The sequence below is a fragment of the Nicotiana tabacum genome, chromosome 18 (genome assembly GCF_000715075.1).
Source record: "Nicotiana tabacum cultivar K326 chromosome 18, ASM71507v2, whole genome shotgun sequence".
Taxonomy (NCBI): Eukaryota; Viridiplantae; Streptophyta; class Magnoliopsida; order Solanales; family Solanaceae; genus Nicotiana; species Nicotiana tabacum.
The window spans coordinates 107,575,461-107,647,549 of record NC_134097.1 but is presented as its reverse complement, the minus strand read 5'-3'; positions in this window follow the sequence as shown (position 1 = coordinate 107,647,549).

Here is a 72,089-nt window from a genome sequence, read left to right as displayed (position 1 = left end):
TGTTAAAGTCGCGAACTTATTTCTCGAAATGAGGATGTGACTGTATGACCTATACTCTCTTGTTGCCTCAAGTCCCGTCACCTCTCGTATTTTCTTTCACTTGACTATAGACTCTGTAGTACTGTCATCTTTTTGATCTACCATTGTCATCCATGTATCGCATCTTACTCATAATGCTTCCTTATCTCTATTCTTATTTCCCTGCTAATATTTCCGCCTATCCCTTTGTCACGACCCCAATTCGCCTTTCGTGAACTATCGTGACGGCACCTAGTCTCTACGACCGGGTAAGCCTAACAAATGCGGAAAAGAAACAATTTGCAGAAGAAAATATTATAAAATTGAAATAACAAAATGAAATAGTGTTTAAGATGCTGCCTGGAACATAAATGTACAAAAGTCTTAACCTAACACTTCCCAAAATCCGGAACCCCATGAATCACAAGCTAAGAGATACATAAGAAGCTCTAACTCTAGAAATGTCTAACAAAAAGGAAAATACTGAAAGGCTATACTATTACAGAAAGATAGAAAGGGACTCCTCGGTGTGCGGACGCGGTAGATATACCTCGAAGTCTCTACAGAAGCGCCTCGCCTCAACGATAATAAGACTGAGTACCTGGATCTGCACATGAAAAACAGGCGCAGAAAGGGCATGAATACACCACAATGGTACTCAGTAAGTGTCAAGCCTACCCTCGGTCGGGTAGTGACGAGGAAAGTCAGGGCCCTACTGAGGTTAAATGAAATACAAGGTATAATAGTGTAAAAATAAGACAGTATAATAAGTGCAACAGTAAGGTGTAGCACAGAATAGAAAGAACAACATCAACTACTATAGAGGCAATGTAAACACAGAGAGAAATACAGCTCAACACAGAAATAACAACTGAGGATCTCCTAGGATACCGTCCTGTAGTCCCAAATATAAATATCCAGTGCATCTCCCGGGATACCGTCCCGTAGTCCAACTCATAATGCAAGGGATCTCCCGGAATACCGATCCGTAGTCCCAAATGTAAATACTCAGTACATGAGGAATCTACCAGGTGCAATCCCGTAGTTCTAATGTAAATGTGCAGGGGGATCTCCCGGAATACCGTTCCGTAGTCCCAAAGTAAACATACAGGGGGATCTCCTGGGATACTGTCCCGTATTCCCAAAGTAACCACACAGCAACAACAAGAAAAATACACAGTTCAATTCAAATTCCATACCAAGGTAAAACAAGTATTTCTAGCCTAGCATGCTGCATGTAATCCAAATAAGACAGTTTGAGCAAGTAAAACAATTAAGTCAATTAGACATACTTCCCTAAGCTAACAACATGCATAAATTGCAAGTAGTATAAACAGGAAAAAAACACAATTAAATTTATTTAAAGAAAAATCTGATTTTTCAACAATTTGCACAAGTATGCACTCGTCACCTCACGTATAAGGCATTTCAAGTATCAATAATACCAAATCCTAAGGGGAGTTCTCCCACACAAGGTTAGGCAAGCCACTTACCTCGAACCGGCTCAAAATCAACCTGAAATCACGTTCTTTCCATGAGTACTCGACTCCAAATGGCCCAAATCTATTCAACTCAATTGCATAATGTAAATAACACTTCAAGTAACTGATTCTATAAACAAATTCTAAGCTAATACGCGAAATTAGGTAAAATGACCAAAACGTCCCTCGGGCCCACGTCTTGGAATCGGGTAAAATATACATTTTCAGAATCCTCATACTCTCACGATTCTAATCATACCAAAATTTTCAAATCCAATGTCAAATCCCCAATCAAAACTCAAATTTTTGGTCTAAGAATTTTTCCCCAATTTTCATACAAATTCTATAATTAAATGATGAATTCATATTTAGATTAATGGGTTACAAGAAAAAAGGAGTTAAGAATCATTACCCAATTGATATCTCTGAAATTCCCTCAAAACCTCGCTCAAATCCGAGCTCCCAAGCTCTAGTTTTCACAAAAATGACTAAACCTTGGATTTTGAACTTAAACATTCTGCCCAGGTATTTCCTTCTTCGCGAATGCAGAAGGACCTTCGCGTTCGCGAAACATAACTTTGCTTGGTCTAGCTTTCCTTCATCGCGAACGCAATGCCCTGGTCGCGAACGCGGTGCACAATCTCCTCCTCCTACGCAAATGCAGGAACACCATCACGAACGCGTAGGTATAAGACCTCCCAAGTTCACGAACGCGGGAGAAACTTTGTGAACGCGAAGCATTAAACCTCCCCCAGCCCCAGCTGCTCTTTGCGAATGCGAGATCCCACCCGTGAACGCAAAGAATGAAACCAGAACTGGGCTGCTGCAATGTTTTGCAATTTCTCTAAGTTCCAAAATGACCCGTTGAGCATCCGAAACACACCCGAGGCCCCCGGGACCTCAACCAAACATGCCAACCAATCCTAAAACATCATTCAAACTTGTTCCAATCTTCGGAATGCTCAAAACAACATCAAACACCAATTTAACATCGGATTCAAGCCTAAGAACTCCAAAAACTCTCAAATTACGCTTTCTATCAAAAAGTCTCTCAAACCTCGTCCGAATGACCTGAATATTTTCAAGCACGTCACTTTCAACACTATGGAGCTACTCCAACTTCCGAAATTTCATTCTGACCCCGATATCAAAATCTCACTATCGAATCGGAAATTTAAAAAATTCAACTTTCGGCATTTCAAGCCTAAATTAGCTACGGACCTCCAAAATACAATCCGAACACGCCCCTAAGCCCGCAATTACCCAACGGAGCTAACGGAACTGACATAATTCCATTCCAAGTCCGTCTTCACACTGCTCCGACTACGGTCCAAATTCTAAAGCTTAAGCTCTCATTTAGGGACTAAGTGCCCCAAAACACTTCGAAACTCAAAACCAAACATCCCGGCGAATCAAAATAACAGAAACAAACATGAGGAAAGCAGTTAATAGGGGATTAGGGTGTTAATTCTTAAAACGACCAGCCGGTTCGTTACATCCTCCCACACTCAAACATTCGTTCATCCTCGAACGAGCATAGAGACATACCTGAAGTAGTGAAGGATGAGGGTAACGACTGCTCATATCCTGCTCGGTCTCCCAAGTCGCCTCCTCGACCGGCTGACCCCACCACTGAACCTTTACTGATGCAGTATTCTTTGATCTCAACTTTCAAACCTGCCTGTCCAATATTGCCACTAGCTCCTCAACATAAGATAGATCCTTGTCCAACTGAACTGAACTAAAATCCAACACGTGCGACAGATCACCGTAATACCTTCGGAGCATCGAAACATGAAATACCGGATGAACCCCTGCCAAGCTGGGAGGTAAGGCGAGCTCATAAGCAACCTCCCCAACACGCCTCAATATCTCAAAAGGACTAATAAACCTCAGACTCAGCTTTCCTTTCTTCCCAAATCTCATAATGCCCTTTATAGGCGAAACCCGAAGCAGAACCTGCTCTCCAACCATATAGGAAACATCACGACCTTTCGGTCCGCATAACTCTTCTATCTGGACTGGGCTGTACGGAGTCTATCCTGAATCACCTTAACCTTCTCCAAAGTATCCTGAACAAAGTCTGTCCCTAATAATTTAGCCTTACCCGGCTCAAACCAACCCACCGAGGATCTACACCGCCTACCATATAAAGCCTCATACGGTGCCATTTGAATGCTGGACTGATAGCTGTTGTTATAGGCAAACTCCGCCAATGGAAAGAACTGATCCCAAGACCCTCCAAACTCAATCACACACGCACGAAGCATATCCTTAAGAATCTGAATAGTGCGCTCAGACTGTCCGTCCGTTTGAGGGTGAAATGCGGTACTCAACTCCACCTAAGTACCCAACTCATGCTGTACAACCCTCCAGAACCGTGATGTGAACTGAGTACCTCTATCTGAAATGATGGAAACTGGAATACCATACAGACAAACAATATCCCAGATATAAATCTTCGCTAGATTCTCCGAAGAATAGGTAGTACACACAGGAATGAAATACGCGAACTTGGTCAGCCGATCCACAATCACCCAAATGACATCGAACTTCCTCAAGGTCCGTGGGAGCCAACTACGAAGTCCATGGTGATCCGCTCCCACTTCCACTCCGGAATCTCTATCTGCTGAAGCAACCCACCTGGTCTCTGGTGCTCATACTTCACCTGCTGATAATTGAGGCACAAGCTATAAACCCGACTATATCTTTCTTCATCCACCTCCACCAATAGTGGTGCCTCAAATCCTGGTACATCTTCGTGACACCTGGATGAATGGAATACCGCGAACTATGGGCCTCCTCTAGAATCAACTCCTGAAGCCCATCAACATTAGGTACACAAATAGTCATATCTCTGGCATCACCATGCTGAATCTTGTCCTTAAGGACAAGCAAATGAGGGTCATCAAACTGACGCTCCCTGATACGATAAAATAATAAAGACCAAGAAACCACGCAAGCTAGAACCCGACTTGGCTCCGAAAGATCCAATCTCACAAACTGGCTGGCTACGGCCTGCACATCCATCGCCATAGGCCTTTCCGATGCTGGTAAATAAGCCAAACTTCCCAAACTCTCTGCCCGACGACTCCAAGCATCGGCCACCACATTGGCCTTGCCCGGGTGATACAAAATAGTGATATCATAGTTCTTCAGTAACTCTAACCACCTCCTTTGGCGCAAATTTAGATCCTTTTGCTTGAATAGGTGCTGCAAGCTCCGATGATCAATATAAATCTCATAGGGAACACTGTACAAATAATGATGCCAGATCTTCAGGGTGTAAACAATGGCAGCTAACTCGAGATCATGGACAGGGTAATTCTTCTCATGTACCTTCAACTATCTGGACGCATAGGCAATCACCCTACCGTCCTGCATCTATACCGCTCCAAGGCCAATCCTTGAGGCATCACAATAGATGGTATAAGACCCCAAACCTGTAGGCAATATCAAAACTGAGGCTATAGTCAAATCTGTCTTGAGCTTCTGAAAGTTCACCTCACACTCTTCTGTCCACTAGAACGGAGCACCCTTTTGGGTCAGCCTAGTCATAGGGGCTATAATCGAAGAACACCCCTCAACAAAACAATGGTAATAACCCGCCAAGCCAAGAAAACTGCGGATCTCTGTAGCTGAAGATGGTCTGGGATAACTCTGCACTGCTTCCACTTTCTTCGGGTCCACCTGAATACCCTCACTCGATACCACTGGCCTAAGAATGCCATGGAATCCAACCAAAGCTCACATTTTGAGAACTTTGCATATAACTTCTTTTCCCTCAAAGTCTGGAGCACTGTCCTCAGGTACTGCTCATGATCTTCCCGACTCCGGCATCAATAAAGACAATGACGAACGAGTCAAGATATGATCGGAACACACTGTGCATCAAATGCATAAAGGCTGTTGGGGCATTGGTCAGCCCAACAGACATAACAAGGAACTCGTAATGACCATACCGAGTCCTAAAAGCGGTCTTCGGGATATCTGGCTCCGAATCTTCAACTGATGGTAACCTGAGTGCAAGTCAATCTTAGAAAACACTCGTGCACCCTGAAGCTGGTCAAACAGATCATCAATACAAGGCAAAGGATAACGGTTCTTCACTGTAACTTTGCTCAACTGGCGATAATCAATACACATACGCATAGAACCATCCTTTTTCTTCACAAACAAGACAGGAGCACCCCAAGGTGATACACTGGGCCGAATAAAACCCTTATCAAGCAATTCCCGTAACTTATCCTTTAACTCAGGAGGGGCCATACGATACAGGGGGATAGAAATGGGCTGAGTGCCCGGCAACAGATCAATGCCAAAATCAATATCTCTATCGGGCGGTATGCCCGGAAGATCAGCCGGAAACACATAAGGAAAATCCTGTACTATTGGGACTGAATCAATTGTAGAGGTATCAATACTGACATCTCTTACATAAGCTAGATACGCGTCACACCCCTTCTCAACCATTCGCTGATCCTTAAGGAAAGAAATAACTCTACTAGGAGTGTGATCTAAAGCACCCTCCACTCAACACGCGATACACCTGACATAGCCAGCGTCACGGTTTTGGCGTGACAATCAAGAATAGCATAATGGGGCGACAACTAGTCCATGCCCAAGATAATATCAAAATCTACCATGGAGCAACAATAAATCGGCTCTGATCTCAAAACTATTAAGAGCAACGAAACACGACCAATAAATGCCGTCCACAATAAGAGAATCTCCTACAAGAGTAGAAACGTAAACAGGGGAACTCAAAGAATCCCGAGGTACACCCAAATGCGGAGCAAAATAAGAAGACACATAAGAATAAGTAGAGCCTAGATCGAATAGAATCGATGCATCTATATGACAAACCAGTATAATACCTGTGATGACAGAATCAGAGGCAACAACCTCGGTACGTGTAGGAAGGGCATAGTATCGGGCCTGGCCTCCCCCTCTAGGGAGACCTCTACCTCCCCGACCTCCACCTCTAGCTGGCTGAGCAGGTGGGGCAATAACTGGAGCTGTAACCATAGTCTTAGAACTCTGGGGGGCACACTATGGCTGAGAAGTCTGTGGAGGTGCACCCCTCCTAAGTCTGAGGCAATCCCTCACCATATGGCGTGTGTGACCACACTCAAAAAAGCTCTGGGAGAATGTGGTGGCTATGACTAGCTCAGGCCAGGTCTGCTGGACTGACCACTGAAAGCACCCCGCACAAGAGGCGCACTAGATACTGGTGGTGCATAATAAGGCTCCTGAGGCCTAGGGGAGCTGAAATACCACTGACTGCTGGAAGAGCTATATAAATGGGACAACTCATATAACCCCTACAATGATGACCTGTAGCTAGGGCACGAGCACCAGAATAATAGCCCGACTCTCGAGACCTCTTGGCCTCCCTCTCCTCTCTCTACCAAGCATGCATACCCTCTATCCTCCTAGCAATGCTCACTACCTGCTGATAAGAAATATCCACCTCCAACTCATGAGCCACGCTAGACCTGATGCTGGGAATAAGCCCCTCAATAAAACGGCGAACCCTCTCGCAAACAGTAGAAACAAAGGCTGGGGCATGTCTAGCCAAACTGGTGTAATAGACAGCATACTCCGAGACAATCATAGTACCCTAGCGCAAATGCTCAAACTCTACACGCCATGCATCCCTGAGGCTCTGAGGAACAAACTCTCTCAGGAACATATCTGAAAACTGGGTCCAAGTTAGTGAAGCTGCCTCATCCGGACTGTCTAACTCATAGGTGCGCCACCACTTATAGGCGGCTCCTCGAAGCTGGAAGGCAGTGAAAGAAACCCCACTCGATCCTGATATGCCCATAGTGCAGATGATATAGTGAAACTCCTCCAGAAATCCCAAGGCATCATCTGATGCTAACCCACTGAATATAGGAGGATCATACTTCTTCAACCTCTCAAGCTTCCGCTGCTCATCCTCTGAAGCCGCTGCCCTATCCTCGGGCTGAACTGGGACTGCAGGCAAGACAGGAATAATCTCTAGGACCTGATCAACATGCACTAGCTGCTCAGGAATGCGGGCGGCCGGAGTTTGTGCTTTTCCCCCGGCCTGAGATATGGCTGCAGCAGGGGGAAGCAACCCTGCCTGAGCTAGAGTGGTGTACTTACTTATGAATTGCGAAAGAGTCTCCTGAAGAGCTGGAGTAGTAGTAGTAGACATATCAGGTGCATGGACTCCAGCTGGAACTGCTGGTGGTACCTCGGCGGCAGCTCACGCGGGTGCTCTGGCTGCACCACATGCACGTCCTCAGCCTCTACCCCGGCCCCGACCTCTGGCGACTGCAATAGGGGGCACGCATGCCTGATCATCTCGGGTAGCACGTGTCCTCACCATCTGTGAGATAATAGAAGACAGAAGTTTAGAGTTGTGACATCAAAATCTCACACGACAAGGAAATCAAATGAAGTGGAATTTTCCTAAAAGTTACATAGCCTCTCGCAGATAAGTACAGATGTCTCCGTACCGATCCGAGAGACTCTAATAAACCGAATTGTGATTTATAACTCCTATGAACCTAGAGCTCTAATACCAACTTGTCACGACCCCAGTTCGCCCTCCGTGAACTATCATGACGACACCTAGTCTCTACGACTAGGTAAGCCTGACAAATGCGGAAAAGAAACAATTTGCAGGAAAAAAATATTATAAAACCGAAATAACAAAATGAAATAGTGTTTAAGATGACGCCTGGCACATAACAGTACAAAATCTCAACCTACCACTTCCTAAAATCCGGAACCCCATGAATCACAAGCTAAGAGATACATAAGAAGCTCTAACTCCAGAAATGTATAACAAAAAGGAAAATACTGAAGGGCTATACTATTACAAAAATATAGAAAGGGAATCCTCGATCTGCAGACACAGTAAATATACCTCGAAGTCTCTACAGAAGTGCCTTGCCTCAAGGATGATAAGACTGAGTGGAAGTACCTGGATCTGCACATGAAAAACATGCGTAGAAAAGGCATGAGTACACCACAACGGTACTCAGTAAGTGCCAAGCCTAACCTCGATCGGGTAGTGACGAGGAAAGTCAGGGCCCTACTGAGGTTAAATGAAATACAAGGTATAATAGTGTAAAAATAAGACAGTATAATAAGTGCAATAGTAAGGTGTAGCACAGAATAGAAAGAACAACATCAACTACTACAGAGGCAAAGTAAACACAGAGAGAAATACAGCTCAACACAGAAATAACAACCGAGGATCTCCTAGGATACCGTCCTGTAGTCCCAAATATAAATATCCAGTGGATCTCCTGGGTTACCATCCCGTAATCCAACTCATAATGCGAGGGGATCTCCCGGAATACCGATCCGTAGTCCCAAATGTAAATACTCAATACAGGGGGAATCTACCGGGTGCAGTCCTGTAGTTCCAATGTAAATGTGCAGGGGGATCTCCCGGAATAACATTCCGTAGTCCCAAAGTAAACATACGGAGGGATCTCCCGGGATACCGTCCCGTAGTCCCTAAGTAAACACACAACAACAAGAAGAATACACAGTTCAATTCAAATTCCTTACCAAGGTAAAACAGGTATTTCTAGCCTAGCATGTTGCACGTAATCCAAATAAGACAGTTTGAGCAAGTAAAGCAATTAAGTCAATTAGACATACTTCCCTAAGCTAACAACATGCTTAAATTGCAAGTAGTATAAACAGGAAAAAAAGCACAATTAAATTTATTTAAAGAAAAATCGGATTTTTCAACAATTTGCACAAGTACGTACTCGTCACCTCACGTATAAGGCATTTCAAGTATTAATAATACCAAATCCTAAGGGGAGTCCCCCCCACAAGGTTAGACAAGCCACTTACCTCGAACCGGCTCAAAATCAACCCGAAACCACGTTCTTGTCACGAGTACTCAACTCCAAATGACCCAAATCTATTCAATTCAATTACATAATATAAATAACACTTCAAGTAACTGATTCTACAAACAAATTCTAAGCTAATACGCGAAATTAGGTAAAATGACCAAAATGCCCCTCAGGCCTACATCTCAAAATCGGGTAAAATTTACATTTTCAGAATCCTCATACTCTCAGGAGTCTAACCATACCAAAAATTTTCAAATCCAACGTCAAATCCCCAATCAAAACTCGAATTTTTGGTCTAAGAATTTCCCCCCAATTTTCATACAAATTCCCAAATTAAATGATGAATTCATGTTTAGATTAATGGGTTACAAGCAAAAAGGAGTTAAGAATCGTAACCCAATTGATATCTCTGAAAATCCCTCAAAACCTCGCTCAAATCCGAGCTCTCAAGCTCTAGTTTTCACAAAAATGGCTAAACCCTCGATTTTGAACTTAAACATTCTGCCTAGGTATTTCCTTCTTCGAGAATGCGGAAGGAACCTCGCATTCGCGAAGCACAACTTCGCTTGGTCTAGCTTTCCTTAATCGTGAATGCGATGCCCTGGTCGTGAACGCGGTGCACAATCTCCTCCTCCTACGTGAACGCGGGAACACCATCATGAACGCGTAGGTATAAGACCTACCAGCTTCGCGAACGCGGGAGAAACTTCGCGAACGCGAAGCATTAAACCTACCCCAGACCTAGCTCCTCTTCGCGAACGCGAGACCCCACTTGCGAAGGCGAAGAAGGAAACCAGAACTGGGCTACCACAATTTTCTGTAATTTCTCTAAGTTCCAAAATGACCCGTTGAGTATCCGAGACACACCCGAGGTCGCCGGGACCTCAACCAAACATGACAACAAATCCCAAAACATCATTCAAACTTGTTCCAATCTTCGGAACACTCAAAACAACATCAAAACACTAATTTAACATCGGATTCAAGCCTAAGAACTCCAAAAACTCTCAAATTACGCTTTCGATCAAAAAGTCTATCAAACCTAGTCCGAATGACCTGAAACTTTGAAAGCACGTCACATTCAACACTACGGAGATACTCCAACTTCCAAAATTTCATTCCGACCCCGATATTAAAATCTCACTATCGAACCGGAAACTTCAAAAATTCAACTTTCGGCATTTCAAGCCTAAATTAGCTACAGACCTCCAAAATACAATTCGAACACGCTCCTAAGCTCGAAATTACCCAACGGAGCTAATGGAACCAACGGAATTTCATTCCGAGTTCGTCTTCATACTGCCCCGACTACGGTCCAAATTCTAAAGCTTAAGCTCTCATTTAGGGACTAAGTGTCCCAAAATACTCCGAAACGCAAAACCAAACATCCCGGCGAATCAAAATAGCAGAAACAAAAACAATTAATACTGGATCGGGGCATTAATTCTTAAAATGACTGGCCGGGTCGTTACATCCTTTCTTTTGAAAACTTCAACAAGACGTTCTTTTGCTTTTATCTCCTCTTTCTTCATTCATTGGCTCTTCGGTTTGCTCATCGTTTTCTCTTTACTAGTGACGGGAGCCATACTAAGGTAGTATTCATCCCTTAAAGTCTTCCAATGTCTATCTTTATAGTACTCATATATAGTTGTATTATTTTAGAGTGCACCATCTGGATGTCTCACAAGGAGATTTATAAGCAATTTTGCAATATCCTTTAGAAACGTAAAGTAATACAAACAATGCATACACCATTTTGGGTTACTCTAACCCCAGTCGAATTCTGATATCCCGTCCTTTTCTTAACCATATACATTAGCTCCTATAGATCGGTATGGTCAATTGTACATACCTCTGTTACTGTTGAAGGTAATTCAAAAGGCTTATATTTCTCCGCCTGAGGTTTAGATACTGTTATCCTTCATTAACTGGGTGCCTTGTACCCTTCTTTATCTTGCTTCTTTTGCTTCTTGAAATTTTATTCATCTTTTGATTCTCTTATTGTCTTTTACCATAAAGGTGGATAGATATTCTTGCCTTAAAGCTCCTTATCTTTGAAGACCTTACACGTCTTAGTACACACATGATCTACTGAAGTCCTTACATTTACTCATCATAAACATCATGAAAAATCGAGTCCCTCTAACTCTACACTTCCATAGCCACATTTAATCTCTTACCAATAGTAAGTATCGTCTTATTACGAATGAAATAGAAGCTAGGAGTTTGAATTCTTATAAGTGAGCTCTACCATACGATCTAGAGTAAGAAGAAAGAGTGACATTCCTAGATATGCCATGTAGCCTCTTGCTTATAAGTATGGTGTACGACACACCCATAAACAAGACTATACTAGACACAGTTTGTAGATTCCTAAGGACAGAACTACTCTGATACTATTTTTGTTACGACCCAACCTATGGGCCGCGACGGACACCCGGTACCTTAACCGAGTAATAACAAAACATATCTTTCTTATTGTACTCTCATTGACAAGTGGGACAAACGGGCCGTCATGGCCTAACCAGAATTAACGTAGGGGATTACTCAATATAGGACAACCCAACCTGATATAAAATCTTATACATATGATATACAAACGTATAAGGCCAATGTAATCCATTATATACTTTAAATATAAGCCAACAAGGCCATATAAATATACGTATACATGATACCTGTCTACAAGTCTCTAAAAGTACATACTTATCATAAAGGTCGGGACAGGTCCCCGCCATACCAAACAATACACGTTTAAATCATACTGACCAAACAAGTAACTCCGGAGCAAACGGAGCGTGCCAACATCTTCCGCTGAGCTGATAGCCTACTTGGAGGAATCTCGACCTATCTATCGGGACCTGCGGGCATGAAACGCAGCATCCCCAGGCAAAAAGGACGTTAGTACGAATAATGTACTAAATATGTAAGGCACATAAAAGATATGGAAGAAATATAGAGTAAATGGCTCAGCCTGTAAGTTTGGATAACTCTGTAAATCATGAAATACTTAGTTGGTGTTTGGCCATGAATTCCAAAATATATTTTCAAATTTGGAATTTCACTAAAATTTGAATTGAAGATGAAGTTGTGTTTGGTTATAATTTTTGCAACATATTTGAATGTCTTTTTTTGCAAAACTATGAAATATGATTTATACCCCATAAATTGTAAAAAATATCAAAATCGTTCCAATTTAATTATACTACTTGAAATAAACAATCAAACATGCTATTGTTTAGCAACATGGTAGCCGTCATAAGAAAAGAGTTCATTATCCACTGCAGTAGCTTCATCTAATAGTCGAGGGGAAACACGTGGGTAGTTGTAGATTAATAATTGATGGGGTCATTTCATATTTTAAAAGTATAGGGTAAATTTGTAAAATTAAAAACTAGTGAAAATGCATTTTCAAGTGAAATTGGAAAAATTGGTAAGATATGGATAACCAAACATTGTTTTCAATTTTTTTTTTGGAAAAAAGCAAAAATTTGTATGTCCAAACGGGCTCTTATAGTATCATGCATTTGCGTATGAATGTCATGTCGTGCACATGTACATGTGTTCATAACATCATCAAGCCTCTGAGGGCATCCCATCATATCATCTCGACCACTGTGGGTAAAATCATCAACGTATACCAGTTGATCAGGTGGTGGTGCGTATATAACGACGTAACCTTTTTCCATATCCCATATAAATATAATATACATATATACGTGTATATAACTCCATCTGGTCATGGGTCAATGTACATGTATAAATGCATAAAATGCATAAGAAATACGTTAACAAGATTTTCTCGGAATTCCATAAAAATCCATATGCCTTTCGGATAAACTTTATCAAATATGTAACAGAAGATATAATAGTAATATGACACATGAGAAATCAAGAACATAAGCATCTCTAGTATTTCTATGAATAGAGTCATTTATAGAAGTTGTGCATTTGCTCATTTCGTTTGTATCGTATGGATCATGCCAAGAGAAAGAAGGGATATCCTTAACATACCTGAGTCGATTCCCTTGAGAAAGATTATACCTTACTCCCTTAGAATTGCAAAATTCCGCTGCTATTACACAGTATAACATCGTATGAAATTTTGTTGAAGCTAATTTATTCCATAGCATATCCGTATGAAACTTTCCTAAAAAGGAATGAATGACCTTAGAAAGTGAAGCGATTTATTCCATAGAAGATCCGTATGAAACTTTCCTAGAAATGAATGAATGACCTTAGAAAGGTCCCTTTTATAATGATGTGGGCCCCACCTAATAAGGCTTAGTCACAAAATTCTCATTAAAATGTGACACCTTTTTACATGACTTAAGAGTCATTTCTTGGCTTGATCAAGACAAACTTGGACTGCCACATGATGCTTATCCATTCCCAACAATTAACCATCAATCACCTTAGTTAATTGTTAATCTCTCACTAAAATCAATAATTACCCGATTATACACACAATTAAGAATTATCTCAACTTACTTAAAATATTACTCACTTCTCACATACCTTATACACCTTACTATCATGGTCATGTGGTACCTTGTATGACACTAGTACATAAATACCGAGTATTTTTGCTCGGGCCGTATTTTATCCCAACATGTCAAACTTGGACGAAAATTCATTTTCTTTGACTTGCCTCCCTTGTCACCTTCACGATTTACTCATCACTTGTTTGAAATAGCATAATGCTTATAATCCCAAAATAAATCTCATTCCCGAACTTACGTCGAATAACTTACGACGAAACCTTAACGTACGAAAATGCGGAATGTAACATCTCATTTCCGAGCTTATATTTACTCATGGCATACTTCTACGTACGAAAACATGGGGTGTAACAAAATTGATTGTACTTTATAGAAACACTACCTAATGATATCATCTTAGGTTCAAAGGGATAAACAAGTAATGTTACAATAGTTGAGCACACTAATAAAATTCCCATTCATAGAAAATTTGTGATAGATGTTTGTATTCCTACTATAGAGGAGGATGCGATTTTATTCTCTTAATAAATTTATAAAATCAATTTCGATTGTGTTGTGCAGGAACACCCTTGATAAATTTATTGATACTTTGCTGTGAAGGAGGGTGAGATTAATTCTCTTAATGAATTCATAGACTAATTGGTCGGAGTATGCAAAGCTACTCTTGATGAATTCACCGCTCTAAGTGCAAAGTGAAGGCCACTTCAATAAGAGTTTTGACAGGAAAATCTTAAAGCACTTAGATAAAAGGATTCAGGACACATGGTCGTAAGGTGTCAAAAGATTTTTATTTTCACTGAAAATAGTAATGTGTGCAAGGTATTTTCTACTTCATTCAATAAACTACTTAGTTCAAGATTCGTTTAACAAGTACTCAATGATTTAGAGTGCCTTCGCTAGCTAATGGTTCAAGTCCAAAACACACCATTATTGATGCATATTACTAGATTTGTCTCAAAACTTTTTAAAATTCTTGAAACAAGTTGGGTATTGTTGGAATAAGTATTTCAATAAATTTGAAACAATCTATTTGATAAGTTAATGTATTTGATCAAAAGACTTTTTATTTTTCAAAGTGAATGAATGTAAATTCATTCTTGATTTACTACATACATTTTGGTTTTAGCAAATACATTTTGATCTTTCAAAATCATGAATATATTCATGATCTTTGTTAAATGATAAACTTATCTTTCAAGAGTCATTAGCCTATAAATAGGGTTGATTTTCTTTGGAAAATACAAGCAATTCACAAACTACTTTTCCCTTAAAGTATTATAAGTGACATTGATCAAATGGTGAAATCACAGATTCAAGAATAGAATAACAACATTCTTGAATGCTACTTGTCATGTAATTTAGTTGAATCCCGGAGATAGAGTTGTCATTTATTCTTTCGTTTGCTCGTGGAAGAGACTCCAACTATCTTCAAGAAATGTTTTCTTTACGTGCCTCTAAGCCAAGCAAGTTTATTTTTTTATTTTCTAATATTGTTGTAATCCTTATTCTAACAGTACCTATTGTGGAAAGATAGGACATACACAAGAGGATTGTTACAGGCTAATTGAATTTCCAGATGACTTTGAGTTCACTAACCCCAAAGCTTATCAGAACCAAATGAAGGCAAATATTATGGTAGCACATGAAGATGAAAACACAGGAGGGCAGAATGTTAAGAACAACAACAACAATTTTGGACAACAGTTTACCAAAGATCAAGAGGCAGATATGATGCAGATATATAAGCAGGCCATATTAGCACAAATAGGAAAATCAGGAATCAATGACAATGCACTTGTTTATACTATTCTAAAATACTCAGGTTCAATGTTTACTACTCTAAAATTAGACACCCGGATAATTGATCATGAGCATCAAAACACATTGTTTACCTTGAAAATGGTATTAACAATTATATTTGATTTTATGGTTCTAAAAATATATAATTTATTTCAATACTAGTTGTTAGGCAATAGATGCTAAGTGTAAGTAAAGAGAATAAGATATGCAAACCAATGCTGCCACAAGACTGGGCCTCGAGCTGGCTGGAACAGGGGGCCTCGAGGTCTAGCTAGGGCAGTTAGCAATGAAAAATTGATGAAGAAACAATGATATCGAAGGCCTCGAAGATAGCCTTTTGTGGTTAATAATGGGCAATAAATAAAGAACAATAAGTGAACAATAAATGAACAACCAGTAGATTTGTAGAGTAATTGTTGAGCACGTGTAGGCAAGAAAAGCAGAGAATGTTCTATTGTATTGAATATTCATGTCTCTTACAAAATGATATGGGTCCTCTTTATATAGGAGGGGGGAATCCCAACATAGTACATGTCTAATGATGACGAGGAAATGCAATTGGTATAGTTGTATAATGGCTCAGTACGGATTTGTACTCTTCTTGCACACCTAGTCAGCTATAATCACGTGTCCTTGGGAGCTTTGCCACCTTTCCATGACGATCATCGATTTGTAATGCTCTGAGATTGACCACAATGAACCTTTAATATGCTCCCTTGAGGGTCGCATCTCGGGGTCACACTTCAAATTCTGCTTCGAGCTTCTCGAGGTCGGGCGTAGAATGCCATAGTAGCCCCAAAGTCAAACTTCCCGATTTTGGCCGTATACAGATAGTCCCCGCGTTTCTTAGAATAAAATGATAAGAAATGATGTTGAGTTCTTGCCTCTTCGATACCCCCATTGTGATGCCAGCCATGTGAGATCATTAAATGATATGACAGAAATGTTGTACAGAGGTCTTGTCAACACGGTTCTTGTGCCGACCAAGAGGAGACCCTGGAGAAGGGTTTGGATGAAGTCCCTGAGCTGACCATTGAATAGGATACAACTTGTGCCGATGAGCACTTGGTTGGTGCATTCGGAGGATCCAGCTTTAATGCCCTTCGAGGGAGAAAGGAAGCCCCGATAGAGGTTGATGCCATAGGCGATCTTCAACCAGGCCCGTCGTTTTCCCCAGGGCAAATACGGGATGCCCAGAATAGGGAGATTCCCAATGTGGGGGCATCCCAAGGAGAGTATGATGCATTTGGAGATTTTTTTGCCGATGTTGAAGAAGATGCTGATATCGATGCCCCAGTCATTCTCGAGGAGGCTGCGAAACTCCAAAAATAGGTAAGTTTTGACATAACCTTTGTGCCTTGAGTTTTGACCTTTGTTTTTCTAACTTCTTTCCTTCGTGCTATAGATCACTATAAACATGTGATTTTTGACCCTTCCCAAGATTTTACACATTTTAGTGTTAAATAGTTAGTTTAGGTCTAATATCGCCATTTTAACTAGTTTTGACCCTTTTACTTTATTTTATCACAAAAATGAAAACTACAAAAAATATTTTCTCTTATTTAGCTAATTGATATTTTATTACTTTTAGTTTATCTATCTTTCATAAAATTAAAAAAATATACAAAATAATTACACTTTTAGTATTTAGTTTTATTCTAGTAATTTATTTTAATTAGGATTGATTTCACAATTATATAGTTATTATTTTAGGAATTAATATTTTTTAGTCTAGTAGAGTTAAAGGGCCATTTTTAAAGGTAAATTTGGCCCAATTCGGATCTAGCCCATAATAACCCAAGCCCAATACCCCTAAAATCCTAGAAAGACATTAAAAATAATAACCTAGACCTAGCTAAAAGGGGTCAGCCATTTTTTAGAAGGGGACACCCATCATATTTGGTCCTTCATCTTCAAAAAATAAAAAAAACCCTAAGACCCTTCATCATTATCTCTAACCTTCATACACCCTAATGCCATTGCCCCTCCAGCCAAGCCCAGACGCCGAATACACCAGCCCTCAACACCCTTAATTCCTTCATCTTCCTTAGGCATAACCGTAGAGAAGAACAACCGCCCAAAACAGTCATGACCCTCTCGAGGACCTCATGGTCTTCTTTACTCAAAAAATTAGACAGACACACAAAGGCAGTCACCCTCACGCCAACCACCCGACGACCACCCCTGAACCTCACGCCATCTACCAACTACCACCCTCCAGTCAACCATCAGACCACCCTTCAACACCCTTTTCTCCTTCATCTCCATCTTCAACCCCAAAACCCTAGACCTTAAGTTAGTCGCCGCCACCAGCCATCAAATCGCCAGGAATCCGGCAGTTACCAATAGTCCATCTCCAACCCTAACGCCAGGAACCCTCTCCAAAAATAAGAGAGCAGAAACACCTTCTTCTTCACCTCTTAATCACCAGCAAGCAGCAACTCACACCACAATCATTCCTCCTCTAGTTAGGAACTCTAAACACACAGATATACAGAGAAGGAAAACATTTTTTGTTTTGGTTTTCAGATTCTGAACTTTCCTGTTCTTATTTAGTTTCCTAGTTTAGATATAAAGAATTAGTTTTATTAGATTTTACAATCAAAAAATACAAAAAATACATTTGGTTTCTTCTGTTAATTTTTATTTAAAGATGGAGTTGGTTTGAAATATTTGATCTGGAGTTCCGTTTGAAGTTTGAATCTGTCAACGAAGACGTTTCTGTTTCTTCATTTGGTTCTGATTTTTGGTTTTTCGAGTATGGGAACAGAGTTAAGTCGAGGTTGATTCAAGTTCATCGCCGGTTTTAGATTTTCGATGCCGATTTGGGTTCCTGTCTGCGGTTCGTCACATTTTGAGTTCAAAACAGTGAAACAATCAATTTTCCGGTTATATTGAGGTCAACTCTTTCATTCTCTATTTGTTTTATTCGAGCTTAACGTTAATTATTTGTTTGGTGATGTGATCCCGTTGTTTCTGTAATTATTCTCCGTGGTTTTGAATTTGCTTGCTCGGTTATCTGCTCGTGTTTACTCGAATTGGTTATAGCTGAACATGATTTTATCACAGTATAGAAATTAGGTTGCTGTTCATCAGCTGAACTACGTCAAATTAGATTAAAGAGGCTCAGGTGCTAAAGTTTGTGAAATTGAGCTTTTAATTGTCTCTTTCTTTGTTACTTGCCCATATTCGTTAGGAGCCTGCTTGGGCCGTTAATATTCATAAACATCGTAGCTTGCTTTAGATGTGATCAATGATAAATTATCGTGGCTATGGGTACGGTTCCCATGGCATGGTCACGATACGTAAATCTCAATCCGTGGGTACATTTATATGACCCGACTACAATAACTAATAATGTTAATAAATTAAACATGTTGTTGATCATGGGTACGGTTCCCGTGACACGATTCGCAATGTGTACCAAACAAACAAGTGTACGACAATCATAACTTGTTCCAAAATAATTTCATAAATAATTAAAAGCGGTCAAAGGTTAAAAATGCACAACAGGTATAAAATATATAATTAATCAGATAATTAGGCCAATAATAATAGTCGAGCGACCATGCTAAAATCACGAAACCCGGGAATGCCTAACACCTTCTCCCGGGTTAACAGAATTCCTTACCCGGATTTTTGTGTTTCGCGGACCATAAATAGAGTCAAACTTCCTCGATTCAGGATTTTAAACCGGTGACTTGGGACACCATAAATTATTCCAAGTGACGACTCAGAATTGGAATAAATAATCCCGTTTCGATTATTGTCACTTTAATTGGAAAAACTCCCCTATACCCCCTTTCCAGGTAGAAAAAGGAGGTGTGACAGCTCTGACGACTCTGCTGGAGATAAATAATCCCGTTTCGATTATTGTTACTTTAATTGGAAAAACTCCCCCATACCCCCTTTCCGGGTAGAAAAAGGAGGTATGACAGCTCTGGCGACTCTGCTGGGGACAAGAACCCAGAATCTTCAATATTATCCCTCGAGGGACGCACCTCAGGGTCACACTTCAAATTTTGCTTCGAGCTTCTCGAGGTTGGGCGTAGAGTGCCACAAAAGCCCCAAAGTCAAACTCCCCGATTTTGGTCGTATACAGATAGTCCCCGCGTTTCTTAGAATGAAATGATAAGAAATAATCTTGAGTTCTTGCCTCTTCGATACCCCCATTGTGATGCCAACCACGTGAGATCATTAAATGATATGACAAAAATGTTGTACAGAGGTCTTGTCAACATGGTTCTTGTGCCGACCAAGAGGAGACCCTGGAGGAGGGTTTGGATGCAGTCCCCGAGCCGACCATTGAATAGGATACAACTTGTGCCGATGAGCACTTGGTTGGTGCATTCGGAGGATCCAGCTCTAATTCCCTTCGAGGGCGAAAGGAAGCCCCGATAGAGGTTGATGCCATAGGCGATCTTCAACCAGGCCCATCATTTTCCCCAGGGCAAATACGGGATGCCCAGAATAGGGACATTCCCGATGTGGGGGCATCCCAAGGAGAGTATGATGCATTTGGAGATTTTTTTGCCGGTGTTGAAAAAGATGTTGATATCGATGCTCCCGTCATTCTCGAGGAGGCTGCGAAACTCCAAAAACAGGTGATTTTTGACATAACCTTTGTGCCTTGAGTTTTGACCTTTGTTTTTCTAACTTCTTTCCTTCGTGCTATAGATCACTATAGACATGTGATTTTTGGCCCTTCCCAAGATTTTACACATTTTAGTGTTAAATAGTTAGTTTAGGTCTTATATCGCTATTTTAACTAGTTTTGACCCTTTTACTTTATTTTATCACAAAAATGAAAACTACAAAAATATTTTCTCTTATTTAGCTAATTGATATTTTATTACTTTTAGTTTATCTATCTTTCATAAAATTAAAAAAATATACAAAATAATTTCACTTTTAGTATTTAGTTTTATTCTAGTAATTTATTTTAATTAGGATTGATTTCACAATTATATAGTTATTATTTTAGGAATTAATATTTTTTAGTCTAGTAGAGTTAAAGGGCCATTTTTAAAGGTAAATTTGGCCCAATTCGGATCTAGCCCATAATAACCCAAGCCCAATACCCCTAAAATCCTAGAAAGACATTAAAAATAATAACCTAGACCTAGCTAAAATGGGTCAGCCATTTTTTAGAAGGGGACACCCATCATATTTGGTCCTTCATCTTCAAAAAATAAAAAAAACCCTAAGACCCTTCATCATCATCTCTAACCTTCATACACCTAACACTATTGCCCCTCCAGCCAAGCCCAGACGCCGAACACACCAGCCTTCAACACCCTTAGCTCCTTCATCTTCCTTAAGCAAAACCCTAGAGAAGAACAACCAACCCAGAACAGTCATGACCCTCTCGAGGACCTCATGGTCTTCTTTACTCAAAAAATTAGACAGACACACAAAGACAGTCACCCTCACGCCAACCACCCGACGACCACCCCTGAAACTCACGCCATCCACCAACAACCACCCTTAAGTCAGCCATCAGACCACCCTTCAACACCCCTTTCTCCTTCATCTCCATCTTCAACCCCAAAACCCTTGACCTTAAGTCAATCGCCGCCACCAGCCATCAAATCGCCAGGAATTCGGCAGTCACCAATAGTCCATCTCCAACTCTAACGCCAGGAACCCTCTCCAAAAACAAGAGAGCAGTAACGCCTTCTTCTTCACCTCTTAATCACCACCAAGAAGCAACTCACACCACAACCATTCCTCCGCTAGTTAGGAACTCTAAACACACAGTTATACAGAGAAGGAAAATATTTTTTTGTTTTGGTTTTCAGATTCTGAACATTCCTGTTCTTATTTAGTTTCCTAGTTTAGATATAAAGAATTAGTTTTATTATATTTTACAATCAAAAAATACAAAAAATACAATTGGTTTCTTCTGTTAATTTAGATTTCAAAGATGAAGTTGGTTTGAAATATTTGATCCGGAGTTCCGTTTGAAGTTTGAATCTGTCGACGAAGACATTTCTGTTTCTTCATTTGGTTCTAATTTTTGGTTTTTCGAGTATGGGAACAGAGTTAAACCGAGGTTGATTCAAGTTCGTCGCAGGTTTTAGATTTCCGGTGCCGACTTGGGTTCTCGTCTGTGGTTCATCACATTTTGAGTTCAAATTAGTGAAACAATCAATTTTCCAGCTATATTGAGGTCAACTCTTTCATTCTCTATTTGTTTTATTCGAGCTTAATGTTAATTATTTGGGTGATGTGATCCCGTTGTTTTTGTAATTATTCTTCGTGGTTTTGAATTTGCTTGCTCGGTTATCTGCTCGTGTTTACTCGAATTGGTTATAGCTGAACATGATTTTGTCACAGTATAGAAATTGGGTTGTTGTTCGTCGGCTAAACTACGTCAAATTAGATTAAAGAGGCTCGGGTACTAAAGTTTGTGAAATTGAGCTTTCAATTGTCTATTTCTTCGTTACTTGCCCATATTCGTTAGGAGCCTGCTTGGGCCATTAATATTCATAAATATCGTAGCTTGCTTTAGATGCGATCAATGATAAACTATTGTGTCCATGTGTACGCTTCCCATGACATGGTCACGATACGTAAATCTCAATCCGAGGGTACCTTTATGTGACCCGGCCACAATAACTAATAATGTTAATAAATTAAACATGTTGTTGATCATGGGTACGGTTCCCGTGACACGATTCACAATGTGTACCAAACAAATAAGTGTACGACAATCGTAACTTGTTCCAAAATAATTCCATAAATAATTAAAAACGGTCAAAGGTTAAAAATGCACAACAGGTATAAAATATGTAATTAATCAAATAATTAGGCCAATAATAATAGTTGAGCGACCGTGCTAAAACCACGAAATCGGGGAATGCCTAACACCTTCTCCCGGGTTAACAGAAATCCTTACCCGGATTTTTGTGTTTCGCGGACCATAAATAGAGTCAAACTTCCTCGATTCAGGATTTTAAACCGGTGACTTGGGACACCATAAATTATCCCGAGTGGCGACTCTGAATTGGAATAAATAATCCCGTTTCGATTATTAGCACTTTAGTTGGAAAAACTCCCCTATATCCCCTTTCCGGGTAGAAAAAGGAGGTGTGACAGCTCTGGCGACTTTGCTGGAGATAAATAATCCCGTTTCGATTATTGTCACTTTAATTGGAAAAAATCCCTATACCCTCTTTCCGGATAGAAAAAGGAGGTGTGACAGCTCTGGCGACTCTGCTGGGGACAAGAACCCAGAATCTCTAGTTCAGGATTCAAGAATTCGAGCTTGGAATAATTGTTATATTTGGATTTTATTTATTATTTGATTTTTATCACATGATTGGGCCTAATGTGGTAAATGCTGCTTTTTACTACTTTGATATTATTTGAACTGTATATCAACTGTTGCGAAACCCTTCTATTCTAATCTTCTAGGAAGTGCACGCTGGCGTGACTTCTTTTCTGTTAGTATCATATCACAATTTAGAATGAGGTTTGGAAAAGTTGCAATGCTGGATGATCTTTTGGTTATCGGTACGCTGCCCCCCTCCCCCGGACTCGAGTTGTCCGCTCGAGTAAGCCAGGTCTAGAACAATACACTCAGGTTTTAAACCTAGAATAACATAGCCTCATGCCAGATCCCTAGTAGGAACGCTTGTTTGCATCACATTCATCTGACTTTGGGGACTCAACACAGGAGTTGGGTCCGTCTCTGACAGGTGTACCCAAAAATAAAAGACCATCCTGATGCATCTTATGTGCTACATGTTCCATTCTTCAAGGGTAAAAAGGGTCGTTTGGCGGACCAATGATGATTGAGGGTAAATGAGAAAAAAAGAGGGCGAAGTGTAAAAAATAAAGTAAGTAGGGCCTAGTTATGTTTCTCTTTCATATTTTTTCTTAAGAAATAGAAGAAAAAAACATGAAAAATCCAAAAAAAAATTGCACTTTCCCATCATTTTCTAAAAAAAATCAAAAAAAGGAAAAAGAAAATCCAAAAAGAGTTTACATGTTTCATCATTTTTCAAAAAAAGAAAACAAATATATATGTTTTCTCCAAATTAGTTATTTTTTTATTCTCGCCCGTATCCAATCTGCCCGAACTACGCATACCCGATTCTCGTCTTTCGGGGCGTGATACGTAGGAAATCCACATAGGATCCGGTCTTCCTAGTGATCTTAGGTTATTGGTTTCGAAGGTTGTAGCCAAATCTTGCATATCTAGCACTTTTGGCCACATCAGCCATCTTGCAAAATAAGGTTATTTTCGTAAAATAACTTGTTTAATTGTGTCTGGAGAGTCTTGAATCCACAATTAGGTGTCTCTTTACTTTAAGGTACATCCTTGTCAAATTTGCATGTCTAGCCACTTTGGGCCACATCAGCTATTGTTGCAAAATGAAGTCATTTTCGCAAAAGTGGTTCAGTGACCCATGTCTTAGAGTTCTAAGTCCACAACAAGATGTTCTCTCTATTTAAGGTCCATTGTGTTGAATTTGCACGCTTAGCCATCTATTTGTCCACATAGGCTATTTCTACAAAATGTGTCATTTTTGTAAAGTCATTTTTCCATGTCTTAGAGGCCACCTTTGTTGAGTTTGAATTTCTAGCAACCTTTTGGCCACATAGGCTATTTTGCAAAAATAGCTTCAATCATGTCCTGCATGTGTCCGATAGGAAGTTTTATTGTCTCACATAGTGTTCTAAATCTTTAACTCTATTTGGTTTTAGTTTTCTCATACAGGTGTGGATCTACTTACTGGAGTTTGAGCATGATAGATACCCCAGGACGATCCAATCAAGATCGCTGCATTCAGGAGCTCGCTAAAAGAGACCTTTTATGTTTTGAGTCTGATTTTTTTATGTTATCTTGTACTTTAGTCATGTTCAGCAGTACTGATTCTTTTAGTTGGTGTCAGAGTTTTCTCGTAGTATAGTGAGTTTGTCAAGTCTTCCGTTATCGTATTTCCTGTTTTATATTTAAAAATTGAAAAAAGTTGTAAACAAATAATCCAAAAGGATTTTTATTTTTTAGTTACTTCTCCAGGACTACACTTGGTCTGATTCATGAAGGACATGATACGTAGGCAACCTACATAGGGTTCGATCGAATTATTATTAATTATAAAAGCATAAAAAAACAAAAACAAAAAAGAGAAAAAAGAGAATGAAGTTGTGGGACCTGAGGAATGAGAGGAAAGAAAAGAGCGATAAGCAAAAGAAAAGAGGAGAAAGGAAATAAAAAACCAAGCGATGCTAGAAAGGAAAATGAAGAAGAAAACGGGGCAAGAAGAGTGAAATTGGGATGATGCCATCTGACCTTTGTACCCTCGAAGTCATTTTAGAACCGATAACTGTGACTAGGTGCATTGCACATAAAGTGAGATTATCTTATGTTAAATTCCCTAACACTAATATGATGACTTCATTTTGTTCCTCTCTATCATTATAGCAGAAGTGTGGCTGGTTTGTGGTTCTTAAAGTGCTAGCTATTCTCTACAACCTAAAGTTGAATGGCAATGGTAGATGAAAACAGAATTGAGTTGGTTGATACTAGTGCCCAAAAACAATTGATTGAACAGGACAATGGGTTGGTTGAAGAGGTAAAGATGTTAAGACAACACATGACAGATGTGTATCTAGCTTGGATGACTGGGAAGGCACCACCCCCGCCACCATCTAGCTTCCTAGATGCTACCCTTACCCAAACTCCGGTCATAGTGCCAGATGATCCCCCATACTCTCTAGATTCTCCCGCTTATCACAACTTTCCCAACCACCCTAGTAGCTCCCTCACTCGTCCTCCAACCGCCTTTCCCAAAAATTACCCTCCTGTCATATCCACTATCCCCATGATCACAACTTCTCAACAATCTTCCCTTTATAGATCCAACAATGAACACCCACTCAAAATTCATGATGCCCAATATTACCCCTCAGAGGTTGCCCACAAGGTCCTTGACTCATACAATCATAGCCCATCGGGATGAGCATCATGTTGAAAATGAAAAGTTCACAGGAAAAGAAGGGTGAGATGAGATATCCAGGAAGCTAAAAGGTATAGAACAGTCCTTAAGGAGCATGCAAGGGATGGGAAATCAGATTAACATGTCTTACAATGACTTGTGTATGTTCCCTGACGTTCACTTGCCCGCAGGATTTAAAATACCAAAGTTTAACTTGTATGACGGGCATGGAAATCCAGTAGCCCATCTGAGGGGTTATTGCAGCAAAATGAGAGGTGTTGGTGGGAAAGATGAGCTGCTGATGGCGCATTTCAGTGAGAGCCTTACTGGGGAAACCTTGGAATGACATACTCGTCAAGATGTCAGTAAGTGGCATACATGGGGTGACATGGCTCAAGATTTTGTTCGACACTATCAGCACAATGAAGACATTATCCCAAACCGCTCCCCAATCTCAAATGGAAAAGAAACCCAAAGAAAGTTTTAGGAAGTTTTGGTTCAGATGGAACGAACAAGTTGTGCGGGCCAGTCCTCTGATTGATAGAAAAGATGCTGCTAAGCCCCGCCAATGACAGGATCTAGTGGGCATTCCTTCTAAATGCTTTCAGCCTCAATACCGACCCCATGAATATCCTCGTACTCCAAATAATCCTTCCCAGTGCTACTTTCCTCCACAAAATCCCCAAGGTCATACCTCACCTTCCCAGTACTCTATCCACAATGCACCGCCATATGCTCCACACCCACGAGACCCGCAATGGCTTGCACCACCTCCACAAATATCTTACCCGCCTCCTCAAGCATGTCAACCACCTACCGTAAGAGGTTCCAACCGAGGCCAGAGTACAAAATGAAAAGGTAGCAACAAAGAAAAAAGTCCTTCACTCATATTAGAGAGTCATATGCTAGTTTGTTCCAAAGGTTGAGGCAATTGGACATGTTGAAGCCGATTCAAATAAAAAGGCCGAACCACATTCCAAAGAATTTTGATTTTTTCTCAAAGGTGCGCATATTGCTCTAATGCTCCGGGTCACAATATAGAAAAGTGTTGGCATCTGAAAAGAGCAATCCAAAAGCTTATTGATACAGGTGACATTACCGTGCAAAATCCAGATGCGGCAGATACTAGCCAAAGTCCATTTCATGTTCATAATGAGACGCATATGGCAGGCATGATTTGTGTTGAAAATGAATATGAGAACTCTTCTGAGCTTCTTGGAGGGCCACTTGTTGCAAAGTTTTTAGCGTTATCAGTCTTAGTTCCAAAAGTTGATCTTTAGAATGAGTTGGCAAAAGGGACCCAAAAGCTATTTGCTGAGGTCAATGTGATTGAAATTGGTAAGGGTATTGGTAATATTGATGTGGAACTCAGTGGCTAAGATGTCGAGCTTGGTAATTGGAAATACGATCCCTTCTTGGTTACCCGGGGAGGAGTCCTGGTGGTTTATTTTGTTGTCATTTCTGTTGTCTGGATTATTTCAGGGTTGTAATCCAGATATTGTCTTGTGACTCAAACCCTTCTATCCTTTTATTTTGCCTAGTTCATTTAGTCATAGTACCTCTTTTAGTGTTATTTAGGTTTTTCCAGGGTCGTAACCTAGTGTGTTTTGTTTATTTGTTGTTCAAACCCTTTCACCGTCTGTCTAATGTAATTTTCTGTTATTTTTAGTCATCTTTGTTTAGTTCTCTTTTCCTTTTATAGTTCTTTTCCTGCTGACTCTAGTGACATGACATGTACACATAATTCTTAGTCTGGTCTTAAAATTTAGTCTAATCATGAAGCAATGAAACAATTTTGAAGATGATAGGAATATTTGAGGGAAATAAGTATGATTTGGACATTTTGAGATCATTTGAAGCCCAAACTGTGTGAAACTGGGGAAGATAATTTGGAAAGTTAATAGGATGAGAAGAATTCGTTAAAGGAGAGTGGATCCCAGACAATTTGAAGCGAGCAACTTTGAGTTCAAGGGCATCTCAAGTTACAAGATAATGTCAAGAAAGTTTTCTCCAAATTGACGGAGGATATCCATTGTGAAGAGGGAATCACCCAACGAGGGTTTTGTACTTGACAAGACACTAAAAAAATTGGAAGGCATATCAGTGAAATCAATGCCGAAACTGCAAAGGAAATATTGTGCATGATCTTCCTTTTTTATCTTCAAGTTGCATGTGTTGTACTTGGCATTTTCAGGGATTGGGAGGCCCTCTTTCAGCTGCCCAAATACTTATATCATTTGATACCCTTTTGAACATGTACTGATTTCTTTGACCTCCCCTCTTTTGGAATCAAGTTAGAGTCATACGAAAAAAAAGTTCATGTCCCCATAGGTTTTTTTTAAAAAGTTCATTTCCAAAGGAAAATTCAAGAAAAAGAAGAGAAATAGTAGAGATAAAGAAAAAAAAGAAAAAGAAAAAAGAAAAGAAAAAAAAGGAAAAAAAGAAGAAAAAGAAAAAGGAAATAGTAACAAAAAGTAGTCTTTTGAACTACGTTCGACCTGATCTTGTCACCGCAAGATACGTAGGCAGCCTTAAGGTTCGGTCGTACCAAATAAAATATATCATAATCCCACGAAGTTGAGAGTGCGCAGTCTTTCTTAGAAATTCCATCTCAAAAAGAAAAAAAAGAAAAAAAAGAACCAAATTCCCTTGTTTTGGAAATTGGGACAAAGTTTTTAGAATGGATTCCAAAAGTTGTAAATAAATTAACCCCGTTGTCTTAGTTATTTTGAGCCTTTATGATATCATTTCTTTCTAACCCTGTCCAAAAGCCATATTACAGTCCAAAAAAGACCTCCGAGATAATCTTTGAGAGTGTCGAGTCAGACATGCTAGGAGCATATGATGTTTTTACTATGGTTAATGCCTTGTAATATACAAAATCAAAGAAAAAAAAGAAGAAAAGAAAAAGTGAGAGAGTCTTATCGGTGAAAATCTTCACAGGCACCATAAGGCGATGGTAAGTTGAGAGAAAGAACAAAATGAGAGAGGTTTGATGGTGAAAACCCTTCGGGCACTGCAAGTTAAATAAGGATCGTGAATTAGATAAAATAATCAGAGCATTGAAGCCCAATTTCACGGCGAAGAGGTACAACAAGAGTTGAATATTAGACTTGCTTAACAGATTAGGCCACTTAATCCAAAGGTGCATGTCATGGTCATTAGAGTTGGTATCCACATCTGATAAGTTTCTACTTTGTAATTTTCTTATTAGGTATCATCTCTTTCCATTGTCCCTTACGCCGTTTCTTTTGTTTTGTTTACTTCCTCTTCTTGAGTCTGTTTGGCCAGGACAAGTGAGAAATGACTTCAAAATTTGCTACCAGCTTTCCAATTGCACAAATCGGAATCTGGATAACACATCAAAGTGGCATAAGTCAGGAAAGAATAGTAGCACACTGAGTTAGTAACAATCAACGTGCTTTGGGATTTATGTGAAATGCAAAGGTTCGGTAAATGTCAATTCATGAGCAAAATGCAGCAGATAGAGGATATTTGGGTTTGAACGAATCAGAGGTATTTTCTGTGATAAGGGTGACAAAGAAAGTGGTTAGTCAATAAACAAGCAAGGTCTTTCGAGTTGAAATCAAAGTTATCATGGGAAGTGAAGGAGCAATCGCCCTCAAAGTCAAGGCCACAAACCAACCACCATGTTTAAACTCACAAGTTTTCTTTGTTTAAAACATGGACGAAGATTATGTCCAAATCAAACCTTGGAAGCTTGAATATAGGTTAAACCGTAAGTTCTCAGGACCCTCCTGGATAATGGGATTTAATTTAAAAGTTCTCAGGACCCTCCTGGATAATGAGATTTAATTTCAAGTTTTTAGGACCCTCCTGGATAATAGGATGTAGTTTTAAGTTGTCAGGACCCTCCTGACTAATGGGATTTAGTTTTAAGTTTTCAAGACCATTTTAGATATTGAGATTTAGCGTAAGTTTTACCTTTAGGAAGTAGAATTTAGCTTTGAAGTTTTCACTCTTCAGATGAGATTTAATTTTAATTTTCAGGGCCCTCCTGGATAATGGGATTTTACTTTTAAATTCTTATATATCTTTTGGATAACAAGATTCGATTAAAACTCACAAATGTTTCCAGTACCAAACTGGGGCAGAAGAGTTTCTTTTGTTTTGTCTATTTTGTTGTAATGGCAGGCGCCCACCTGGAGAACAAGGGAATTTATTTCAAATTTTAAGTCAGCATCAGGCGCCCACCTAGAGAACAAGGGAATACATTTCAAATTTTGGCATTAGGCGCCCACTTGGAGAACAAGGGAATTCATTTCAAGTTTTTGCATCAGGCGCCCACCTGGAAAACAAGGGAATACATTTCAAGTTTTGGCAACAGGCGCCCACCTGGAAAACAAGGGAATACATTTCAAGTTTTGGCATCAGGCGCCCACCTAGAAAACAAGGGAATTCATTTCAAGTCAGCATCAGGCACCCACCTGGAGAACAAGGGAATTCATTTCAAGTTTAAGCATCAAGAGCCCACCTGGAGAACAAGGGAATTCATTTCAAGTCTAAGCATCAGGCATCCACTTGGAGAACAAGGGAATTCATTTCAAGTTTAAGTTGCAGGCGCTCACCTGGAGAACAAGGGAATTTATTTCAAGTTTTAAGTCAGCATCAGACGCCCACATGGAGAATAAGGGAATTCATTCCAAGTTTAAGTTGCAGGCGCCCACCTGGAAAACAAGGGAATTTATTTCAAATTTTAAGTCAGTATCAGTTGCAGTGCCCACCTGAAGAACGAGGGAAGTCATTTCAGAATTTTAAGTTAGTTGCAGGTGCCCACCTGGAGAACAAGGGAATTCATTTCTAGTTTTAAGTCATTAGCAGGAGCCCACCTGGAGAACAAGGGAAGTTATTTCAAAAACAATTTCGGAATTATTTCAAGTTTCAATCAGTAGCAGGCGCCCACCTGGAGAACAATGGAAGTCATTTCAGAATTCAAGTCAAGTTAGAAGTAGAAGAAGTTCACGGAAAGAATGCGAGTCAAAAGTCCGAGATGACCAACAGAAGTAGTCTTGATCCAGAATAAAAAGAAAAAAGAAAAAGAAAAAAGGGAAGTGAATCAAAATGCAGAAGCAGAGAAAGATATGAATTGCTCAAGACATGGTTGAAGTCACTAGCACTACATGTCCGGTCTTGATCCGAAAAAGCTGAAGAAGAACGGACTAGCACCTACAGCTAGCAAGCGTCAAGGTTCAAATCTAAAGTCTGCATGAGGAACCATTCAAGACTCAAGATCAAGCTTCAGAAGACTTATAGATAGGAATCTTGTAGCTCATAGTTGACAGGCTTAGTTAGTCTTTTTCATTTTTTGATTTTGCTGTAATAACAGGACCACGGACCGGAACCTCGACGGAACGACACCTCAATCGGCTCTCCACCTCGGTAAACTCCGTCACTCTTTCTACTTCTGAACTACACGTGGCATGATTCCTTTATAGCCAAGGATATATAGGCAGCTCAAATACCAGAGCTCGGTCACATTTTCCTTTCTTTTAGCTTTTGGTCTCTCTAAATAAGGGTCGGGTAAAAATAATCTGTCTCGTCGTTCTTTGTCTGAAAATACTTCGTGTTTCCAGTCAAAGAGGGGCAACTGTAGACATGTGATTTTTGACCCTTCCCAAGATTTTACACATTTTAGTGTTAAATAGTTAGTTTAGGTCTAATATCATTATTTTAACTATTTTTGACCCTTTTACTTTATTTTATCACAAAAATAAAAACTACAAAAAATATTTTCTCTTATTTAGCTAATTGATATTTTATTATTTTTAGTTTACCTATCTTTCATAAAATTTAAAAAATATACAGAAATAATTTCACTTTTAGTATTTAGTTTTATTCTAGTAATTTATTTTAATTAGGATTGATTTCATATTTTTTTAGGAATTAATATTTTTAGTCTAGTAGAGTTAAATGACCATTTTTAAAGGTAAATTTGGCTACAATTTGGCCCAATTCGGATCTAGCCCATAATAACCCAAGCCCAATACCCCTAAACCCTATTAAAAATAATAACCTAGACCTAGCTAAAAGGGGTCAGCCATTTTTTAGAAGGGGACACCCGCCAGATTTGGTCCTTCATCTTTAAAAAATGAAAAAACCCTAAGACCCTTCATCATCATCTCTAACCTTCATACACCTAACACCATTGCCCCTCCAGCCAAGCCCAGACGCCGAACACACCAGCCTTCAACACCCTTAGCTCCTTTATCTTCCTTAAAAAAACCATAGAGAAGAAAAACCACCCCAGAATAGTCGTGACCCTCTCGAGGACCTGATGGTCTTCTTTGCTCAAAAAATTAGACAAACACACAAAGGCAGTCACCCTCACGCGAACCACCTGACGACCACCCCTGAACTCATGCCACCCCTGTTCTTATTTAGTTTCCTGGTTTAGATATAAAGAATTAGTTCTATGAGATTTTACAATAAAAAAATACAAAAAAAAAACACATTTGGTTTCTTCTGTTAATTTTGATTTCAAAGATGGAGTTGGTTTGAAATATTTGATCCGGAGTTCCGTTTGAAGTTTGAATTTGTCGATGAAGACGTTTCTATTTCTTCATTTGGTTCTGATTTATGTTTTTTCGAGTATAAGAACAGAGTTAAGCCGAGGTTCACTCGAGTTCGTCGCCGGTTTTAGATTTCCGGTGCCGATTTGGGTTCCCATCTGCGGTTCATCACATTTTGAGTTCAAAATAGTGAAATAATCAATTTTTTGGCTATATTGAGGTTCAACTCTTTCATTCTCTATTTGTTTTATTAGAGCTTAATGTTAATTATTTGTTTGGTGATGCGATCTCGTTGTTTCTGTAATTATTCTCCGTGGTTTTGAATTTGCTTGCTCGGTTATTTGCTCGTGTTTACTCGAATTGGTTATAGATGAATATGATTTTGTCACAGTATATAAATTGGGTTTCTATTCATCAGCTGAACTTCGTCAAATTAAATTAAAGGGGCTCGGGTACTAAAGTTTATGAAATTGAGTTTTTAATTGTCTATTGCTTTGTTACTTGCCCATATTCATTAGGAGCCTGCTTGGGCTGTTAATATTTATAAACATCGTAGCTTGCTTTAGACGCGATCAATGATAAATTATCGTGGCCATGAGTACGGTTCCCATGGCATAGTCATGATACGTAAATCTCAATTCCGGGGTACATTTATGTGACCCAGCCATAACAACTAATAATGTTAATAAATTAAATATGTTGTAGATCGTGGGTACGGTTCCCGTGACACGATTCACAATGTGTACCAAACAAACAAGTGTACGACAATCGTAACTCTTTCCAGAATAATTCCATAAATAATTAAAAGCGGCCAAAGGTTAAAAATGCACGACAGGTATAAAATATGTAATTAATCAGATAATTAGGCTAATAATAATAGTTTAGCGACCATGCTAAAAGCACGGAATCTGGGAATGCCTAACACCTTCTCTCGAGTTAACAAAATTCCTTACCCGGATTTCTGTATTTCGCGGACCATAAAAAGAGTCAAACTTCCTCAATTCAAGATTTTAAACCAGTGACTTGGGACACCATAAATTATCCCACATGGAGACTCTAAATTGGAATAAATAATCCCGTTTCGATTATTGTCACTTTAATTGGAAAAACTCCCCTATACCCCCTTTCCGAGTAGAAAAATGAGGTGTGACAGCTCTGGCGACTGTACTACCAGGCCTTCTCCAAGTTACGAGCTGAACTGACTCATTGTGAGGAGGAGTCCAATAAGTTCATTTCGGAGTTGAATGATCTAAAAACTCTATACGCCCGAAGGGAGGAGGAACTGGACAGCCTTCAAGCTAGCTCAGAGAAAGCGCTCCAAGAACGGGCCAACTTCATCGAGCAGGTAGTTTGGTATTCATTAACTTGCCTTTTGTTTTCATAACTTGGTGTTTATTACCTTGACTCAACATTTGCAGATTGAGCGAAAGGATGCCCTAGCGAGGTAGCTTCGGGAAGAGATTGCGGCCAAAGATGTCGAGATCCTTGAGCTGAAGCGGTGCAAGGATAACATGGCCTGTGAAAGGGATACTCTCCGAGAGGAGCTAGCCTCGACTCAGAGTCTTTTTCAAGGTGCTAAAGAGAAGGCTCACAAATTCAAGGCACTTCATGCTGAGTCGGCTGGCGCATTATCCACGGCCAAGTCTGAAGACGATGCACTCATATTCTTGTATTTGGGAAGATGCTGCTACAACGAATACTCAATCCAGGGAGATATTTGAAAAGGCCGAGCTTTGTGCCCTTGCACATGCTCGATTATAATCTTAGAGGCATGCCTTTGAGAAATTGCATGCTAAGGGTTTCGATCTCTCTACTGAGATCGAAGAAGCAAAGGCCTTGGAATAGGGGTCAACAGCACCGACTACTTCGGACGAGGGCTCTGCAAGTAACTCGGTGAGTAGCGAAGATGAAGACTAGGCCACCTTTGCTCTTTTTACTTCTTTTTCTTTTGTATGTGGACTCCGCATGGGAGTTTTGTAAATGCACCTTTGTAAATATATTTTTGGAATGCAAAAGATTTTCTTGTTTAATGTCTTCAAAGTTTTGCCTTTTAGTGTTCATGCCAAAGTCAAGCTTCAAACTTGAATTTAACTCCTTCGAGCTCGGTCTTGGAGTAATAGAGACCCTTGAGATCGGGTTGTTCTAGTTTCAATCGCATACCTTCCCTAGGTCAGGTTGGTAAGGAATCGATTTGACTCCTCGATCCCTCGAACATTGTGTGGTGACGTCATTCCTGTGACATGACCGTGAAGTGACCGAAATGGCCCTGTCGTTACATTTTCCCAAAAAGTCATAATTTGCTTTGTCAGAGCTGATTGTCTATCAAAGTTAATGAATAGTCGCCGCTCTTCTTATATATACTTGATTTCCTTTTATTGAGGGCTTTGCCGCTTTGTGCAACTACCTTTCTCTATGGAGTTCTTTTTTTGCACTAGTTCTAGTGCCGCATCATATCAAAGATTTCGCCTGAGTTTTCATCTTCCCTTTCTTGTTTTGAAGGAATCATGGCTACCATGCCCAAATCCGCTCACCAGAAAGAGGGAAGACCCACCTCTACTTCCTGCCCAGTCGGTGGTACACCACCGGCGTTTGGCGAGCTAACTTCGAACTATTTCATCTCGATGAAAGATTTTACGATAGAGAAACCTCTCGACGTTCCGGGCCATCGAGAACATGCATTGAGTTTCATTCGATCAATAGAAGAGAGACACCTCGAGGCTATGAGGAGAGACTGCGGATGGGGAGAAAAGGAGGACGTTGCCGCTGACGAAGATCTTATATTTATCGGTTGTTCTATGGACATTAATTCACCCAGACAAGATGATTCTATATTGATGGCTCGAACCAGGAGGCCTCCCAAGACTGTTGAGCCTGCTAGGCTCGAGGGTGAGATTCCACAAGAGAGGAAGGGCGAAGGTCCTTCATTACCTGACTTGGCAGCTAATTCTCAGGCGTCAGGAAGTACTCCAAAGGAAATGGGCTTCGACGTATCTCCGCCCAATCAGAGTGCCTCAGGTAGGTCTACCCGGGCCGATGAGACCGAGCCGGTAGATGCGAAATCGACCTTTGAGGAAGCTTAGCGACTCTGCTATATGGTGAGTTTTGAAGTCATTATAACTTTTCTAACTTCATACTTTCTTCTTTTTAACTGAGCCTTCTTTCTCATAGGCCTTCGATAAGCTCAAGTATGAGCTGCTTCGCTATGAGGCTAAGTTGCGTAAAGCCTTGAATGGGGAGAAATCTCTCAGGCTTCTTTGTGATAAGAGGACAAGAGAGCTGATACATCTTCGATCGGAGTTGAACCAAAGTCATGATTACGAAGGCAACCTCGAGAAATAGGTAACCTCTATTTTGAGGGAATACATGCTTCTTCTCACATCTTTTTAAACTAATGTTTCGATATCTCAGTTACAGAGAAAGATAGAGACGCTGGAACGCCTTACGGGCGAAGCCAACCAGGTTAATTCTGAATGCAACAAATTGAAGGCACAGATAGATGCTCATGTTGCGGCCAAAAGGAACGCTTTGGATAAGGACTCCACCCTCGAGATACAACTTCGTAATGCTTGAGAAATCAACTTGATCCAAACGAGCAGGATTGTTAAGCTTGAAACAGATCTTTTGAAGATGAAGGCCAAAGTTGTGGATGCTCGAGCTGAAGCCAAAAAGCTCTGAGCAAAGGCTGATAAGAAGGTGGCCATCTATCTGAAAGATGTTGCTAAAGCTCGTACGAAGTTGAGGGGGGATTTCGATCGAGAGAGGAGTAGCAATGAATATGTTCGATGCAGATCTCGAAGGGAAACTCTCGAGGAGATTCATGGTAAGGGCTTCGATCTCTCAGAGGAGATAGAGCAGGCCACGGCAGATGAGTTCGATGCCAAGTTCCTCATTTCTGATGCTGAAGACAACGAGGAGGAGGCCGGTGAGGGAGCTGGTCCCGAGGGTGCCGAAAGAGACATAGTCCCCGAGGGGGGAAAGGCTAAGTTCCTGAGGGTAGACTAGGTTTTTCTTTCTTGTTCTTTGTATAGGGATACCTGTGGGAGTGTTGTAAATGTATCTTTGTACCATTATTTATAATTAAAAAAAGGAACCCTTTGGTTTTCCCTTTATATAAATTTCCACTTTCTTATGTCTTTGTTTATGTTTTGATTTTTAATGCTTGCCGATAATTAGTCCGATATGTTGGACTTTAAGATAAGAACCCTTAGGTTGTGCTTGATGAGTAATTGATAATAGTTGACCGTTTAGGGCTCGGTCCTCGAATCAAATTTTGACTCGGGCTTATTGACCCATAGGTTTTCAATATATTGGCCCTTAGGCTCTTTAGCTCGGCCCTGAGGCTCTGTGGATCGGCCCTGAGGCTCTTTAGATTAGCCTTGAGGCTCTTTATGTTGGCCCTGAAGCTCTTTTTAGGTTAGGTCGATTGAACCTCTAATTTGGCTATAGTTTTCCCCTATTTCGGCTGAAGACTTTGAAGTTTTGATTATGCCTTGGCATGTTTTGTGTTCGTCCGACTCTTCGATGGCTCAAATAAGAACCTCGATTATGAGTCGATATGTGACGATAATTGTCTCAGGAGGTTCTCTTGAAGGCTGATTGTTTGAAGCCTTTTTATTGAAGGCTGATTGTCTTGAAGCCTTTTCATTGTTTGGAGCTGATATGATCGAAGCTCCTTTGATTATGCCGGAGGTAGACTGATTAATCGGTTTTTTTTGAAGCATTTTTGAAGTATTTGAAGGCCTTTAATTTTGTGGCTGCAGTCGGACGTCTCCGAGATGTGTTAATTCGGTCGGAGCCTTTTGATATGACCGTAGTCTTTATGTTTGGCCATAGCCTCTAGTCCCTGGGTGAGATGACCTGGGTGTCTATATCGAGGGTATGCCCTTTTAGGGGTCTTACAAGTTCGGATATATAGCCTTGTCCTTAATATCAGGGTTATGCCTTTTAAAGGTCTTATAAGTTTGGGCATGCCTCATTGAGGTCTTACAGATTTGATGTTGCCTCACTGAGGGCTTATGAGCTCGAAGTTGCCTGATCCAGGTCTTACAAATTCGAGTTTCGATGGCTCGATGCGCTGACTATCGATGACACTCCCCGAGTGTTCAAGTGTTTTTGGCCCTTGAGCCGTCTTATGAGAAAGTAGTGAACTTCTTTGAGGCACAAAGTGTTTTGATAAGCAAAGAGGCTTTCTCATATGCGTACATATTTTTTGCCTTTGGAGGCTCGTTTATTCTACATGGACACGGTTCATTTGACCATTTGGCCCAATACAACATTCTCCTATCGAGGTCCTCCTAGGCATAGTATGATTTCTTTGAAGAGGTGACCTCCCGGGGTGATGCCCCCAGTATTTGAGGTTGATCAAAGAGAAGCCTTGAATACTTGATGAGTTCTCGTTAGGTAGATATTGATATTTCCTCGTTAAAACCTCGCCAGTAAAACCCGTTTGGGATAAAACCCGATCTAAGGGAAAAAGAGCGCAACACATGCTTTAAAACCCAAGGTCTTCGAGTTGGAGGGTGCTTCGATTCCTTTCAATCAAACACCTAAAATAAGTTAGTATAAAACATAATGAAAAATGCGAGGGTCATACCTTAGTAATGATAGGGTTTGAGCCTTGATACGTTTCAATTGCTTGCTCCAAGGACTCGGCACGGTCTTTTATTCACTTATTCGGGTGTAACCGAGAATGTAGGTTATGGTTGCTACTTGGCCGTTTGATTGTCTTTTGGCTTCTTCGGTATAGAGGGCGTCGATGCCGGTGCCACGTCGTGCACCGTGAACATCTCTCTTGCTGCATACTGCTCCCCGTATACTGCTTTTACTCCATCCTTGGTTGGAAACTTCATCATTTGATGAAGGGTTGATGGCACTGCCCTCATACTGTGTATGCACGACCTTCCAAGTAAGGCATTGTATCTCAAGTCACCTTCGATGACATGAAACTTGGTATCTTGGATTGTACCGGCCACATTGACCTTGAGGATGATCTCCCCTTTCGTTGTCTCGCTCGCCATGTTGAATCCATTGAGGACTCGAGAGGCGGGTACGATCTGGTCGAGCAGTCCGAGCTGCTCCACCACCCTTGACCTGATTATGTTGGCCGAGCTACCTGGATCCACGAGCACACATTTAATTTAAATTTATTCAAAAGAAAAGAAATTACCAGTGCGTCATTATGAGGCTGAGACAAGGCCTCCATATCCTCTTCGCTGAATGTGAGAGCATCCTCTGGTATATTTTCGTTCGCTGAATGATCATGTGGATGACGTGATATGGTTCTTCTAGTTCGTTTTTCCTATTCGCCTCTCTTTCCCGAAATTGGTTTTTAGCTCGATTGCTGAGGAACTCTCGAAGGTGCCCTTCGCTAATCAGTCGGGCTACCTCTTCTCGAAGTTGTTTGCAATCCTCGGTCCTATGATCGTGATTGCCGTGATATTTGCATACCAAGTAAGGGTTCCTCTATGAAGGATCTGACAGTATGGGTTTTGGCCACCTAGTATCTTTGATTTTACCAATGGCCAATGCGATGTCCGAGACATCAACGTTGAAGTTGTACTCAGATAACCGGGGTGCCTCTATTGGCCCAGTATGCCTATCGAACCTGTCTTTACTCATGAGTCCCCGGGAACTTTGACCTCGATTTATCCTTCAATCGCCTCGAGGTGTATTATGCCTCGAGGCGTTTCTTAGATCTTCTACATACGGCTGGTATCTTTCCTTGTTTGGTCTCGACTCCCTTTTTGTTAACCTTTGTTCCTTTGTTAAGAGCTTGCTAGGATATACTAAGCTCGAGGGGGCTCCTAATTGGTCGTCTTCGACCCTGATCTTCAATTGATATCTGTTGTGCACATCCGCCCAAGTCACGACGCGATATTCGATAAAATTTTGTTTTAGCTGCTTCGAAGCTATCGAGCTTCGTTCGTTCAAGCCCTGAGTGAAGGCTTGCTCTGCCCAGTCATCGGATACGGGTGGTAATTCCATTCGCTCCATCTGAAAGCGAGATACAAATTCCCTCAGCATCTCGTTCTCCCTTTGTTTGATCTTGAAGACGTCGGACTTCCTTGTAGAAACCTTGATGGCACTGGCATGTGTCTTCACAAAAGAATCTACCAACATGGCAAACGAATCTATCGAGTTTGGATGTAGGTTGTGATACCACATCATGGCCCCCTTCGATAGTGTTTCTCTAAATTTCCTTAGCAAGAGGGATTCAATCTCGTCGTCCTTTAAGTCATTCCCTTTTATAGCACAAGTATAAGCGGTAATGTGCTCATTGGGTTCTGTGGTCCCATTATACTTCGGGATATCGGGCATTCTGAATTTCTTCAAGATGGTCTTCGAAGCCGCACTTGACGGGAATGGTTCCTGCTGAAACTTCTTTAAATCTACACCCTTCAGAATCGGGGGTGCGCCCGGGATCTGATCGACCCTCGAGTTATAAGTCTCCACCTTTTTTATCGTTAGCCTCTATCTTCTTTTCTTCTAATTCAATCCTTTTGGTGAGGTCCTCGAGTTTCTTCATAATAGTGGGGTCTGCTGCTGTGAGCATGTGATTTTTGTTTTGCGCGACAATCACTCCAAAAGAAACAAAAATAATAGCAATTGGTCTTGCTGTACAATTTTTGGATTTTTACGTGGCATTTCGTTAGTTATTTGTGATTTTGTCCATTTTTATTTTTTATCAAACAAAATACAAAAAATGTGTGTGTCATGTGTAGTTGAACCATAGTCCGGTTATTAAAAGGAAAATCACGAAATATGCATGTTTTGTCCTATTTGTTGCCATTTTGATTTTACCTATTTTTAATATTTTTGATAGGTGTGCAAATAATTGTATTAAGTGTCTAATTAATGGGGTTTAATTAGGTTTTGTTTTAAAATGAAAAAATAAAAGAAAAAGAGTGCAAAATTGGCCTAAAATCAAGTTTGGGCCTGTTCCCATTTAAAATCTGAGGCCCAAATCGAGCCCAAAACGCGTGATTGCCCCGGTCCAGACCAGCTGACCTCAGGAGCGTCCAAACGACGTAGTTCTGATCTGGTCTGATCTGGGCCGTTGATCTCAGAATGATCAATGGCCAAAATCACATCCCCCGTACCCACGTATAGATCCGACCCGTTCAACCTTGGTCCAACCCAGCCCCGTGCACTTGAAACGACACCGTTTCCCTTTAGTAGATAGATCACAGCCATTGATCATCAGCAATCCAACGGCTGAGATCAATCCACCCATCCCATATATAAACTTTCCTATCATACCCCTATCCAAGACCCCCTGCCTTCGTCCTCATCCCCTTCCCAGACCCCAAATCCCGGAACCCTAGCCGCCCCCTTTCCCTTCACCATAATCCCGGCGGCATGGACGCCGGTCACCCCCACCTTAACACCATAGATGCACCTCACCATCCTGAACCCAAATCCACCAACCACTTAGCTCGAATCCCCTCCCACCTTCTCGAATCTTCATTTGAAGATTCGAGTCGGACCTTGACTTACACCGATCTACCCCAGCTTCACACCAGACAGTCCCCGGACCTCCCTCGTGACCAAACCATGCTTGGTTAGGTCCGAATCTAACCAAGGAAACCCAAAACCCAAATCTGCCCTCTAGGAACCCTAGGAATCCTCATGCCCCGTCTGTGTCCATTTGAGACGAGTGATTAGGGTCTAATGGACCTTAATCGAAGTGTTCTCAGTTGAGAACACTTCGATTAAAGTCCGTTCAACCCCAAGAAAGATCTATTCAAATCCAAGCTAAGGTTTTCTGATTTTTCAAAGTTTTAAGGTAATTTTTGTTTTCTTTATCAGTTCGTTTTGTCTGTTGTATTTGAATGTCTATTTATGTGTCCAAATGTTTTGTTTAAATTATGTTTTGAATGTTTATCAACTATTGTTGTCCACTTTGCCCGGACCTCTGTATTTGGTCAAGTTTTTCTTTCATTTACTGATAATGTGTGTATGTGTAAGCTGTACAATCAACCGAATTTGAAGTTGGTCGATTAATTAATTCCCAAGGTCATATTTGTTTTGACAGTACAATCTGAACCCCTGCTCAATACTGTTTGATTCCAATCCTTGGCTGTTGATTGTATATATTGTAATTAGTATAGTCGAGTCGACATACGTCGTCGATTAGTTTCAGCTGTTGAATGGTAACAATTTGTTTCATACTGTTTGTTTTCTGCTAAAGCTTTGTTTGAATGCAACTAGGAACTAAGTATAGCTGTTGGTGTTTGTTCAATTGAATCCGAAACATTATATGGTTTAGTTTATAGTTACAGTTCAGACTTTGGTTTAAAATTGATGGCATGTGCATTCTTGGGCATCATGTGCACTGTGCTTCTTTGATATTTAGAGAAAATAGGACAGCATGTGCTGTCAGAACACACCCCTACTGCCCATATCCTGCTTTAGTTTAGAAATAATAAACCTCACTTAAAAGGTAGATCTGCCAGAGGAATATCATGGGAGTTTGTTTATATTTAAATAGTGAGTGGAAACTGGAAAGAGAGGAGGCCACATGGGAAGGTTTCTTATGTTTTTAACAGGTTGTGAATAGCCTGATATTAGGTTATAAAAGGGGAGCAGAACTTCCATTAGAAAGGGGGGAATTTGAAGAGAAGAGAGATATACAGAGAGACCACAGAATAGGCATATACAGACTGATTTTAGAGAGCATAGATACAGAAAAGGGGGAAAAAGAAATAAAAACAGTCAGAACAATCAGAAACTGTTTCTTCCTATTGTGGTTTGGGCTTCATTTGTTTTCAACCTTTTCAAACAATTCTGATTCTTTGAAGTTCCAATTGAGTCTACTGGTTGAGTGTTTTCATTGGTTTATTGCTGGTTCTGGTCTGCCTGGAGTTCTGATTCTACTCCAATGTGGGCTGCTGTCATTTGGCTACCTTTTCTATCGGCTATAGTTGCATTCTTGCACTCAAGCCTGTTCTGCTGTGTTGTTTTGTTTGCCGCTGCTACTTTGTCTGCTGCTGTTACTTTCTTTCCTACTGCTATTGATTTTCCCTATCTCTTTCTTCCTCTCCTCTGCATTTTCAACATTCCAGGTACACATTTCGAGTCCCCTATTGGTGTAACTGAAACAGTTTGAAAGCATGAAATGAAAGATGTTGAAGAAGTTTAAGTATTTGTTGTAATACTCATGGTATATTGATGGGCTCGTATAATTGATTAGTTTGTAATTCAATAGCATGAAAGGATAGTTAATTGATACTTAACTGAGTTTTAGTCTCTTGTGTTTTAGTTTATAGTTGTTTGTTGGTACGAGGTATGTAATTGTACAGTACACAGAATGCACGGATAATTGACATAGTGACTGACCAGATTCCTTTTTAGCTATAATGATATGCATAGGATAGAATACTTCAACTTTACACAATGCTGTTCTATTTTATTTTAGTTCTTTTATCGGGTCCCGTTAGGCAGTATATAGGATCACGTTTGAATCCCCATTAGTAACAGTGGCTAGTAGTTAATTCCCTTAATCTAGCCTAAATAAGTTTAGCTAAATTCAATTCAAGAAATGTTTGGATGTAAGTGTAGCGTTTCATCAGCTTGTATGTAATTTTTATCAAATTAAAAGCAGGTCCCACGAGGTATGGCATTCTTCATCTTGTAAACAACTAATCAGATGATTAATAGGAAATCCGGATTTGGCTAAAAGCATGCAATTGAATTAGCACGTACCTTTTCCTCGATCTCTCTGGTTAAGTTGAAGTAGCAATTGAATTAGCACGTATCAAATTGAAATGCAATTGCATGCTTTTAAACCCTAATGTTGACTAAAGGAAAGAGTTCAGTTTAGGGTTTAAAACCCTAATGCTGACTAAAGGAAAAAACTCAGTTTAGGATTTAAAACCCTAATGCTGACTAAAGGAAAAAGTTCAGTTTAGGGTTTAAAACCCTAATGCTGACTAAAGGAAAAGAGTTCAGTTTAGGGTTTAAAACCCGAATGCTGACTAAAGGAAAAGAGATCAGTTTAGGGTTTAAAACCCTAATGCTGACTGAAGGAAAAGAGTTCAGTTTAGGGTTTAAAACCCTAATGCTGACTAAAGGAAAAAGAGTTCGGTTTAGGGTTTAAAACCCTAATGCTGACTGAAGGAAAGAGTTCAGTTTAGGGTTTAAAACCCTAATGCTGAATAAAGGAAAGAGTTCAGTTTAAGGTTTAAAACCCTAATGCTGTCTAAAGGAAAAGTTCAGTTTAGTGTTTAAAACCCTAATGCTGACTAAAGGAAAAGTTCAGTTTAGGGTTTAAAACACTAATTTTGTCTAAAGAAAAAGTTCAGTTTAGGGTTTAAAACCCTAATGCTGACTCAAGGAAAAGTTCAGTTTAGGGTTTAAAACCCTAATGCTGACTAAAGGAAAGAGTTCAGTTTAGGGTTTAAAACCCTAATGCTGACTAAAGGAAAAAACTCAGTTTAGGGTTTAAAACCCTAATGCCGACTAAAGGAAAAAGTTTAGTTTAGGGTTTAAAACCCTAATGTTGACTAAAGGAAAAGAGATCAGTTTAGGGTTTAAAACCTTAATGCTGATTGAAGGAAAAGAGTTCAGTTTAGGGTTTAAAACCCTAATGCTGACTAAAGGAAAAAGAGTTCGGTTTAGGGTTTAAAACCCTAATGCTGACTGAAGGAAAGAGTTCAGTTTAGGGTTTAAAACCCTAATGCTGACTAAAGGAAAGAGTTCAGTTTAGGGTTTAAAACCCTAATGCTGTCTAAAGGAAAAGTTCAGTTTAGGGTTTAAAACCCTAATGCTGACTAAAGGAAAAGTTCAGTTTAGGGTTTAAAACCCTAATGCTGACTAAAGGAAAAAGTTCAGTTTAGGGTTTAAAACCCTAATGCTGACTAAAAGAAAAGTTCAGTTTAGGGTTTAAAACCCTAATGCTGACTAAAGGAAAAGAGTTCAGTTTAGGGTTTAAAACCCGAATGCTGACTCAAAGAAAAGAGTTCAGTTTAGGGTTTAAAACCCTAATGCTGACTGAAGGAAAAAGTTCAGTTTAGGGTTTAAAACCCTAATGCTGACTAAAGGAAAGAGTTCAATTTAGGGTTTAAAACCCTAATGCTGACTAAAGGAAAGAAGTTCAGTTTAGAGTTTAAAACCCTAATGCTGACTAAAGGAAAAGAGTTCAGTTTAGGGTTTAAAACCCTAATGCTGACTAAAGGAAAAGAGTTCAGTTTAGGGTTTAAAACCCTAATGCTGACTAAAAGAAAAGTTCAATTTAGGGTTTAAAACCCTAATGCTGACTAAAGTAAAAAGTTCAGTTTAGGGTTTAAAACCCTAATGCTGACTAAAGGAAAAAGTTCAGTTTAGGGTTTAAAACCCTAATGCTGACTAAAGGAAAAGAGTTCAGTTTAGGGTTTAAAACCCTAATGCTGACTAAAGGAAAAAAGTTCAGTTTAGGGTTTAAAACCCTAATGCTGACTAAAGAGTTCAGTACACACTATTAAGAGTTCAGTTTAGGGTTTAAAACCCTAATGCTGACTAAGGGAAAGAGTTTAGTTTAGGGTTTAAAACCCTAATGCTGACTAAAGGAAAAGAGTTCAGTTTAGGGTTTAAAACCCGAATGCTGACAAAAGGAAAAGAGCTCAGTTTAGGGTTTAAAACCCTAATGCTGACTGAAGGAAAAAGTTCAGTTTAGGGTTTAAAACCCTAATGCTAACTAAAGGAAAAGTTCAGTTTAGGGTTTAAAACTCTAATGCTAACTAAAGGAAAGAGTTCAGTTTAGGGTTTAAAACCCTAATGCTGACTAAAGGAAAAGTTCAGTTTAGGGTTTAAAACCCTAATGCTGATTAAAGAAAAAGTTCAGTTTAGGGTTTAAAAACCCTAATGCTGATTAAAGGAAAGAGTTCAGTTTAGGGTTTAAAACCCTAATGTTGACTAAAGGGAAAAAGTTCAGTTTAGGGTTTAAAACCCTAATGCTGACTAAAGGGAAAAAAGTTCAGTTTAAGGTTTAAAACCCTAATGCTGACTAAAGGAAGAAAAAAAAAAGTTCAGTTTAGGGTTTAAAACCCTAATGCTGACTAAAGGAAAAGTTCAGTTTAGGGTTTAAAACCCTAATGCTGACTAAAGGAAAAAGTTCAGTTTAGGGTTTAAAACCCTAATGCTGACTAAAGGAAAAGAGTTCAGTTAAGAGTTTAAAACCCTAATGCTGACTAAAGGAAAAGAGTTCAGTTTAGGGTTTAAAACCTGAATGTTGACTAAAGGAAAAGAGATCAGTTTAGGGTTTAACACCCTAATGCTGACTGAAGGAAAAGAGTTCAGTTTAGGGTTTAAAACCCTAATGCTGACTAAAGGAAAAATAGTTCGGTTTAGGGTTTAAAACCCTAATGCTGACTGAAGGAAAGAGTTCAGTTTAGGGTTTAAAACTCTAATGCTGACAAAAGGAAAGAGTTTAGTTTAGGGTTTAAAACCCTAATGTTGTCTATAGGAAAAGTTCAGTTTAGGGTTTAAAACCCTAATGCTGACTAAAGGAAAAGTTCAGTTTAGGGTTTAAAACCCTAATGCTGACTAAAGGAAAGAGTTCAGTTTAGGGTTTAAAACCCTAATGCTGACTAAAGGAAAAAGTTCAGTTTAGGGTTTAAAACCCTAATGCTGACTAAAGGAAAAGAGTTCAGTTTAGGGTTTAAAACCCTAATGCTGTCTAAAGGAAAAGAGTTCAGTTTAGGGTTTAAAACCCGAATGCTGACTAAAGGAAAATAGATCAGTTTAGGGTTTAAAACCCTAATGCTGACTGAAGGAAAAAGTTCAGTTTAGGGTTTAAAACCCTAATGCTGACTAAAGGAAAAGTTCAGTTTAGGGTTTAAAACCATAATGCTGACCAAAGGAAAGAGTTTAGTTTAGGGTTTAAAACCCTAATGTTGACTAAAGGAAAAAGTTCAGTTTAGGGTTTAAAACCCTAATGCTGACTAAAGGAAAAAGTTTAGTTTAGGGTTTAAAACCCTAATGCTGACTAAAGGAAAAGAGTTCAGTTTAATGTTTAATACCCTAATGCTGACTAAAGGAAAGAGTTCAGTTTAGGGTTTAAAACCCTAATGCTGACTAAAGGGAAAAAGTTCAGTTTAGGGTTTAAAACCCTAATGCGACTAAAGGGAAAAAAGTTCAGTTTAGGGTTTAAAACCCTAATGCTGACTAAAGGAAGAAAAAAAAAAGTTCAGTTTAGGGTTTAAAACCCTAATGCTGACTGAAGGAAAAGAGTTCAGTTTAGGGTTTAAAACCCTAATGCTGACTACAGGAAAAGAGTTCAGTTTAGGGTTTAAAACCCGAATGCTGACTAAAAGAAAAAAGTTCAGTTTAGGGTTTAAAACCCTAATGCTGACTGAAGGAAAAAGTTCAGTTTAGGGTTTAAAACCCTAATGCTGACTGAAGGAAAAGTTCAGTTTAGGGTTTAAAACCCTAATGCTGACTAAAGGAAAGAGTTCAGTTTAGGGTTTAAAACCCTAATGCTGACTAAAGGAAAGAGTTCAGTTTAGAGTTTAAAACCCTAATGCTGACTGAATGGAAAAGAGTTCAGTTTAGGGTTTAAAACCCTAATGCTGACTAGATAGAAAAGTTCAGTTTAGGGTTTAAAACCCTAATGCTGACTGAAGGAAAAAGTTCAGTTTAGGGTTTAAAACCCTAATGCTGACTAAAGGAAAAAGTTCAGTTTAGGGTTTAAAACCCTAATGCTGACTAAAGGAAAAGAGTTCAGTTTAGGGTTTAAAACCCTAATGCTGACTAAAGGAAAAGAGTTCAGTTTAGGGTTTAAAACCCTAATGCTGACTAAAGGAAAAGAGTTCAGTTTAGGGTTTAAAACCCTAATGCTGACTAAAGGAAAAGAGTTCAGTTTAGGGTTTAAAACCCTAATGCTGACTAAAGGGAAAGAGTTCAGTTTAGGGTTTAAAACCCTAATGCTGACTAAAGGAAAAGAGTTCAGTTTAGGGTTTAAAACCCGAATGCTGACTAAAGGAAAAGAGCTCAGTTTAGGGTTTAAAACCCTAATGCTGACTGAAGGAAAAAGTTCAGTTTAGGGTTTAAAACCCTAATGCTAACTAAAGGAAAAGTTCAGTTTAGGGTTTAAAACCCTAATGCTAACTAAAGGAAAGAGTTCAGTTTAGGGTTTAAAACCCTAATGCTGACTAAAGGAAAAGTTCAGTTTAGGGTTTAAAACCCTAATGCTGATTAAAGAAAAAGTTCAGTTTAGGGTTTAAAAACCCTAATGCTGATTAAAGGAAAGAGTTCAGTTTAGGGTTTAAAACCCTAATGTTGACTAAAGGGAAAAAGTTCAGTTTAGGGTTTAAAACCCTAATGCTGACTAAAGGGAAAAAAGTTCAGTTTAAGGTTTAAAACCCTAATGCTGACTAAAGGAAGAAAAAAAAAAGTTCAGTTTAGGGTTTAAAACCCTAATGCTGACTAAAGGAAAAGTTCAGTTTAGGGTTTAAAACCCTAATGCTGACTAAAGGAAAGAGTTCAGTTTAGGGTTTAAAACCCTAATGCTGACTAAAGGAAAAAGTTCAGTTTAGGGTTTAAAACCCTAATGCTGACTAAAGGAAAAGAGTTCAGTTTAGGGTTTAAAACCCGAATGCTGACTAAAGGAAAAGAGTTCAGTTTAGGGTTTAAAACCCTAATGCTGACTGAAGGAAAAGAGTTCAGTTTAGGGTTTAAAACCCTAATGCTGACTAAAGGAAAAATAGTTCGGTTTAGGGTTTAAAACCCTAATGCTGACTGAAGGAAAGAGTTCAAGTTTAGGGTTTAAAACCCTAATGTTGTCTATAGGAAAAGTTCAGTTTAGGGTTTAAAACCCTAATGCTGACTAAAGGAAAAGTTCAGTTTAGGGTTTAAAACCCTAATGCTGACTAAAGGAAAGAGTTCAGTTTAGGGTTTAAAACCCTAATGCTGACTAAAGGAAAAAGTTCAGTTTAGGGTTTAAAACCCTAATGCTGACTAAAGGAAAAGAGTTCAGTTTAGGGTTTAAAACCCTAATGTTGACTGAAGGAAAAGAGTTCAGTTTAGGGTTTAAAACCCTAATGCTGACTGAAGGAAAGAGTTCAGTTTAGGGTTTAAAACCCTAATGCTGACTGAAGGAAAAAGTTTAGTTTAGGGTTTAAAACCATAATGCTGACCAAAGGAAAGAGTTCAGTTTAGGGTTTAAAACCCTAATGTTGACTAAAGGAAAAAGTTCAGTTTAGGGTTTAAAACCCTAATGCTGACTAAAGGAAAAAGTTTAGTTTAGGGTTTAAAACCCTAATGCTGACTAAAGGAAAAGAGTTCAGTTTAATGTTTAATACCCTAATGCTGACTAAAGGAAAGAGTTCAGTTTAGGGTTTAAAACCCTAATGCTGACTAAAGGGAAAAAGTTCAGTTTAGGGTTTAAAACCCTAATGCGACTAAAGGGAAAAAAGTTCAGTTTAGGGTTTAAAACCCTAATGCTGACTAAAGGAAGAAAAAAAAAAGTTCAGTTTAGGGTTTAAAACCCTAATGCTGACTGAAGGAAAAGAGTTCAGTTTAGGGTTTAAAACCCTAATGCTGACTACAGGAAAAGAGTTCAGTTTAGGGTTTAAAACCCGAATGCTGACTAAAAGAAAAGAGTTCAGTTTAGGGTTTAAAACCCTAATGCTGACTAAAGGAAAAGTTCAGTTTAGGGTTTAAAAACCTAATACCGACTGAATGGAAAAGAGTTCAGTTTAGGGTTTAAAAACCTAATGCTGACTACATGGAAAAGAGTTCAGTTTAGGGTTTAAAACCCTAATGCTGACTAAAGGAAAAATTCAGTTTAGGGTTTAAAACCCTAATGCTGACTTAATGGAAAAGTTCAGTTTAGGGTTTAAAACCCTAATGCTGACTAAAGGAAAAGTTCAGTTTAGGGTTTAAAACCCTAATGCTGACTAAAGGAAAAAGTTCAGTTTAGGGTTTAAAACCCTAATGCTGACTAAAGGAAAAAGTTCAGTTTAGGGTTTAAAACCCTAATGCTGACTAAAGGAAAAGAGTTCAGTTTAGGGTTTAAAACCCTAATGCTGACTAAAGGAAAAGAGTTCAGTTTAGGGTTTAAAACCCTAATGCTGACTAAAGGAAAAGAGTTCAGTTTAGGGTTTAAAACCCTAATGCTGACTAAAGGGAAAGAGTTCAGTTTAGGGTTTAAAACCCTAATGCTGACTAAAGGAAAAGAGTTCAGTTTAGGGTTTAAAACCCTAATGCTGACTAAAGGAAAAGAGTTCAGTTTAGGGTTTAAAACCCTAATGCTGACTGAAGGAAAAAGTTCAGTTTAGGGTTTAAAACCCTAATGCTGACTAAAGGAAAAGAGTTCAGTTTAGGGTTTAAAACCCTAATGCTGACTAAAGGAAAGAGTTCAGTTTAGGGTTTAAAACCCTAATGCTGACTAAAGGAAAAGTTCAGTTTAGGGTTTAAAACCCTAATGCTGATTAAAGAAAAAGTTCAGTTTAGGGTTTAAAAACCCTAATGCTGATTAAAGGAAAGAGTTCAGTTTAGGGTTTAAAACCCTAATGTTGACTAAAGGGAAAAAGTTCAGTTTAGGGTTTAAAACCCTAATGCTGACTAAAGGGAAAAAAGTTCAGTTTAAGGTTTAAAACCCTAATGCTGACTAAAGGAAGAAAAAAAAAAGTTCAGTTTAGGGTTTAAAACCCTAATGCTGACTAAAGGAAAAGTTCAGTTTAGGGTTTAAAACCCTAATGCTGACTAAAGGAAAGAGTTCAGTTTAGGGTTTAAAACCCTAATGCTGACTAAAGGAAAAAGTTCAGTTTAGGGTTTAAAACCCTAATGCTGACTAAAGGAAAAGAGTTCAGTTAAGAGTTTAAAACCCTAATGCTGACTAAAGGAAAAGAGTTCAGTTTAGGGTTTAAAACCCGAATGTTGACTAAAGGAAAAGAGATCAGTTTAGGGTTTAAAACCCTAATGCTGACTGAAGGAAAAGAGTTCAGTTTAGGGTTTAAAACCCTAATGCTGACTAAAGGAAAAATAGTTCGGTTTAGGGTTTAAAACCCTAATGCTGACTGAAGGAAAGAGTTCAGTTTAGGGTTTAAAACTCTAATGCTGACAAAAGGAAAGAGTTCAGTTTAGGGTTTAAAACCCTAATGTTGTCTATAGGAAAAGTTCAGTTTAGGGTTTAAAACCCTAATGCAGACTAAAGGAAAAGTTCAGTTTAGGGTTTAAAACCCTAATGCTGACTAAAGGAAAGAGTTCAGTTTAGGGTTTAAAACCCTAATGCTGACTAAAGGAAAAAGTTCAGTTTAGGGTTTAAAACCCTAATGCTGACTAAAGGAAAAGAGTTCAGTTTAGGGTTTAAAACCCTAATGCTGTCTAAAGGAAAAGAGTTCAGTTTAGGGTTTAAAACCCGAATGCTGACTAAAGGAAAATAGATCAGTTTAGGGTTTAAAACCCTAATGCTGACTGAAGGAAAAAGTTCAGTTTAGGGTTTAAAACCCTAATGCTGACTAAAGGAAAAGTTCAGTTTAGGGTTTAAAATCCTAATGCTGACCAAAGGAAAGAGTTCAGTTTAGGGTTTAAAACCCTAATGCTGACTAAATGAATGAAAAAAAGTTCAGTTTAGGGTTTAAAACCCTAATGCTGACTAAAGGAAAAGTTCAGTTTAGGGTTTAAAACCCTAATGCTGACTAAAGGAAAAGAGTTCAGTTAAGAGTTTAAAACCCTAATGCTGACTAAAGGAAAAGAGTTCAGTTTAGGGTTTAAAACCCGAATGTTGACTAAAGGAAAAGAGATCAGTTTAGGGTTTAAAACCCTAATGCTGACTGAAGGAAAAGAGTTCAGTTTAGGGTTTAAAACCCTAATGCTGACTAAAGGAAAAATAGTTCGGTTTAGGGTTTAAAACCCTAATGCTGACTGAAGGAAAGAGTTCAGTTTAGGGTTTAAAACCCTAATGCTGACATAAGGAAAGAGTTCAGTTTAGGGTTTAAAACCCTAATGTTGTCTATAGGAAAAGTTCAGTTTAGGGTTTAAAACCCTAATGCTGACTAAAGGAAAAGTTCAGTTTAGGGTTTAAAACCCTAATGCTGACTAAAGGAAAGAGTTCAGTTTAGGGTTTAAAACCCTAATGCTGACTAAAGGAAAAAGTTCAGTTTAGGGTTTAAAACCCTAATGCTGACTAAAGGAAAAGAGTTCAGTTTAGGGTTTAAAACCCTAATGCTGTCTAAAGGAAAAGAGTTCAGTTTAGGGTTTAAAACCCGAATGCTGACTAAAGGAAAATAGATCAGTTTAGGGTTTAAAACCCTAATGCTGACTGAAGGAAAAAGTTCAGTTTAGGGTTTAAAACCCTAATGCTGACTAAAGGAAAAGTTCAGTTTAGGGTTTAAAACCATAATGCTGACCAAAGGAAAGAGTTTAGTTTAGGGTTTAAAACCCTAATGTTGACTAAAGGAAAAAGTTCAGTTTAGGGTTTAAAACCCTAATGCTGACTAAAGGAAAAAGTTTAGTTTAGGGTTTAAAACCCTAATGCTGACTAAAGGAAAAGAGTTCAGTTTAATGTTTAATACCCTAATGCTGACTAAAGGAAAGAGTTCAGTTTAGGGTTTAAAACCCTAATGCTGACTAAAGGGAAAAAGTTCAGTTTAGGGTTTAAAACCCTAATGCGACTAAAGGGAAAAAAGTTCAGTTTAGGGTTTAAAACCCTAATGCTGACTAAAGGAAGAAAAAAAAGTTCAGTTTAGGGTTTAAAACCCTAATGCTGACTGAAGGAAAAGAGTTCAGTTTAGGGTTTAAAACCCTAATGCTGACTAAAGGGAAAAAGTTCAGTTTAGGGTTTAAAACCCTAATGCTGACTAAAGGAAAAGTTCAGTTTAGGGTTTAAAACCCTAATGCTGACTAAAGGAAAAGTTCAGTTTAGGGTTTAAAACCCTAATGCTGACTAAAGGAAAAGTTCAGTTTAGGGTTTAAAACCCTAATGCTGACTAAAGGAAAGAGTTCAGTTTAGGGTTTAAAACCCTAATGCTGACTAAAGGAAAAAGTTCAGTTTAGGGTTTAAAACCCTAATGCTGACTAAAGGAAAAGAGTTCAGTTAAGAGTTTAAAACCCTAATGCTGACTAAAGGAAAAGAGTTCAGTTTAGGGTTTAAAACCCGAATGTTGACTAAAGGAAAAGAGATCAGTTTAGGGTTTAAAACCCTAATGCTGACTGAAGGAAAAGAGTTCAGTTTAGGGTTTATAACCCTAATGCTGAATAAAGGAAAAATAGTTCGGTTTAGGGTTTAAAACCCTAATGCTGACTGAAGGAAAGAGTTCAGTTTAGGATTTAAAACCCTAATGCTGACAAAAGGAAAGAGTTCAGTTTAGGGTTTAAAACCCTAATGTTGTCTATAGGAAAAGTTCAGTTTAGGGTTTAAAACCCTAATGCTGACTAAAGGAAAAGTTCAGTTTAGGGTTTAAAACCCTAATGCTGACTAAAAGAAAGAGTTCAGTTTAGGGTTTAAAACCCTAATGCTGACTAAAGGAAAAGTTCAGTTTAGGGTTTAAAACCCTAATACTGACTGGCTGAAAAGAGTTCAGTTTAGGGTTTAAAACCCTAATGCTGACTGAATGGAAAAGAGTTTAGTTTAGGGTTTAAAACTCGAATGCTGACTAAAGGAAAATAGATCAGTTTAGGGTTTAAAACCCTAATGCTGACTGAAGGAAAAAGTTCAGTTTAGGGTTTAAAACCCTAATGCTGACTAAAGGAAAAGTTCAGTTTAGGGTTTAAAACCATAATGCTGACCAAAGGAAAGAGTTTAGTTTAGGGTTTAAAACCCTAATGTTGACTAAAGGAAAAAGTTCAGTTTAGGGTTTAAAACCCTAATGCTGACTAAAGGAAAAAGTTTAGTTTAGGGTTTAAAACCCTAATGCTGACTAAAGGAAAAGAGTTCAGTTTAATGTTTAATACCCTAATGCTGACTAAAGGAAAGAGTTCAGTTTAGGGTTTAAAACCCTAATGCTGACTAAAGGGAAAAAGTTCAGTTTAGGGTTTAAAACCCTAATGCTGACTAAAGGAAAAGAGTTCAGTTTAGGGTTTAAAACCCGAATGCTGACTAAAGGAAAAGAGATCAGTTTAGGGTTTAAAACCCTAATGCTGACTGAAGGAAAAGAGTTCAGTTTAGGGTTTAAAACCCTAATGCTGACTAAAGGAAAAAGAGTTCGGTTTAGGGTTTAAAACCCTAATGCTGACTGAAGGAAAGAGTTCAGTTTAGGGTTTAAAACCCTAATGCTGAATAAAGGAAAGAGTTCAGTTTAAGGTTTAAAACCCTAATGCTGTCTAAAGGAAAAGTTCAGTTTAAGGTTTAAAACCCTAATGCTTACTAAAGGAAAAGTTCAGTTTAGGGTTTAAAACCTTAATGCTGTCTAAAGGAAAAGTTCAGTTTAGGGTTTAAAACCCTAATGCTGACTAAAGGAAAAGTTCAGTTTAGGGTTTAAAACCCTAATGCTGACTAAAGGAAAGAGTTCAGTTTAGGGTTTAAAACCCTAATGCTGACTAAAGGAAAAAGTTCTCAGTTTAGAGTTTAAAACCCTAATGCTGACTAAAGGAAAAGAGTTCAGTTTAGGGTTTAAAACCCTAATGCTGACTAAAGGAAAAGAGTTCAGTTTAGGGTTTAAAACCCGAATGCTGACTAAAGGAAAAGAGATCAGTTTAGGGTTTAAAACCCTAATGCTGACTGAAGGAAAAGAGTTCAGTTTAGGGTTTAAAACCCTAATGCTGACTAAAGGAAAAAGAGTTCGGTTTAGGGTTTAAAACCCTAATGCTGACTGAAGGAAGAGTTCAGTTTAGGGTTTAAAACCCTAATGCTGACTAAAGGAAAGAGTTCAGTTTAGGGTTTAAAACCCTAATACTGTCTAAAGGAAAAGTTTAGTTTAGGGTTTAACCTAATGTTGACTAAAGGAAAAGTTCAGTATAGGGTTTAAAACCCTAATACTAACTAAAGGAAAGAGTTCAGTTTAGGGTTTAAAACCCTAATTCTGACTAAAGGAAAGAGTTCAGTTTAGGGTTTAAAACCCTAATGCTGTCTAAAGGAAAAGTTCAGTTTAGGGTTTAACCTAATGCTGACTAAAGGAAAAGTTCAGTTTATGGTTTAAAACCCTAATACTTACTAAAGGAAAGAGTTCAGTTTAGGGTTTAAAACCCTAATGCTGACTAAAGGAAAAAGTTCAGTTTAGGGTTTAAAACCCTAATGCTGACTAAAGGAAAAGAGTTTAGTTTAGGGTTTAAAACCCTAATGCTGACTAAAGAAAAAGAGTTTAGTTTAGGGTTTAAAACCCGAATGCTGACTACAGGAAAAGAGTTCAGTTTAGGGTTTAAAACCCTAATGCTGACTGAAAGAAAAAGTTCAGTTTAAGGTTTAAAACCCTAATGCTGACTAAAGGAAAAGAGTTCAGTTTAGGGTTTAAAACCCTAATGCTGACTAAAGGAAAGAGTTCAGTTTAGGGTTTAAAACCCTAATGCTGACTAAAGAAAAAAGTTCAGTTTAGGGTTTAAAACCCTAATGCTGACTAAAGGAAAGAGTTCAGTTTAGGGTTTAAAACCCTAATGCTGTCTAAAGGAAAAGTTCAATTTAGGGTTTAAAACCCTAATGCTGACTAAAGGAAAAGTTCTGTTTAGGGTTTAAAACCCTAATGCTGACTACAGGAAAAGAGTTCAGTTTAGGGTTTAAAACCCTAATGCTGACTGAAGGAAAAAGTTCAGTTTAGGGTTTAAAACCTTAATGCTGACTAAAGGAAAAGTTCAGTTTAGGGTTTAAAACCCTAATGCTGACTAAAGGAAAGAGTTCAGTTTAGGGTTTAAAACCCTAATGCTGACTAAAGGAAAGAGTTCAGTTTAGGGTTTAAAACTCTAATGCTGTCTAAAGGAAAAGTTCAGTTTAGGGTTTAAAACCCTAATGCTGACAAAAGGAAAAGTTCAGTTTAGGGTTTAAAACCCTAATGCTGACTAAAGGAAAAGAGTTCAGTTTAGGGTTTAAAACCCTAATACTGACTGAAGGAAAGAGTTCAGTTTAGGGTTTAAAACCCTAATGCTGACTAAAGGAAAAGAGTTCAGTTTAGGGTTTAAAAACCCTAATGCTGACTAAAGGAAAAGAGTTCAGTTTAGGGTTTAAAACCCGAATGCTGACTAAAGGAAAAGAGATCAGTTTAGGGTTTAAAACCCTAATGCTGTCTAAAGGAAAAGTTTAGTTTAGGGTTTAACCTAATGTTGACTAAAGGAAAAGTTCAGTATAGGGTTTAAAACCCTAATACTAACTAAAGGAAAGAGTTCAGTTTAGGGTTTAAAACCCTAATTCTGACTAAAGGAAAGAGTTCAGTTTAGGGTTTAAAACCCTAATGCTGTCTAAAGGAAAAGTTCAGTTTAGGGTTTAACCTAATGCTGACTAAAGGAAAAGTTCAGTTTATGGTTTAAAACCCTAATGCTGACTAAAGGAAAAAGAGTTCGGTTTAAGGTTTAAAACCCTAATGCTGACTGAAGGAAAGAGTTCAGTTTAGGGTTTAAAACCCTAATGCTGACTAAAGGAAAGAGTTCAGTTTAGGGTTTAAAACCCTAATACTGTCTAAAGGAAAAGTTTAGTTTAGGGTTTAACCTAATGTTGACTAAAGGAAAAGTTCAGTATAGGGTTTAAAACCCTAATACTAACTAAAGGAAAGAGTTCAGTTTAGGGTTTAAAACCCTAATTCTGACTAAAGGAAAGAGTTCAGTTTAGGGTTTAAAACCCTAATGCTGTCTAAAGGAAAAGTTCAGTTTAGGGTTTAAAACCCTAATGCTGACAAAAGGAAAAGTTCAGTTTAGGGTTTAAAACCCTAATGCTGACTAAAGGAAAAGAGTTCAGTTTAGGGTTTAAAACCCTAATACTGACTGAAGGAAAGAGTTCAGTTTAGGGTTTAAAACCCTAATGCTGACTAAAGGAAAAGAGTTCAGTTTAGGGTTTAAAAACCCTAATGCTGACTAAAGGAAAAAGTTCAGTTTAGGGTTTGAAACCCTAATGCTGACTAAAGGAAAAGAGTTCAATTTAGGGTTTAAAACCCTAATGCTGACTGAAAGAAAAAGTTCAGTTTAGGGTTTAAAACCCTAATGCTGACTAAAGGAAAAGAGTTCAGTTTAGGGTTTAAAACCCTAATGCTGACTAAAGGAAAGAGTTCAGTTTAGGGTTTAAAACCCTAATGCTGACTAAAGAAAAAAGTTCAGTTTAGGGTTTAAAACCCTAATGCTGACTAAAGGAAAGAGTTCAGTTTAGGGTTTAAAACCCTAATGCTGTCTAAAGGAAAAGTTCAGTTTAGGGTTTAAAACCCTAATGCTGACTAAAGGAAAAGTTCAGTTTAGAGTTTAAAACCCTAATGTTGACTAATGGAAAAGAGTTCAGTTTAGGGTTTAAAACCCTAATGCTGACTGAAGGAAAAAGTTCAGTTTAGGGTTTAAAACCTTAATGCTGACTAAAGGAAAAGTTCAGTTTAGGGTTTAAAACCCTAATGCTGACTAAAGGAAAGAGTTCAGTTTAAGGTTTAAAACCCTAATGCTGACTAAAGGAAAGAGTTCAGTTTAGGGTTTAAAACTCTAATGCTGTCTAAAGGAAAAGTTCAGTTTAGGGTTTAAAACCCTAATGATGACTAAAGGAAAAGTTCAGTTTAGGGTTTAAAACCCTAATGCTGACTTAAGGAAAAGAGTTCAGTTTAGGGTTTAAAACCCTAATACTGACTGAAGGAAAGAGTTCAGTTTAGGGTTTAAAACCCTAATGCTGACTAAAGGAAAAGAGTTCAGTTTAGGGTTTAAAAACCCTAATGCTGACTAAAGGAAAAGAGTTCAGTTTAGGGTTTAAAACCCGAATGCTGACTAAAGGAAAAGAGATCAGTTTAGGGTTTAAAACCCTAATGCTGACTGAAGGAAAAGAGTTCAGTTTAGGGTTTAAAACCCTAATGCTGACTAAAGGAAAAAGAGTTCGGTTTAGGGTTTAAAACCCTAATGCTGACTGAAGGAAAAAGTTCAGTTTAGGGTTTAAAACCCTAATGCTGACTAAAGGAAAGAGTTCAGTTTAGGGTTTAAAACCCTAATACTGTCTAAAGGAAAAGTTTAGTTTAGGGTTTAACCTAATGTTGACTAAAGGAAAAGTTCAGTATAGGGTTTAAAACCCTAATACTAACTAAAGGAAAGAGTTCAGTTTAGGGTTTAAAACCCTAATTCTGACTAAAGGAAAGAGTTCAGTTTAGGGTTTAAAACCCTAATGCTGTCTAAAGGAAAAGTTCAGTTTAGGGTTTAACCTAATGCTGACTAAAGGAAAAGTTCAGTTTATGGTTTAAAACCCTAATACTTACTAAAGGAAAGAGTTCAGTTTAGGGTTTAAAACCCTAATGCTGACTAAAGGAAAAAAGATCAGTTTAGGGTTTAAAACCCTAATGCTGACTAAAGGAAAAGAGTTCAGTTTAGGGTTTAAAACCCGAATGCTGACTAAAGGAAAAGAGATCAGTTTAGGGTTTAAAACCCTAATGCTGACTGAAGGAAAAGAGTTCAGTTTAGGGTTTAAAACCCTAATGCTGACTAAAGGAAAAAGAGTTCGGTTTAGGGTTTAAAACCCTAATGCTGACTGAAGGAAAGAGTTCAGTTTAGGGTTTAAAACCCTAATGCTGAATAAAGGAAAGAGTTCAGTTTAAGGTTTAAAACCCTAATGCTGTCTAAAGGAAAAGTTCAGTTTAAGGTTTAAAACCCTAATGCTTACTAAAGGAAAAGTTCAGTTTAGGGTTTAAAACCTTAATGCTGTCTAAAGGAAAAGTTCAGTTTAGGGTTTAAAACCCTAATGCTGACTAAAGGAAAAGTTCAGTTTAGGGTTTAAAACCCTAATGCTGACTAAAGGAAAGAGTTCAGTTTAGGGTTTAAAACCCTAATGCTGACTAAAGGAAAAAGTTCTCAGTTTAGAGTTTAAAACCCTAATGCTGACTAAAGGAAAAGAGTTCAGTTTAGGGTTTAAAACCCTAATGCTGACTAAAGGAAAAGAGTTCAGTTTAGGGTTTAAAACCCGAATGCTGACTAAAGGAAAAGAGATCAGTTTAGGGTTTAAAACCCTAATGCTGACTGAAGGAAAAGAGTTCAGTTTAGGGTTTAAAACCCTAATGCTGACTAAAGGAAAAAGAGTTCGGTTTAGGGTTTAAAACCCTAATGCTGACTGAAGGAAAGAGTTCAGTTTAGGGTTTAAAACCCTAATGCTGACTAAAGGAAAGAGTTCAGTTTAGGGTTTAAAACCCTAATACTGTCTAAAGGAAAAGTTTAGTTTAGGGTTTAACCTAATGTTGACTAAAGGAAAAGTTCAGTATAGGGTTTAAAACCCTAATACTAACTAAAGGAAAGAGTTCAGTTTAGGGTTTAAAACCCTAATTCTGACTAAAGGAAAGAGTTCAGTTTAGGGTTTAAAACCCTAATGCTGTCTAAAGGAAAAGTTCAGTTTAGGGTTTAACCTAATGCTGACTAAAGGAAAAGTTCAGTTTATGGTTTAAAACCCTAATACTTACTAAAGGAAAGAGTTCAGTTTAGGGTTTAAAACCCTAATGCTGACTAAAGGAAAAAGTTCAGTTTAGGGTTTAAAACCCTAATGCTGACTAAAGGAAAAGAGTTTAGTTTAGGGTTTAAAACCCTAATGCTGACTAAAGAAAAAGAGTTTAGTTTAGGGTTTAAAACCCGAATGCTGACTACAGGAAAAGAGTTCAGTTTAGGGTTTAAAACCCTAATGCTGACTGAAAGAAAAAGTTCAGTTTAAGGTTTAAAACCCTAATGCTGACTAAAGGAAAAGAGTTCAGTTTAGGGTTTAAAACCCTAATGCTGACTAAAGGAAAGAGTTCAGTTTAGGGTTTAAAACCCTAATGCTGACTAAAGAAAAAAGTTCAGTTTAGGGTTTAAAACCCTAATGCTGACTAAAGGAAAGAGTTCAGTTTAGGGTTTAAAACCCTAATGCTGTCTAAAGGAAAAGTTCAATTTAGGGTTTAAAACCCTAATGCTGACTAAAGGAAAAGTTCAGTTTAGGGTTTAAAACCCTAATGCTGACTACAGGAAAAGAGTTCAGTTTAGGGTTTAAAACCCTAATGCTGACTGAAGGAAAAAGTTCAGTTTAGGGTTTAAAACCTTAATGCTGACTAAAGGGGAAAAGTTCAGTTTAGGGTTTAAAACCCTAATGCTGACTAAAGGAAAGAGTTCAGTTTAGGGTTTAAAACCCTAATGCTGACTAAAGAAAAGAGTTCAGTTTAGGGTTTAAAACTCTAATGCTGTCTAAAGGAAAAGTTCAGTTTAGGGTTTAAAACCCTAATGATGACTAAAGGAAAAGTTCAGTTTAGGGTTTAAAACCCTAATGCTGACTAAAGGAAAAGAGTTCAGTTTAGGGTTTAAAACCCTAATACTGACTGAAGGAAAGAGTTCAGTTTAGGGTTTAAAACCCTAATGCTGACTAAAGGAAAAGAGTTCAGTTTAGGGTTTAAAAACCCTAATGCTGACTAAAGGAAAAGAGTTCAGTTTAGGGTTTAAAACCCGAATGCTGACTAAAGGAAAAGAGATCAGTTTAGGGTTTAAAACCCTAATGCTGTCAAAAGGAAAAGTTTAGTTTAGGGTTTAACCTAATGTTGACTAAAGGAAAAGTTCAGTATAGGGTTTAAAACCCTAATACTAACTAAAGGAAAGAGTTCAGTTTAGGGTTTAAAACCCTAATTCTGACTAAAGGAAAGAGTTCAGTTTAGGGTTTAAAACCCTAATGCTGTCTAAAGGAAAAGTTCAGTTTAGGGTTTAACCTAATGCTGACTAAAGGAAAAGTTCAGTTTATGGTTTAAAACCCTAATGCTGACTAAAGGAAAAAGAGTTCGGTTTAAGGTTTAAAACCCTAATGCTGACTGAAGGAAAGAGTTCAGTTTAGGGTTTAAAACCCTAATGCTGACTAAAGGAAAGAGTTCAGTTTAGGGTTTAAAACCCTAATACTGTCTAAAGGAAAAGTTTAGTTTAGGGTTTAACCTAATGTTGACTAAAGGAAAAGTTCAGTATAGGGTTTAAAACCCTAATACTAACTAAAGGAAAGAGTTCAGTTTAGGGTTTAAAACCCTAATTCTGACTAAAGGAAAGAGTTCAGTTTAGGGTTTAAAACCCTAATGCTGTCTAAAGGAAAAGTTCAGTTTAGGGTTTAAAACCCTAATGCTGACAAAAGGAAAAGTTCAGTTTAGGGTTTAAAACCCTAATGCTGACTAAAGGAAAAGAGTTCAGTTTAGGGTTTAAAACCCTAATACTGACTGAAGGAAAGAGTTCAGTTTAGGGTTTAAAACCCTAATGCTGACTAAAGGAAAAGAGTTCAGTTTAGGGTTTAAAAACCCTAATGCTGACTAAAGGAAAAAGTTCAGTTTAGGGTTTGAAACCCTAATGCTGACTAAAGGAAAAGAGTTCAATTTAGGGTTTAAAACCCTAATGCTGACTGAAAGAAAAAGTTCAGTTTAGGGTTTAAAACCCTAATGCTGACTAAAGGAAAAGAGTTCAGTTTAGGGTTTAAAACCCTAATGCTGACTAAAGGAAAGAGTTCAGTTTAGGGTTTAAAACCCTAATGCTGACTAAAGAAAAAAGTTCAGTTTAGGGTTTAAAACCCTAATGCTGACTAAAGGAAAGAGTTCAGTTTAGGGTTTAAAACCCTAATGCTGTCTAAAGGAAAAGTTCAGTTTAGGGTTTAAAACCCTAATGCTGACTAAAGGAAAAGTTCAGTTTAGAGTTTAAAACCCTAATGTTGACTAATGGAAAAGAGTTCAGTTTAGGGTTTAAAACCCTAATGCTGACTGAAGGAAAAAGTTCAGTTTAGGGTTTAAAACCTTAATGCTGACTAAAGGAAAAGTTCAGTTTAGGGTTTAAAACCCTAATGCTGACTAAAGGAAAGAGTTCAGTTTAAGGTTTAAAACCCTAATGCTGACTAAAGGAAAGAGTTCAGTTTAGGGTTTAAAACTCTAATGCTGTCTAAAGGAAAAGTTCAGTTTAGGGTTTAAAACCCTAATGATGACTAAAGGAAAAGTTCAGTTTAGGGTTTAAAACCCTAATGCTGACTTAAGGAAAAGAGTTCAGTTTAGGGTTTAAAACCCTAATACTGACTGAAGGAAAGAGTTCAGTTTAGGGTTTAAAACCCTAATGCTGACTAAAGGAAAAGAGTTCAGTTTAGGGTTTAAAAACCCTAATGCTGACTAAAGGAAAAGAGTTCAGTTTAGGGTTTAAAACCCGAATGCTGACTAAAGGAAAAGAGATCAGTTTAGGGTTTAAAACCCTAATGCTGACTGAAGGAAAAGAGTTCAGTTTAGGGTTTAAAACCCTAATGCTGACTAAAGGAAAAAGAGTTCGGTTTAGGGTTTAAAACCCTAATGCTGACTGAAGGAAAAAGTTCAGTTTAGGGTTTAAAACCCTAATGCTGACTAAAGGAAAGAGTTCAGTTTAGGGTTTAAAACCCTAATACTGTCTAAAGGAAAAGTTTAGTTTAGGGTTTAACCTAATGTTGACTAAAGGAAAAGTTCAGTATAGGGTTTAAAACCCTAATACTAACTAAATGAAAGAGTTCAGTTTAGGGTTTAAAACCCTAATGCTGACTAAAGGAAAGAGTTCAATTTAGGGTTTAAAACCCTAATGCTGTCTAAAGGAAAAGTTCAGTTTAGGGTTTAACCTAATGCTGACTAAAGGAAAAGTTCAGTTTAGGGTTTAAAACCCTAATACTGACTAAAGGAAAGAGTTCAGTTTAGGGTTTAAAACCCTAATGCTGACTAAAGGAAAAAGTTCAGTTTAGGGTTTAAAACCCTAATGCTGACTAAAGGAAAAGAGTTTAGTTTAGGGTTTAAAACCCTAATGCTGACTAAAGAAAAAGAGTTTAGTTTAGGGTTTAAAACCCGAATGCTGACTACAGGAAAAGAGTTCAGTTTAAAGTTTAAAACCCTAATGCTGACTGAAAGAAAAAGTTCAGTTTAGGGTTTAAAACCCTAATGCTGACTAAAGGAAAAGAGTTCAGTTTAGGGTTTAAAACCCTAATGCTGACTAAAGGAAAGAGTTCAGTTTAGGGTTTAAAACCTTAATGCTGACTAAAGAAAAAAGTTCAGTTTAGGGTTTAAAACCCTAATGCTGACTAAAGGAAAGAGTTCAGTTTAGGGTTTAAAACCCTAATGCTGTCTAAAGGAAAAGTTCAGTTTAGGGTTTAAAACCCTAATGCTGACTAAAGGAAAAGTTCAGTTTAGGGTTTAAAACCCTAATGCTGACTACAGGAAAAGAGTTCAGTTTAGGGTTTAAAACCCTAATGCTGACTGAAGGAAAAAGTTCAGTTTAGGGTTTAAAACCTTAATGCTGACTAAAGGAAAAGTTCAGTTTAGGGTTTAAAACCCTAATGCTGACTAAAGGAAAGAGTTCAGTTTAGGGTTTAAAACCCTAATGCTGACTAAAGGAAAGAGTTCAGTTTAGGGTTTAAAACTCTAATGCTGTCTAAAGGAAAAGTTTAGTTTAGGGTTTAAAACCCTAATGATGACTAAAGGAAAAGTTCAGTTTAGGGTTTAAAACCCTAATGCTGACTAAAGGAAAAAGTTCAGTTTAGAGTTTAAAACCCTAATACTGACTAAAGGAAAAGAGTTCAGTTTAGGGTTTAAAACCCTAATGCTGACTAAAGGAAAAGAGTTCAGTTTAGGGTTTAAAACCCTAATGCTGACTAAAGGAAAAGAGTTCAGTTTAGGGTTTAAAACCCGAATGCTGACTAAAGGAAAAGAGTTCAGTTTAGGGTTTAAAACCCTAATGCTGACTGAAAGAAAAAGTTCAGTTTAGGGTTTAAAACCCTAATGCTGACTAAAGGAAAAGTTCAGTTTAGAGTTTAAAACCCTAATGCTAACTAAAGGAAAGAGTTCAGTTTAGGGTTTAAAACCCTAATGCTGACTAAAGGAAAGAGTTCAGTTTAGGGTTTAAAACCCTAATGCTGTCTAAAGGAAAAGTTCAGTTTAGGGTTTAAAACCCTAATGCTGACAAAAGGAAAAGTTCAGTTTAGGGTTTAAAACCCTAATGCTGACTAAAGGAAAAGAGTTCAGTTTAGGGTTTAAAACCCTAATACTGACTGAAGGAAAGAGTTCAGTTTAGGGTTTAAAACCCTAATGCTGACTAAAGGAAAAGAGTTCAGTTTAGGGTTTAAAAACCCTAATGCTGACTAAAGGAAAACGTTCAGTTTAGGGTTTGAAACCCTAATGTTGACTAAAGGAAAAGAGTTCAATTTAAGGTTTAAAACCCTAATGCTAACTAAAGGAAAAGAGTTCAGTTTAGGGTTTAAAACCATAATGCTGACTAAGGGAAAGAGTTCAGTTTAGGGTTTAAAACCCTAATATTGTCTAAAGGAAAAGTTCAGTTTAGGGTTTAAAACCCTAATGTTGACTGAAGGAAAAGTTCAGTTTAGGGTTTAAAACCCTAATGCTGACTAAAGGAAAGAGTTCAGTTTAGGGTTTAAAACCCTAATGCTGACTAAAGGAAAAGTTCAGTTTAGGGTTTAAAACCCTAATACTGACTAAAGGAAAGAGTTCAGTTTAGGGTTTAAAACCCTAATGCTGACTAAAGGAAAAAGTTCAGTTTAGGGTTTAAAACCCTAATGCTGACTAAAGGAAAAGAGTTTAGTTTAGGGTTTAAAACCCTAATGCTGACTAAAGAAAAAGAGTTTAGTTTAGGGTTTAAAACCCGAATGCTGACTACAGGAAAAGAGTTCAGTTTAGGGTTTAAAACCCTAATGCTGACTGAAAGAAAAAGTTCAGTTTAGGGTTTAAAACCCTAATGCTGACTAAAGGAAAAGAGTTCAGTTTAGGGTTTAAAACCCTAATGCTGACTAAAGGAAAGAGTTCAGTTTAGGGTTTAAAACCCTAATGCTGACTAAAGAAAAAAGTTCAGTTTAGGGTTTAAAACCCTAATGCTGACTAAAGGAAAGAGTTCAGTTTAGGGTTTAAAACCCTAATGCTGTCTAAAGGAAAAGTTCAGTTTAGGGTTTAAAACCCTAATGCTGACTAAAGGAAAAAGTTCAGTTTAGGGTTTAAAACCCTAATGCTGACTACAGGAAAAGAGTTCAGTTTAGGGTTTAAAACCCTAATGCTGACTGAAGGAAAAAGTTCAGTTTAGGGTTTAAAACCTTAATGCTGACTAAAGGAAAAGTTCAGTTTAGGGTTTAAAACCCTAATGCTGACTAAAGGAAAGAGTTCAGTTTAGGGTTTAAAACCCTAATGCTGACTAAAGGAAAGAGTTCAGTTTAGGGTTTAAAACCCTAATGCTGTCTAAAGGAAAAGTTCAGTTTAGGGTTTAAAACCCTAATGCTGACTAAAGGAAAAGTTCAGTTTAGGGTTTAAAACCCTAATGCTGACTAAGGGAAAAAGTTCAGTTTAGGGTTTAAAACCCTAATACTGACTAAAGGAAAAGAGTTCAGTTTAGGGTTTAAAACCCTAATGCTGACTAAAGGAAAAGAGTTCAGTTTAGGGTTTAAAACCCGAATGCTGACTACAGGAAAAGAGTTCAGTTTAGGGTTTAAAACCCTAATGCTGACTGAAGGAAAAAGTTCAGTTTAGGGTTTAAAACCTTAATGCTGACTAAAGGAAAAGTTCAGTTTAGGGTTTAAAACCCTAATGCTGACTAAAGGAAAGAGTTCAGTTTAGGGTTTAAAACCCTAATGCTGACTAAAGGAAAGAGTTCAGTTTAGGGTTTAAAACCCTAATGCTGTCTAAAGGAAAAGTTCAGTTTAGGGTTTAAAACCCTAATGCTGACTAAAGGAAAAGTTCAGTTTAGGGTTTAAAACCCTAATGCTGACTAAAGGAAAAGTTCAGTTTAGAGTTTAAAACCCTAATGCTAACTAAAGGAAAGAGTTCAGTTTAGGGTTTAAAACCCTAATGCTGACTAAAGGAAAGAGTTCAGTTTAGGGTTTAAAACCCTAATGCTGTCTAAAGGAAAAGTTCAGTTTAGGGTTTAAAACCCTAATGCTGACAAAAGGAAAAGTTCAGTTTAGGGTTTAAAACCCTAATGCTGACTAAAGGAAAAGAGTTCAGTTTAGGGTTTAAAACCCTAATACTGACTGAAGGAAAGAGTTCAGTTTAGGGTTTAAAACCCTAATGCTGACTAAAGGAAAAGAGTTCAGTTTAGGGTTTAAAAACCCTAATGCTGACTAAAGGAAAAAGTTCAGTTTAGGGTTTGAAACCCTAATGCTGACTAAAGGAAAAGAGTTCAATTTAGGGTTTAAAACCCTAATGCTGACTGAAAGAAAAAGAGTTCAGTTTAGGGTTTAAAACCCTAATGCTGACTAAGGGAAAGAGTTCAGTTTAGGGTTTAAAACCCTAATGTTGTCTAAAGGAAAAGTTCAGTTTAGGGTTTAAAACCCTAATGTTGACTAAAGGAAAAGTTCAGTTTAGGGTTTAAAACCCTAATGCTGACTAAAGGAAAGAGTTCAGTTTAGGGTTTAAAACCCTAATGCTGACTAAAGGAAAAAGTTCAGTTTAGGGTTTAAAACCCTAATGCTAACTAAAGGAAAAAGTTCAGTTTAGGGTTTAAAACCCTAATGCTGACTAAAGGAAAAAGTTCAGTTTAGGGATTAAAACCCTAATGCTGACTAAAGGAAAAGAGTTCAGTTTAGGGTTTAAAACCCTAATGCTGACTAAAGGAAAAGAGTTCAGTTTCGGGTTTAAAACCCTAATGCTGACTAAGGGAAAGAGTTCAGTTTAGGGTTTAAAACCCTAATGCTGACTGGCTGGGGACAAAGTTCGAGGATACTAACTGACCTCTTTTTTTTTGAATTTTCTTGTTTTAGTAGAAGATAAAAGGGAATCCCGTCGAAACTTACCTATCGAGTGAATTCTTTATTGCCAAACTGTTTCTTGTACTCACGTACCTTCTTCTTTGGGTGACACCTGTTTCTTGCACGGTTGTCTTGGATTATACCTGTTTCAACCTCTCAAACAAAGAACAATTGTTAGTTCGGAAATGGCGGTTGGTTCGGTGACCTTGATTGTTCCCATTGCTTTGTTGCATCCTTATTTCTGTTGAGAAATCATGCCATTGATTGGATTCAAATGGTGAAACCCTTTTGGACTGGTTAGGCTTGTATTTCCAAATTCTGTGATGATTTGCCTTGTAAGGCTCCCTTTTTTGTGTCCCGTTTTGCTTGGGGATTCTCAACGAGGATATTATTGGGGATACTCTGTGGGGATTTGTACAAGGCGGTCTTGCCGGGGATTTGTTGCAAAGCGGACTTGCCTGGATTTGTTGCAAAGCGGACTTGCCGGGATTTGTTGGGAAAGCTCGCTGGGGAATTTTTACAAAGGGAGGCTCTGTGGGGATTTGTACAAAGGGAAGTTCTGTGGGGATTTGTACAAGGGAAGTTCTGTGGGGATTTGTACAAGGCGGACTTGCTGGGGAAATTTCTCTCTTTTTTTTTACTTTAAATGTAGTCGAACATCATGATTCATCAGGTTTGGACAAACGTGCCAACGAAACGGGGCATTTCCCTTGCAAAATGGAATTCCGTGAAACCAAACCCGCCACTTGTCCTTTCCGGCATATCTGGAACTCAGGGTTAAAAAACGAAAGGGATTCAAAGAAAAACAAAGAAAGGAGAAAGTAAACTTCAGAAAAGAAGTGCCCATTTCGGGACGAAAAAGACTTATCTGAGGATAACAATGCTGACTTTAAATGGACATGACATGCTCTTTGGACTGGACGCCTGACCTTCAACGAACTTGCATTTCCTCCCGAACCAAAATGGGTCTGTGTTTCAAAACTGGTGGAACTTTGCCGAGACCTCCTTGGGTAGAGTCGTTCTTTCGGCCAACAGCGCCCTTTGCGGGTTTTCGCTAGCTGACCTCTCTCATTTCCCTCCTTGCTATCGCTTGATAGCACTCTTTACGAGTTTTTACTACACAAGCTCTCTCATTTTGGCTTCTCTACTCCCGTCGCCTCGCGGTGCCCGGAGGTTTTCACCGACGAGACTCTCTCATTTTATTTCTCTCAATTTATAGTGTACCGGTCTCCATTCGTGACGCTTTTGGCTTCCCGTTACCTTTGGTAATTGATCTGAAAGGCTTGTGCTTGGCAAAGTAGATGATACTATGACTTCTAAGCCGCTTGACGTGCCCCGGTTTCAATTTCAGGGTAAATGGGATTTTATTGTGGGTGTGACTGAACCTCAGGGAGAGGCTGCCTACGTATCCTTTCGGAATCAAGTCAAACGTAGTTCAGGCCTCGATCAATGTTTTGTTTTGTTTTTATTTGTTTTTTTTTGTTTTTTTTGTTTGTTTTTTTCCTTTTTTTTTGTAACCGGCTCAAAGGCTTGTAGAGAGAGTTGATAGTGGGAATAAAACCTTCAGCATTTCAAATGTGTCAGGACCGCTGGGGCGTCACTCAGACATAGTATCTTTTGACTGCGTCCGCATTCACTGCTGTTTCGGGATCATTTCCTTCAATGTCACCTAGGTACAATGCTCCTCTCGGCAATATCTTCCTGATGATGTATGGGCCTTTCCAGTTTGGAGCAAATTTCCCTTTTGCTTCCTAGTGATGTGGCAGAATGCGCCTCAGTACCAGTTGACCTACTTCGAAATTCCTAGGTCTGACTTTCTTGTTGTAAGCACGAGCCATTCTTCGTTGGTACAATTGTCCGTGACAAACCGCGACCATTCGTTTCTCATCAATCAAAGTCAACTGCTCCAATCGAGTCTTAACCCATTCGCTGTCCTCGATTTCTGCTTCAACAATGGTTCGAAGCGAAGGGATTTCTACTTCCGCTGGTATCACAGCCTCGGTCCCATAAACCAAAAGATAAGGAGTTGCTCCTACTGACGTGCGTACCGTAGTGCGATACCCCAACAATGCAAATGGTAACTGCTCATGCCACTGTCGGGAACTCTGGATCGTTTTCCTCAAAATCTTCTTGATGTTTTTGTTTGCCACTTCTACAGCACCATTGGCCTTGGGCCGATAAGGAGTAGAATTCCTATGCGTTATTTTGAACTGCTCGCACACATCTCCCATCAAGTGACTATTCAGGTTCGCTGCGTTATCTGTGATGATAGTTGCAGGGATATCGAAGCGACAGATAAGATTCGAATGTACAAAATCCACTACAGCTTTTTTGGTGACCGACTTGAGAGTGACAGCTTCTACCCATTTTGTGAAGTAGTCAATGGCAACCAGTATAAATCTATGTCCATTTGAGGCCTTCGGCTCGATCGGACCAATGACGTCCATGCCCCAAGCAACAAACGGCCAAGGTGCAGACATGGGATGCAACTCCGTAGGAGGTGCATGAATCAAATCACCATGCACCTGACACTGATGACACTTCCGAACGAAGCTAAAGCAATCCTTTTCCATGGTTATCCAGTAATAACCTGCTCGAAGGATTTTCTTTGCCAAGACATACCCGTTCATGTGAGGTCCGCACACACCTGCGTGTACTTCGTGCATGATCTTTCTTGCCTCCTCGGCGTCAACACATCTTAGTAGGTTGAGGTCCGGGGTCCTTTTATACAACAACTCACCGCTTAAAAAGAAACCGCTTGCATGCTGTCTAATGGTTCTCTTTTGGTCTCCAGTAGCATGCTCAGGGTATTCTTGCATCTTCAGGAACCTTTTGATGTCATGGTACCAAGGCTGCGTATTTGATCCTGCCTCGATTACGTTGTAGTAACCGTGTCTTTCCCTGATTTGGATTTCCAAAGGATCGACGTGGGCGTTGCCCGGGTAGGGTAGCATTGAATCCAGAGTAGCAAGTGCATCTGCTAGTTCATTGTGACACCTCGGGATATACCTGAACTCTATTGATTTAAAATGCTTGCTGAGGTCCTCCACGTGCTGTCGGTAAGGGATAAGCTTGACATCCCGAGTTTCCCATTCACCTTGGGCTTGCCGGATAATCAGGTCAGAATCTCCCATGATCAGTAAGTCTTCGACATCCTGATCGATCGCCATATGCATGCCCATGATGCAGGCTTCATACTCAGCTGTATTATTTGTGCAAAAGAAACGCAGTCTAGCTGTGGCTGGATAATGCTGACCGGAGGACAAGATCAAAATTGCCCCAATCCCTACACCTTTGGCGTTTACGGCTCCATCAAAGAACATCTTCCAAACATGAGCGTTCTCCGAGACCACTTCTACAGTGTTTATTTCTTCATCTGGAAAGTAGGTACTCAATGGCTGGTATTCCTCATCGACTGGATTTTCGGCCAAATGATCTGCTAGCGCCTGGGCTTTCATTGTCGTGCGAGTGACATAGACTATGTTGAATTCAGTAAGCAAGATTTGCCACTTGGCCAGTCTTCCAGTAGGCATCGGTTTCTGAAATATATACTTCAAAGGATCCAGCCTGCTTATGAGGAAAGTAGTGTGGGCTTGGAGATAATGTCTCAGCTTTTGAGCAACCCACGTCAGAGCGCAACATCTTCTTTCCAGTAGAGTGTACTTGGCCTCGTAGCCGGTGAATTTCTTGATCAAGTAGTAGATTGCTTGTTCTTTCTTTCCGGTTATGTCATGTTGCCCGAGGACGCAATCGAAAGAGTTTTCCAAGACTGTCAGATACAAGAACAGCGGTCTCCCTGGCTCTGGCGGGACCAAAACTGGAGGGTTTGAAAGATATTCTTTGACTTTGTCAAAAGCTTCCTGACATTCAGCCGTTCATTTGATCGCTGCATCTTTCCTCAACAGCTTAAATATGGGCTCACACATGCTTGTCAGCTGGGCAATAAATCGACTGATATAGTTTAATCTGCCCAACAAACTCATCACGTCTTTCTTCGTTCTTGGGGGAGGTAGATCCCTGATAGATTTTATCTTTGTTGGATCTAATTCGATACCTCTCCTGCTCACTATGAAGCCCAAAAGCTTGCCCTATGGAACTCCTAAAGCACATTTGGCTGGGTTTAGCTTCAAGTCATACTTCCTCAGTCTCTCAAAGAACTTTCTCAAGTCTTGGATGTGATTATCCTGCGTCATGGACTTGACTATCACGTCGTCCACGTACACCTCTATTTCTTGATGCATCATGTCATGAAAAATGGCAGTCATGGCCCTCATGTAAGTAGCCCCAGCATTCTTCAGACCAAATGGCATGACCCGATAACAGTAGGTGCCCCAAGGCGTGGTGAAGGCAGTTTTCTCGGCGTCTTCTTCATCCATCAATACCTGATGATATCCAGCGTAACAATCTACGAAAGACTGTATCTCGTGTTTGGCGCAATTATCAACGAGGATGTGGATGTTGGGCAGTGGGAAATTATCTTTGGGACTTGCTCTATTCAAATCTCGGTAATCTACACATACCCGAGTTTTCCCGTCTTTTTTCGGTACTGGAACCACATTTGCCAACCATGTTGTATACTGGACTACCCGAATCACTCCCGTTTTCAGTTGTTTGGTGATCTCCTCTTTAATCTTGTCACTGACCTCGGTTTTGAACTTTCGTTGCTTTTGTTGAACTGGAGGACAATCAGGGTGAATTGGCAATTTATGAACCACTAGATCGACACCTAGTCCCGGCATGTCATCGTATGACCAAGCAAACACATCTTTAAATTCAAAAAGAAGTTGAATTATCGTGTCTCGCGTTTTCTTGTCCGTGTGAATGCTTATTTTGGTCTCCCGGATTTCTTCAGGAGTTCCTAAATTAACCGGTTCGGTGTCATTCAGATTTGGCTTAGGTTTATTCTCAAAATGTTCCAACTCTCGGTTTATTTCCCTAAAAGCCTCTTCTTCATCATATTCTGGTTCTGGGTTCATTATTTCACAATTAAATAGCTCATTGTGATCTGGGCGTGAAGTCCGCAAGCATGTCATATTTAAAGCCGCATTATTATAACTGAAAGAAAAGATAAAAGAAAAACAGCAAAATCAGAACAAAGGAGAAAAATGGGAAAACAATGACGATTTTTTTTTTCATTTTTTATTTTCTTGAAATTTTGGAAGACAACAATGTTTACAACTCAGGAATGCAAAACAACAACTGAAGGGGAGAAAAACATCCAAGCTATATCCTGGAGATAACTTGGGATGCAGAAAAGGTGGCAGGACAGGTCTACCCGGACTTCCGCCTAGTCGGGAATGGCGTGGCCTCCCAGTTTTGGAGTTTGGCGTTTTGCCCCATATATAGTATTTCGGCGGTGCTGGTGCCTTTTCCTGGCTGAACCATATGAGCCTCGTAGAGCATTTCTCTCATTGCCCCACATATCTCCTCGATTTCCTCAGCCGTGAAAACCTCGTCGTCTTCTTCTTTAGTGTATCTTGGTCCGACGAAAGTTTCATATAAATCCGGCAGCGGCTGAGGCAATTTCCACCCCTTATTCTTCCTTTTCTTCGCCCATTCTTCATCTTCTGGAGTGGGTTGAAAACCTATCCCAAAAAGTTTTTTGGCGGAAGGCAGGGTGATGGGTTCCGTTATTCCCTGCAATGTTCGTCCGAGCCCTTTTCCTGGCCTGAATCCGTGCCGGATCATCTCTTTAGCCACCATAACTGAGGCGTTAGACAAGAAAGGTTGGGGGCAAGGTCTTCCCTCTTCATGCTGCTCTGCTAACACAATCTCGAAAGCTTGATAGACCGTGTGTTCGCTCCCTTCTCTTGGTTCGAGATATGGGATGGATGGGTCCCGATAAATAGCATGCTCGTCTTCTCCATGGACCACGATCTCTCAGTCTTCGTACTCAAACTTCACCATCTGATGAAGAGTGGAAGGCACAGCTCCTGCCGCATGAATCCAAGGTCTGCCAAGGAGGAAATTGTAGGACGTATCCATGTCAAGCACTTGGAAAGTTACCTCAAACTCTACTGGCCCTATGGTCAAAATCAAATCTATTTCCCCAAGGGTGTCTCTCTTGATGCCGTCAAAAGCCCTCACGCAGACATTATTGGGGCGGATTCTCCCAGTCCCAATTTCCATTCTCTGTAGCGTGGAGAGCGGACAAATGTCAACACCTGAACCCCCATCCAACATTACCCGCTTGACGTAGTAGCCTTCGCATTTAACTGTTAGATGTCG